Source organism: Hyperolius riggenbachi, chromosome 2, assembly GCF_040937935.1.
Source record: "Hyperolius riggenbachi isolate aHypRig1 chromosome 2, aHypRig1.pri, whole genome shotgun sequence".
Taxonomy (NCBI): Eukaryota; Metazoa; Chordata; class Amphibia; order Anura; family Hyperoliidae; genus Hyperolius; species Hyperolius riggenbachi.
This window is the reverse complement of record NC_090647.1, coordinates 468,172,890-468,244,978: the sequence shown is the minus strand read 5'-3', so window position 1 is coordinate 468,244,978 and position 72,089 is coordinate 468,172,890. Positions and strand designations below refer to the sequence as shown.

Sequence of the window (72,089 nt, the reverse complement as noted above, 5' to 3'; positions counted from 1 at the left end):
AGAGATGATCAATATAACGCGAAGTTCTTTGTTGCAAACTCTTTTCTCTTTCTTGCACTGTAATCCCATAAGATTCTGCACAAGGCATTGTGGAGTGCGATCCTAATTGGCTGACTGGCTCTGTCTGTCTCTGACACACCTGCATAGAAAAATGTATGGTTTATAAATCCAAACATCTTAGGATCTTTTTTTACTTCCGTGACTGCAATCCTGCCCTATTTTTGCAAACCAGGTCTATTCCGTGAAATCCGTATTTAGTTTTCTTAGTTACTACTTTTACTTATTAACTGCTTCCCCACCACGAATAGTGTATCTACGCCCCTCTGAACTTTCATTTAACAGCCAGGGGCATAAATACACGTATCATCAGTTTACACGACACGCCCGTGCGTGTAGCTGCTCATGCCCATGACCCCCCCCCCCCCCCCCCCCACGGCAGAATACTGATCGGTGAATGGGAACATATGTTCCCAAAGCCGATCGAATTGCCTGTAACAAATGATCACCGGCATCCGGGAGATGCCATGATCAAAGTAAATGTAAACACAGGAACACATTACTTCCTGAGTACTATTTAGTACAAAGGCAAGTGTGGCGACATCTAGTGGATATAAAAGAGAAATACTAGCAAACTACATAAAAATTACAAAAATAAATAAAACTCTCATTAAGTATTAAGCCTTTATTCCCCCCTCCCCATTATTATCAAAATAAAATACTTGTCGAAAAAATGACAGCATTTAAAAAAGAAGGCATAAATAGTTAACTTAGGGACAAATACATATGTCATTAGGGTCTATTACTGTTATTTTTGCAAATAAGGACTCGTAATTATTTGTACAGTATAAAGAAACGCAAAAACTGAAAAAACACCTGTATTTCCATATAAAATATTGTCGCCATATATTGCCCTAAGAACATAATTTAAAGTATGTAATAAAATGGGTGTGTTTTATCTATTGAAGCATGTTTAATTTAAAAACTATAATAGCTGAAAATGAAGAAATTATTTTTTTTCTTATTCTTCCCTTTAAAATGCATATAAAAGAAAATAATCTTAGTAAAAAAAAAAGTACCACTCAAAGAAAGCCTAATTTGTGGCAACCAAAAAAAAACACCAATGTATTGATCATTTAGCTGTGATAAGTAGTGATAAATTATTAGTGAATGAATAAGAAGCGTGTGAAATGCGAAAATTGCTCTGATTTTTAAGGGGAAAAACCCTTTGTGGGGAAGTGGTTAAATATGTTGCGTCCAGTTGTTAAGAGATTGGTCCAATAGCGCACTTAGAATTATGAAGGGACATCTTCGATGCCTATTTTTTAAGAGATATTCTATTAGGAAACTCTGTCCTTATGGAATTCTGTGGTTTCCATGTAGGGGTTTAACTTACCCTAGGCCACAGGTGTCAAACACAAGGTCCACGGGACAAATGCAGCACTCCTTGCCATTTTATGTGGTTTTCAAGAGCATCAGTTGGCCATCATTGTGAGCACACTGCCTTTCTGTCCAGAGGAGAACACCGGTAACAGTCTTTTTATTTGAAACTTTGCCAGTTTGGGTTGGGGTGCCACAATAAACCACAGGACCCCCCAACCCCACCCCGACAAAATTAGCACGGGGCCACCTCCTGGGATCAAACCCCCCCCCAGTTGGTGGTAAACCACACACTTTCTGTAATATTTACTTGCTCTAGTAATAGGTTGTGTCTCATGTTCTTCCTGGAAGTTGTACGCTCTGTGCTTCCACACCTCCTTCTCCCAATCAGGTGACATCCATTCTGAGCCACGGGTATGCCTCATAGAGTTTGGCTGTCAGAAAGATCAGAGGAGACCCGAATCAACACTGAAGCAGGTAAATGTTAAACTGCTCCACTGTGCTATTCTGCAGAAGGAGGAGAGAGACCCCCCCCCCTGTCACTATGGTTACTGCGCTACTTAGTTTGAGAATGTTCAATCTTAAAAAACTCGCGCCCGAGACTTACACTATATTTTATATTTTGGCCCCTTATATGATTGAGTCTAAACACTCCTGCCTTAGCCAAAAAGCCCCGTTAAGGTGCTGGGAACTTACATTTTGCTTTCGATCTACTACAATTCAAGCTCTCCCCTCGGAGTGCATTACCCAGGGTTACAACACAATCGAATTTAAGTTTAATTTTGCTGACAGAGCCCTGTATAATGATAAGGCATGTTTTTATTTTATCAGAGCAGTCTACTAGCAATGTCTGTCCCACCCGTGTCAGAAACGTATTAGACCTCTGCACATACATTAGGTGCTGGTTGGACTTTGGTTGCCGCAAGTGAGGTAGATTAGTTGTAGATTAGTTGGAACAACATGTAACACAAAGAGTACACAACAAGTAACCTGTATCAAAGCTAAGCTAATAAAACACCTGGCCGGCTTTCACACAAAGCAAATATAGCTTCTGTATGTAATGCTGGTAAGACATCACAGCTTTCAGAAGGGGAAGCTTATACACAGGTAAAGGCTGTTGCACAAAAGGCTGGTAATTTTGCCAAGTGCAGGAAGTGTAGCGCTGCAAACGAACACCCTTTTTTAACAAGTGTAAGCGGATTCTATTTGTAACATTAGGATCCACTTCCTGTGTTGCAAAAAGAAGGCCCACAAGCGATCCCATATTCCTGTGGTGTCATTATTCAGAGATGACTTCATACTTTCTATCTTCTCCTTTACAATCCTTGTTTGGTTATAGCTGATTTTTATTAGGTTTGTCATCTTTTCTTTGTTGTTTGACCAGTCGTCTTCTTTAAGCCTAAAGCCTGCCATACACTGGCAGACTGTTAACCGATGTGCCCAAACCATAGATCCTTCTCTGAGGAACATCTGATCAGAGAGGGATGTAGTAATGACATACACTGCACCATAATTTATAGATTTTGTTGTGAAATATATAAAAAATTCACAAAATGCCACTTCACCAACTTGTGAGCCCCCTCCCCGAGAATTAGTCCAGCAGAGCTACCTCACCGCTCCCCACATTCCTTCCTGTGTGCGTCCCTCATCCCCTGGTTCCCATACTCAGCCCAATAGCCCCCAGAATAGGTAGCCTGAAGTAGTGCCACTCCCAGTATAAATAGCCAGAGATGACCCACAGTCCCACAGTATACGTAGGTAACCTAAAGTGCCCTCCCTCAGTATAGCCAGAGATTGCCCACCAGTATAGGTAGACAGAGGACCCACCAGTATAGGTCGCCAGTTGTGACCCCTCTCTCCCATGCAGAGTAACGCTAGTGGAGCATAAGAGAAGTGACTCACCACTCCAGGCTCCACTGGAGGCACCACTCCAGCATTTGCCAGATCAGGTAGCGTCTATTACCTCCTCTCACCACCGTTCCTAGCTCCTGCAATCCATTACTTTCACTTTGGTGACCATTGGGGTCACATCGCTGCACAAGCATGCAAATCCCTGCATAGTTGAAGACTTTTGATCTAGTTTAGACACTGTCTATCAAGGTCAGATTTACCATAAGGCACTGTAGGCACGTGCCTACAGGCGCCTGATGATGGAACGGTAGCTCAATCCCCTCCCCGAGCGCCTCCCTCCCTCCTTCCTTATGCAGAGTCCCAAGCAGAGTGTAAATCAGAGGTTACCCTGCTCTCGGCATTCCACTGGCAAGGTCTCCCTTCAGTCGGGGGGGGGGGGAACCTCTAGCTACTTAACCACTTGAGGACCACAGTCTTTTCACCCCTTAAGGACCAGAGCCTTCTTTTCCATTCAGACCACTGCAGTTTTAACGGTTTATTGCTCGGTCATACAACCAACTATCTAAATGAATTTTACCTCCTTTTCTTGTCACTAATACAGCTTTCTTTTGGTGCTATTTGATTGGTGCTGCGATTTTTAGTTTTTATTATATTCATCAAAAAAGACATGAATTTTGTGAAAAAAAAAGATTTTTTTTAACTTTCTGTGCTGACTTTTTTCAAATAAAGTAAAATTTCTATATACATTTTTTTCCAAATGTATTGTGCTACGTCTTTGATAAAAAAAATCCATTCAGTGTATATTTATTGGATTGGGTAAAAGTTATAGCGTTTACAAACTATGGTGCCAAAAGTGAATTTTCCCATTTTGAAGCATCTCTGACTTTTCTGAGCACCTGTCATGTTTCATGGGGTGCTAAAATTCCAGGATAGTATAAATACCCCCCAAATGAACCCATTTTGAAAAGTAGACATCCCACAGTATTCACTAAGATGCATGGTGAGTTCATAGATTTTATTTTTTTTTTGTCACAAGTTAGCGGAAAATGACACTTTGTGACAAATAAAAAAAAAAGTTTCAATTTCTGCTAACTTGTGACAAAAAAAATGGAATCTGCCACGGACTCACCATGCCCCTCTCTGAATACTTTGGGGTGTCTACTTTCCAAAATGGGGTAATTTGTGGGGTGTGTTTACTGTCCTGGAATTTTGGGGGGTGCTAAATTGTAAGCACCCCTGTAAAGCCTAAAAGTGCTCATAGGACTTTGGGCCCCTTAGCGCAGTTAGGCTGCAAAAAGGGGTCACACATGTGGTATCGCCGTACTCTAGAGAAATAGTATAATGTGTTTTGGGGTGCATTTTTACACATACCCATGCTGGGTGGGAGAAATATCTCTGTAAATGAGATTTTTTTTATTTTTTCACACACAATTGTCCATTGACAGAGATATTTCTGCCACCTAGCATGGGTATGTGTAAAAATACACCCCAAAACACATTATACTACTTCTCCTGAGTATGGCGATACCACATGTGTGGCACTTTTTTGTAGCCTAGGTGCGCTAGGGGCCCAACGTCCTATGAGTACCTTTAGGATTTCACAGGTCATTTTCAGGCATTTGGTTTCTAGACTACTCCCCACGCTTTAGGGCCCCTAAAATGCCAGGGCAGTATAGGAACCCCACATGTGGGTCACTTGTGGGGTTCCTATACTGCCCTGGCATGTTAGGGGCCCTAAACCGTGAGGAGTAGTCTAGAAACCAAATGTCTCAAAATGCCCTGTGAAATCCTAAAGGTACTCATAGGACGTTGGGCCTCTTAGCGCACCTAGGCTGCAAAAAAGTGTCACATGTGGTATCGCCGTACTCGGGAGTAGTAGTAGGAGTAGTAGTATAATGTGTTTTGGGGTGTATTTTTACACATACCCATGCTGGGTGGGAGAAATATCTCTGTAAAATTTTTTTTTAAAAAATTGTCATTTACACACAATTGTCCATTTACAGAGATATTTCTCCCACCCAGCTGGGTGGGAGAAATATCTCTGTAAATGGACAATTATACAATTGTGTGTAAAAAAAAATCAAAAAATTGTCATTTGCAGAGATATTTCTCCCACCCAGCATGGGTATGTGTAAAAATACACCCCAAAACACATTATACTACTTCTCCTGAGTACGGCGATACCACATGTGTGACACTTTTTTGCAGCCTAGGTGCGCTAAGGGGCCCAACGTCCTATTCACAGGTCATTTTGAGGCATTTGGTTTCTAGACTACTCCTCACAGTTTAGGGCCCCTAAAATGCCAGGGCAGTATAGGAACCCCACAAGTGACCCCATTTTAGAAAGAAGACACCCCAAGGTATTCCGTTAGGAGTATGGTGAGTTCATAGAAGATTTTATTTTTTGTCACAAGTTAGCGTAAATTGATTTTTATTGTTTTGTTTTTTTTCACAACGTGTCATTTTCCACCAACTTGTGACAAAAAACAAAATCTTCTATGAACTCATCATACACCTAATGGAATACCAGAGGGCGATCTGAGGGTGTGGGCGGGTGATTGGGTGCCCGCAAAGGGGCAGTTTACGGTCTGATCTGATGGGTAGCAGTGACAGGTGGTGACGGGTGATTGATAGGTGATCAATAGATGATTACAGGGGAGAATATATGCAAGCAATGCACTGGCGAGTTGACACAGGGGGTCTGGGGGGCTATTTGAGGGTGTGGCGGGTGATTGGGTGCCCAAGGGGAAGATTAGGGTCTGATATGATGGGTAGCAGTGACAGGTGGTGACAGGGGGTGATTGGTGGGTGATTGGAGGGGAGAACAGATGTAAACAATGCACTTGGGAGGTGATCTGAGGGCGGGTCTGCGGGCGATCTGAGCTTGTGGGCGGGTAACTGGGTGCCCGCAAGGGGTAGGTTAGGGTCTGATCTGATGGGTGGCAGTGACAGGGGGTGATTGATGGGTGATTGACAGGTGATACAGTGCACATGGGGGGGGGTCTGGGGAGGATCTGAGGGTGTGTGGTGGGTGATCAGGAGCCCCCAGGGGGGCAGTTTAGGACCTAATCTAAAAAATAGCATTGACAGATAGTGACAGGGAGTGATTGATGGGTGATTAGGAGGGTGATTGGGTGCAAACAGGGGTCTGGGGGGTGGGTGGGGTCTGAGGGGTGCTGTAGGCGATCAGAGGGCAGATCAGTGTGTTTGGGTGCTTACCAGGGGGCTGCCTCCTGCCCTGGTGGTCCCTTAATCACTGGGACCACCAGGGCAGGAGGCAGCCTGTATAATACGCTTTGTATACATTACAAAGCGTATTATACGCTTTCTATGTGGCAGATCGGGGGTTAACAACCCGCCGGCGTTGCTATTTGGCCGGCGGGTTGACGTCACGGGTGGGCAGAGCCTATTGCCGGCGGATGCGCGCGCATACAGCGCTCGATCCCCGGCCATCTAGTGCAGAACAAGCCGCCACTGATGGGCGTATTGCGGTCGTTCTGCACACCACTTCGCCGCCCGTGGGCGGTCGGCAAGTGGTTAATACTGAGGGTTCCTCTGGCTACTAATGCTAAGGGACACCTGTAGCTTCCTATGGTGGGCAAGTGAAGTAAGGGAGAAATGGCAGCTGGGCCATCCAGCAGACTTGCGGTACAGTTTAGTGAGGGATTTGTAGGTTCATGAAGGGAAAAGTCTAAGGTGCCAGGCCATCTGTGCCTATAGGCTCCTGAGATGTAAATTCGGGCCTGCTGTCTATACTCACTTGCTGAAACATTGAAAAGAAAATAAATGACTCCCAATTATTGACTGAATTAAATCACAGTACCATAATTTACTTCATGTGCTTGAGTACGACAATTTCTGATATAGTAAACTTCTGATATAGTAAACCACTTTTCCAGTCCTGGAGTTTACTATAAAGGGATTCTACTGTAGTCAATCGGATGAACGGATGAGAATAAGGCCTCATTCACATAATGGGCATTTGTACGCGCTGCCGCTCAACGCTGACACTATCCTTATGCACAGTATTCATAAAACCTATTTAAATCAGTCCTCATTTAGATCATTGCTCTGCGATTGCCTCCACTGGCTGCAATGCTGGGTTGCCTGCATTTTTGACCATTGCTAATCAGCAACCTTGTAATGAAAGGCAATGGCAGAATTTTTTTAGCGAGCAGATGCGCATGGTGATTCATTTTCCTGTGTGAATATTGAAGTAAAAATGCCTTAAAAACCCGCACAAAATTGTTTTAACCACTTGAGGACCGTGGGCTTTACCCCCTTTAAGGACCAGGCACTTTTTTTCCATTCAGACCACTGCAGCTTTCACGGTTTATTGCTCGCTCATACAACCTACCACCTAAATGAATTTTGGCTCCTTTTCTTGTCACTAATAAAGCTTTCTTTTAGCGCTATTTGATTGCTGCTGCGATTTTTACTTTTTATTATATTCATCAAAAAAGACATGAATTTTGTCAAACAAATGATTTTTTTAACTTTCTGTGCTGACATTTTTCAAATAAAGTAAAATTTCTGTATACATGCAGCGTGAAAAATTTGGACAAACATGTTTTTGATAAAAAAACCCCATTCAGCCTATATTTATTGGTTTGGGTAAAAGTTATAGCGTTTACAAACTATGGTGCAAAAAGTGAATTTTCCCATTTTCCAGCATCTCTGCCTTTTCTGACCACCTGACATGTTTCATAAGGGGCTAGAATTCCAGGATAGTATAAATACCCCCCAAATGACCCCATTTTGGAAAGAAGACATCCCAAAGTATTCACTGAGAGGCATAGTGAGTTCATAGAAGATATTATTTTTTGTCACAAGTAAGCGGAAAATGACACTTTGTGACAAAAAAAAAAAAAGTTTCCATTTCTTCTAACGTGCGACAAAAAAAAAATGAAATCTGCCACGGACTCACTATGCTCCTATCTGAATACCTTGAAGTGTCTACTTTCCAAAATGGGGTCATTTGTGGGGTGTGTTTACTGTCCTGACATTTTGGGGGTTGCTAAATTGTAAGCACCCCTGTAAAGCCTAAAGGTGCTCATTGGACTTTGGGCCCCTTAGCGCAGTTATGCTGCAAAAAAGTGCCACACATGTGGTATTGCCGTACTCAGGAGAAGGAGTATAATGTGTTTTGGGGTGTATTTTTACACATACCCATGCTGGGTGGGAGAAATATCTCTGTAAATGACAATTGTTTGATTTTTTTTTACACACAATTGTCCATTTACAGAGATATTTCTCCCACTCAGCATGGGTATGTGTAAAAATACACCCCAAAAAACATTATACTACTTCTCCTGAGTACGGCGATACCACATGTGTGGCACTTTTTTGCACCCTAACTGCGCTAAGGGGCCCAAAGTCCAATGAGTACCTTTAGGATTTCACAGGTCATTTTTGTTTCAAGACGGTTTAGGGCCCCTAAAATGCCAGGGCAGTATAGGAACCCCACTAATGACCCCATTTTAGAAAGAAGACACCCCAAGGTATTCCGTTAGGAGTATGGCGAGTTCATAGAAGATTTTATTTTTTGTCGCAAGTTAGCGGAAATTGATTTTAATTGTTTTTTTTCACAAAGTGTCATTTTCCGCTAATTTGTGACAAAAAATAAAATCTTCTATGAACTAACCATACTCCTAACGGAATACATTTGGGTGTCTTCTTTCTAGAATGGGGTCATTTGTGGGGTTCCTATTAGAGATGTCGCGAACCTCCGATTTTCGGTTCGCGAACCCCGTTCGCGAACCTCCGCGAAAGGTTCGGTTCGCGAACCGCAATACACTTCAATGGGGAGGCGAACTTTGTTAAATAGAAAAAATTCTGACACCTAGAAAAATATGTTTCAAAGGCTCTAATACCCGGAGGCAGACATGATTGAGTGAAATACACATCACTGCTGGAGGACCCGCCCACCCTCCCTCCTCCAAGCTAGGTCCTTATACCATTTGACTCAGTTGTCTGCCTACACTAATTAGTTATGGGACAGCTGCTACACACTCTACTAGGTAGCTTTTAAATAGCCTCTTCTGGGCTCCCTCCTACCCTCCTAGCCTGTTTGTGGGTACCTCCCTCCTCCCTTCTACCGGAGGGAAGAGGGTCTCATCTGCCAGGGAATTCCAGTATTTCAAAAACCAGCTTACATACCATGATAGGGATTTGAACCCAGGCCTCAGTGTATGGTAGGCAACTAACATATCCATTGTACCACCAACACTAGTAGCTGAAAGTAGCTGAAAGTAGCTGAAAGTAGCTGAAAGTAGCTGAAAGTAGCTGAAAGTAGCTGAAAGTAGCTGAAAGTAGCTGAAAGTAGCTAAAAATGGCTGAAAGTAGCCTAGCATGTACCATTTATGCTTAATGCAAGAGAAAAATATCACACTTTTCTCCTGGCAGACTCAAAGCACCAGAGCTGCAGCCACTAGGGCACACTCTATATAGGCAGTAGCACAGATATGTAGCCAGACATGGCCTTGTATTTTGTGTTCAACAGTTGTCAAGAGAAAAATTAGACAAGATAGCAGTGTTAGGAAGACTTGCCTAAGGTCTCCTACTGAATAGGTGCTGGCTTACTGAACAGACAGAGATGAGATTGAAACTCTGGTCTCCTGTGTCAGAGGCAGAGCCATTCACCATTACACCATGCAGCCACTGCTTACAGACATGTAGCCAGACATGGCCTTGTATTTTGTGTTCAACAGTTGTCAAGAGAAAAATTAGACAAGATAGCAGTGTTAGGAAGACTTGCCTAAGGTCTCCAACTGAATAGGTGCTGGCTTACTGAACAGACAGAAACAAGATTCGAACTCTGGTCTCCTGTGTCAGAGCCATTCACCTTTACACCATGCAGCCACTGCTTACAGACATGTACACAGACATGTACACAGACATGGCCTTGTATTTTGTGTTCAACAGTTGTCAAGAGAAAAATTAGACAAGATAGCAGTGTTAGGAAGACTTGCCTAAGGTCTCCGACTGAATAGGTGCTGGCTTACTAAACAGACAGAGACGAGATTCAAACTCTGCTCTCCTGTGTCAGAGGCAGAGCTATTCACCATTACACCATGCAGCCACTGCTTACAGACATGTAGCCAGACATGGCCTTGTATTTTGTGTTCAACAGTTGTCAAGAGAAAAATTAGACAAGATAGCAGTGTTAGGAAGACTTGCCTAAGGTCTCCGACTGAATAGGTGCTGGCTTACTAAACAGACAGAGACGAGATTCAAACTCTGGTCTCCTGTGTCGGAGGCAGAGCCATTCACCATTACACCATGCAGCCACTGCTTACAGACATGTAGCCAGACATGGCCTTGTATTTTGTGTTCAACAGTTGTCAAGAGAAAAATTAGACAAGATAGCAGTGTTAGGAAGACTTGCCTAGGGTCTCCTACTGAATAGGTGCTGGCTTACTGAACAGACAGAAACAAGATTCAAACTCTCGTCTCCTGTGTCAGAGGCAGAGCCATTCACCTTTACACCATGCAGCCACTGTTTACAGACATGTACCCAGACATGGCCTTGTATTTTGTGTTCAACAGTTGTCAAGGGAAAAATTAGACAAGATAGCAGTGTTATGAAGACTTGCCTAAGGTCTCCGACTGAATAGGTGCTGGCTTACTGAACAGACAGAGACAAGATTCAAACTCTGGTCTCCTGTGTCGGAGGCAGAGCCATTCACCATTACACCATTCAGCCACTGCTTACAGACATGTAGCCAGACATGGCCTTGTATTTTGTGTTCAACAGTTGTCAAGAGAAAAATTAGACAAGATAGCAGTGTTAGGAAGACTTGCCTAGGGTCTCCTACTGAATAGGTGCTGGCTTACTGAACAGACATAAACGAGATTCGAACTCTGGTCTCCTGTGTCAGAGGCAGAGCCATTCACCTTTACACCATGCAGCCACTGCTTACAGACATGTAGCCAGACATGGCCTTGTATTTTGTGTTCAACAGTTGTCAAGAGAAAAATTAGACAAGATAGCAGTGTTAGGAAGACTTGCCTAAGGTCTCCGACTGAATAGGTGCTGGCTTACTGAACAGACAGAAACAAGATTCGAACTCTGGTCTCCTGTGTCAGAGCCATTCACCTTTACACCATGCAGCCACTGCTTACAGACATGTGCACAGACATGTGCACAGACATGTGCACAGACATGTGCACAGACATGTACACAGACATGGCCTTGTATTTTGTGTTCAACAGTTGTCAAGAGAAAAATTAGACAAGATAGCAGTGTTAGGAAGACTTGCCTAAGGTCTCCGACTGAATAGGTGCTGGCTTACTAAACAGACAGAGACGAGATTCAAACTCTGCTCTCCTGTGTCAGAGGCAGAGCTATTCACCATTACACCATGCAGCCACTGCTTACAGACATGTAGCCAGACATGGCCTTGTATTTTGTGTTCAACAGTTGTCAAGAGAAAAATTAGACAAGATAGCAGTGTTAGGAAGACTTGCCTAAGGTCTCCGACTGAATAGGTGCTGGCTTACTAAACAGACAGAGACGAGATTCAAACTCTGGTCTCCTGTGTCGGAGGCAGAGCCATTCACCATTACACCATGCAGCCACTGCTTACAGACATGTAGCCAGACATGGCCTTGTATTTTGTGTTCAACAGTTGTCAAGAGAAAAATTAGACAAGATAGCAGTGTTAGGAAGACTTGCCTAGGGTCTCCTACTGAATAGGTGCTGGCTTACTGAACAGACAGAGACAAGATTCAAACTCTGGTCTCCTGTGTCGGAGGCAGAGCCATTCACCATTACACCATTCAGCCACTGCTTACAGACATGTAGCCAGACATGGCCTTGTATTTTGTGTTCAACAGTTGTCAAGAGAAAAATTAGACAAGATAGCAGTGTTAGGAAGACTTGCCTAGGGTCTCCTACTGAATAGGTGCTGGCTTACTGAACAGACAGAAACAAGATTCGAACTCTGGTCTCCTGTGTCAGAGGCAGAGCCATTCACCTTTACACCATGCAGCCACTGCTTACAGACATGTAGCCAGACATGGCCTTGTATTTTGTGTTCAACAGTTGTCAAGAGAAAAATTAGACAAGATAGCAGTGTTAGGAAGACTTGCCTAAGGTCTCCGACTGAATAGGTGCTGGCTTACTAAACAGACAGAGACGAGATTCAAACTCTGGTCTCCTGTGTCGGAGGCAGAGCCATTCACCATTACACCATGCAGCCACTGCTTACAGACATGTAGCCAGACATGGCCTTGTATTTTGTGTTCAACAGTTGTCAAGAGAAAAATTAGACAAGATAGCAGTGTTAGGAAGACTTGCCTAGGGTCTCCTACTGAATAGGTGCTGGCTTACTGAACAGACAGAAACAAGATTCAAACTCTCGTCTCCTGTGTCAGAGGCAGAGCCATTCACCTTTACACCATGCAGCCACTGTTTACAGACATGTACACAGACATGGCCTTGTATTTTGTGTTCAACAGTTGTCAAGAGAAAAATTAGACAAGATAGCAGTGTTAGGAAGACTTGCCTAAGGTCTCCGACTGAATAGGTGCTGGCTTACTAAACAGACAGAGACGAGATTCAAACTCTGCTCTCCTGTGTCAGAGGCAGAGCTATTCACCATTACACCATGCAGCCACTGCTTACAGACATGTAGCCAGACATGGCCTTGTATTTTGTGTTCAACAGTTGTCAAGAGAAAAATTAGACAAGATAGCAGTGTTAGGAAGACTTGCCTAAGGTCTCCGACTGAATAGGTGCTGGCTTACTAAACAGACAGAGACGAGATTCAAACTCTGGTCTCCTGTGTCGGAGGCAGAGCCATTCACCATTACACCATGCAGCCACTGCTTACAGACATGTAGCCAGACATGGCCTTGTATTTTGTGTTCAACAGTTGTCAAGAGAAAAATTAGACAAGATAGCAGTGTTAGGAAGACTTGCCTAGGGTCTCCTACTGAATAGGTGCTGGCTTACTGAACAGACAGAAACAAGATTCAAACTCTCGTCTCCTGTGTCAGAGGCAGAGCCATTCACCTTTACACCATGCAGCCACTGTTTACAGACATGTACCCAGACATGGCCTTGTATTTTGTGTTCAACAGTTGTCAAGGGAAAAATTAGACAAGATAGCAGTGTTATGAAGACTTGCCTAAGGTCTCCGACTGAATAGGTGCTGGCTTACTGAACAGACAGAGACAAGATTCAAACTCTGGTCTCCTGTGTCGGAGGCAGAGCCATTCACCATTACACCATGCAGCCACTGCTTACAGACATGTAGCCAGACATGGCCTTGTATTTTGTGTTTAACAGTTGTCAAGAGAAAAATTAGACAAGATAGCAGTGTTAGGAAGACTTGCCTAGGGTCTCCTACTGAATAGGTGCTGGCGTACTGAACAGACAGAAACGAGATTCGAACTCTGGTCTCCTGTGTCAGAGGCAGAGCCATTCACCTTTACACCATGCAGCCACTGTTTACAGACATGTACCCAGACATGGCCTTGTATTTTGTGTTCAACAGTTGTCAAGAGAAAAATTAGACAAGATAGCAGTGTTAGGAAGACTTGCCTAAGGTCTCCTACTGAATAGGTGCTGGCTTACTGAACAGACAGAGACGAGATTGCAACTCTGGTCTCCTGTGTCAGAGGCAGAGCCATTCACCATTACACCATTACACCATGCAGCCACTGCTTACAGACATGTAGCCAGACATGGCCTTGTATTTTGTGTTCAACAGTTGTCAAGAGAAAAATTAGACAAGATAGCAGTGTTAGGAAGACTTGCCTAAGGTCTCCGACTGAATAGGTGCTGGCTTACTGAACAGACAGAGACGAGATTCAAACTCTGGTCTCCTGTGTCAGAGGCAGAGCCATTCACCATTACACCATGCAGCCACTGCTTACAGACATGTAGCCAGACATGGCCTTGTATTTTGTGTTCAACAGTTGTCAAGAGAAAAATTAGACAAGATAGCAGTGTTAGGAAGACTTGCCTAGGGTCTCCTACTGAATAGATGCTGGCTTACTGAACAGACAGAAACAAGATTCGAACTCTGGTCTCCTGTGTCAGAGCCATTCACCTTTACACCATGCAGCCACTGCTTACAGACATGTACCCAGACATGGCCTTGTATTTTGTGTTCAACAGTTGTCAAGAGAAAAATTAGACATAATAGCAGTGTTAGGAAGACTTGCCTAAGGTCTCCTACTGAATAGGTGCTGGCTTACTGAACAGACAGAGACGAGATTGAAACTCTGTCCTCCTGTGTCAGAGGCAGAGCCATTCACCATTACACCATGCAGCCACTGCTTACAGACATGTAGCCAGACATGGCCTTGTATTTTGTGTTCAACAGTTGTCAAGAGAAAAATTAGACAAGATAGCAGTGTTAGGAAGACTTGCCTAAGGTCTCCGACTGAATAGGTGCTGGCTTACTGAACAGACAGAGACAAGATTTGAACTCTGGTCTTCTGTGTCAGAGGCAGAGCCATTCACCATTAGACCATGCAGCCACTGACATGCAGCAAATTTTCTAGCATTGTAGGAACTGTTAGGGGGATCATAACTGGTGAGTTTCGGGCCCCTAGGCCGAAGAGGTCATAGCCTAGGGTCACAAAAATCTGTTTATTTGGGCAATTTCAATGGTGGCAATTCTGAGGTACATAAATCGCAGCCATGGCCGTTAGCAACGTCTGAATCTCACGAAATGTCTCATGCAGGTAGAAGACATATTGTTAGACTTGGGCTCCAAAGATGGGTTCCCTACATCTCTGCAAACCAGAGTTACAGGGGTCTAAAATTGGTAAAATCCCCATAGGCTTTCATTGGGCCTCCTATTTACAGTTCCAAAATCTCACATCTTTTCAAAGCACAATTGCTCAGCAGTGGCAAATTTTCTAGCATTGTAGGGACCCTTAGGGGGAACATGACTGGTGAGTTCCGGGCCCCTAGGCCGAAGAGGTCATAGCCTAGGGTCACAAAAACCTGTTTATTTGGGCAATTTCAATGGTAGTGATGCTGACGTACATAAATCGCAGCCATGGCCGTTAGCAACGTCTGAATTTCACGAAATGTCTCATGCAGGTAGAAGACATATTGTTAGACTTGGATTCCAAAGATGGGATCCCTACATCTCTGCAAACCAGAGTTACAGGGGTCCAAAATTGGTAAAATCCCCCTCAGGCTTTCATTGCCTCCCTATTTCACTTTCCAAAATCTCACATCTTTTCAAAGGGCAATTGCTCAGCAGTGGCAAATTTTCTAGCATTGTAGGGACCCTTAGGGGGAACATGACTGGTGAGTTTCAGGCCCCTAGGCCAAAGAGGTCATAGCCTAGGGTCACAAAAACCTGTTTATTTGGGCAATTTCAATGGTAGTGATGCTGACGTACATAAATCGCAGCCATGGCCGTTAGCAACGTCTGAATTTCACAAAATGTCTCATGCAGGTAGAAGACATATTGTTAGACTTGGATTCCAAAGATGGGATCCCTACATCTCTGCAAACCAGAGTTACAGGGGTCCAAAATTGGTAAAATCCCCCTCAGGCTTTCATTGCCTCCCTATTTCACTTTCCAAAATCTCACATCTTTTCAAAGGGCAATTGCTCAGCAGTGGCAAATTTTCTAGCATTGTAGGGACCCTTAGGGGGAACATGACTGGTGAGTTTCGGGCCCCTAGGCCAAAGAGGTCATAGCCTAGGGTCACAAAAACCTGTTTATTTGGGAAATTTCAATGGTAGTGTGTAACGCTCGGTGAAGCACAGAGAGGTCTGATTACCGGTGATCTGCAGTATCACGGGAAATACAGACGTATATCAGATTATATGTGATCTGCAGTATCACCGATAATCCAATATACTAGCTAACCTCTGGTCACCTGGGTAGAGTGTTGTGATTGGTGCAACAGTAATACAGAGGACAAGCCTCAGTGCAGCAAGGAGGACTGCACAGATTCCTTCCGCAGGTCTGAGCTCTTCAAGACGGGAGGAGTCAGACTGACAGTGGGGAGGAAAGCCCGAAAGTGACACTCAGGCGGAAGTGTCACTAACAGGACGGGGAACCGCCTCCAATCGTGAGGTCAGTTCTCGAGGTCGGACAAGCCAGGTCGTAAACAGACGGACAGATAAGTACAATATCAGTAGGCAGAGTCGGAGTCAAAGTACAGGCAGGGTTCGGCAACGGGGTGTCAGAAATATCGGGGTACAAATTCAGGAGGCAGAAGCGGAGTCAAAGTACAGGCAGGGTTCAGCAACGGGGTATCAGATATAACGAGGTACAAGGTCAGAGTTCAGGAGGATAGTCGAGGCAGGCAAAGGTCATAACAGATAATCACAATCAAACTAGTACTTTAAGCTATCAATAGAATCTAGCTTAGTGTAGGATTACAGCTCCAGCTGGTCCCGGCACACTAACGGATCTGACTAACGGATCTGGGTGCTCCCACGTATGTGAACGCAACGCCAGACAAGGAGCAAGTGAACAGCCAGCAATATATATACCTGTGTGCCTCTCCAGCACCTCCCTAAGTGTTGGACCAATGGGGAGAGGTGCTAGAGTCAGCTGACCAGCCTGGTCAGCTGACTCCCTTCAGGATGTCATAAATTGTTGTCTGAGTGCGCGCGCGCGCGTCACTCTAAATCCTGAGGGACTACGAGTCCCAGCCACAGCAGCCCCGCTCTGCGGTGACTCCGCAGCGGGGGCATGCGGACCAACCGCCGCGTCCGACGCGGCGGTTTCCGCACTCTCCATGCGTCCCTGCCCGGAGACAGCCGCCTCATGCTGAGGAGAGGCGGCTGCCTCTCCGTGTGAGGGACGCGTCTGTGCGCGGAAAGAGCCGCCTGCCGCTGGATCATGGCGGCGGCTCTTCCGCGTTCTCACAGTACCCCCCCCCCCCCCCCGAGGAGTGGACTCCGGACAGCTCCTTCCAGGTTTTTCTGGATGTAAAGCATGAAACTCCCTCACTAAGTCTTCTGCATGCATACGGTTCTCAGGTACCCATTGCCTCTCCTCAATACCGTACCCTTTCCAATGTACGAGGTACTGTACAGAGTTCTGTACCAGGCGTGAATCTAAAACTTTTTCCACTTCATATTCAGGTTGGGCATCCACCAACACGGGAGGAGGAGGAGCAGGACCCACCTGGACTGCGGGTTTGAGAAGGGACACATGGAAGGACCTTACCCCCCGCATGCAGGTGGGAAGGTCAACGGTATAGGTAACTTTGTTAATCTTCCTAATTACCGGGAATGGACCCACAAACCTGGGACCAAGCTTGTCAGAAGGTTGTTTCAATGTCAGGTGGCGAGTTGAAACCCAAACCAAATCTCCTGGTTGAAAATTCCACTCTAATGAGCGTCTTTTGTCAGCCTGACTTTTCTGACTCTGAAATGCTCTCACAAGGTTGTCTTTTATGGTCCACCACATGTCCCTAAATGTCCTCTGCCAGGCCTCCAAGGCTGGGAACGGACTGGACGCAACCGGCAACGGAGAAAACTTAGGTAACTTCCCGGTCACTATCTGGAATGGACAGAAACCCGAGGAAGAACTCTTTAAGTTATTGTGTGCAAACTCTGCGTAGGGCAAAAACTTGACCCAATCGCTCTGCGCTTCAGCCACGTAACAACGTAAAAATTGCTCTAACGATTGGTTAACCCTCTCAGTTTGGCCATTTGTCTGTGGGTGATAGCCCGATGAAAATGACAGCCCCATGCCCATCTGGTGACAGAATGCCCTCCAAAATTTTGAGACAAACTGGACTCCCCGATCGGATACTATGTCTTCCGGAATGCCATGCAACCGAAAGACATGGATGATGAATAGGTCGGCCAATTCCTGGGCCGAGGGGAGTCCTTTCAAGGGCACGAAATGGGCCATTTTACTAAAGCGGTCGACTACCACCCATATGACCGACTTGCCCTCTGACCTAGGAAGCTCCCCCACAAAATCCATGGACAAATGGGTCCATGGCTCACTCGGGGTGGGCAAAGGCTGCAGAGTACCAACAGATGCCAGCCGGGAGGGTTTGCTTTTTGCGCACACCGCACATTCCCTAACAAATTCTTTGCAGTCAGCTGCCAGAGAGGGCCACCACGCACACCTGGCCAGGAGATCCTGCGTTCTAGACGCCCCAGGATGTCCCGCATTCTTGTGTGAGTGGATCATCTCCAAAATCTGGAGACGGAAGGGCAATGGGATAAATAAAACTCCCTCGGGCTTCCCTTCTGGGACATCCTGTTGAAAAGGACCCAAAATTTCTCTCCAGTTCTCCCAAGTTTCGGTAGCGGCTAACACCAACATTTGTGGAATAATGGATTCAGGACTCGAGGGCTGTGCTGTCTCTGGCTCGAAACACCTAGAGAGTGCATCCGCCTTGGTATTCTTGCTACCTGGAGTGTACGTAATCAAGAATGTGAACCTCGAAAAAAATAACGACCATCGAGCCTGCCGAGGGCTTAACCTTTTAGCCCCCTCGATGTACTCGAGATTCTTGTGGTCGGTATAAACCGTAATCGTGTGCTCCGCACCTTCCAACCAATGACGCCACTCTTCGAAAGCTAGCTTGATAGCTAGAAGCTCCCTATTGCCTATATCGTAGTTTCTCTCTGCCGGAGAGAATCTCCGGGAAAAATAGGCACATGGGTGTAATCTCCCCTGAAGACCTGAACGTTGAGACAGCACAGCCCCTACCCCAACCTCTGAGGCGTCTACCTCGACGATAAATGGATACGAAGTATCCACGTGCCTTAATATGGGCGCCGAGCAGAATAACCCCTTCAAAGTAGCGAATGCCTGTAAAGCCTCGGGAGGCCAATGAGTGGTGTCTGCCCCTTTTTTAGTAAGGTTGGTGAGGGGTGCCACAACTGTGGAGTACCCCCTAATAAACCTTCTGTAGTAGTTTGCAAACCCTAGGAACCGTTGTAGGGACTTCAACCCCACCGGCTGCGGCCACTCCAGTACCGCGGAGACCTTAGCAGGGTCCATAGAGAGGCCCGAGGTGGAGATTATATATTCCAAAAAGGCCACGGACGTGACTTCGAAAATGCACTTTTCTAGTTTTGCATATAACAAATTTTGTCTCAATTTGTTCAGTACCCATCTAACATGAGCTCTGTGATCCGAGAGATTGTTAGAAAAGATAAGAATATCATCGAGATAAACTAACACGAACTTCCCCAACACCTCCCTAAAGACCTCATTGATGAGTTCCTGAAAAACGGCCGGGGCATTACATAACCCGAAGGGCATCACCAGGTACTCGTAATGCCCGTCCGGAGTGTTGAAGGCCGTTTTCCATTCGTCACCCTTTCTAATCCGCACAAGGTTGTATGCCCCCCGTAAATCCAGTTTCGAGAAAATTCTAGCCTCCGTGACCTGTGTGAAAAGGTCATCTATTAACGGCAACGGGTAGCGATTCTTCACTGTGATCTTATTAAGCCCCCGGTAGTCGATACATGGCCGTAAGCCCCCATCTTTTTTCTTAACAAAAAAGAACCCTGCCCCGGCGGGTGACCGAGATGGCCGAATGAAGCCCTTGGCCAGGTTCTCACGGATATATTCCTGCATGGCCACTTTTTCGGGCCCTGACAAATTATACAGATGGCCCCGGGGAGGTACACAACCTGAACGGAGATCGATGGGACAGTCGAATGGCCGATGTGGGGGCAGTTTGTCAGCTGCCTTGGGACAAAATACGTCGGCATATTCAGCATACTGGTCTGGCACACCTCCCACCTGGACTCTGGTTTGCCCCAATGTCAACTTCCCCAAACACCGTTGGAAACAATGAGGTGACCATGTGGTTAACTGACCCGTGGCCCAGTCTATTTGAGGTGAATGGGTTTGTAACCATGGCATGCCTAGGATAATAGCGGAGGTGGACATGTGTAACACAAAAAATCGTAACTGTTCCCCATGCAGTACCCCTATGGTGACCTTCACCTCCGGAGTCTGTGACAGTGGGCGTTCCCGTTGCAGAGGGGAATCGTCCACTGCCGTGACCTGAATGGGGGGACTCACAGGAGTGAGAGGAATACCCAACTCCTGAGCAAATTCAATGTTCATAAAATTAGCCGCTGAGCCGGAATCAACAAATGCTTCAGTGGTGTAATGATCGCTGCTGCAGCAGCTATTACTGGAAGTAGTAGTGCTGCAGCTCAGGCAGTTCTGATCTATTTCCATGCAAGTTGCATAGCTTTGTCTGTCTTTCCCTGCTGTCAGCTTGTGACTGATTATCATTCACCTGTGTGGGAATCTGCATGTCTGCTCCCATTGGATGACCTCAGTATAAAGATCTGCTTCCTGCAGGGTTTCCTTGGGTTTTCATAGCTTCAGCTTAAGCCTGCCTTGCTGTCGCTTTAGCCCCCGATCGTGTTTCTTGTTATAAAGATACTTTGCTGGTCTTTGCATCATATATTGGTTCATTGCCAATATATATGCATACCAGCACGTTTATTATTTTCCTTGTATTTGTGTTACGTTGATACACCAGTGTCGCTGATGTATACGTACACGAACTGTTTATATCCTGTGTGCAGTTAGTCAGCTTTCCAGCACGTTTTGGTAGGTTGCGCGTACCGTGACCACCCGTGCTGAGGTAGTTACCCTGCTCCTGGTTCTGTTTGTGGATTGCGTTCATCTCTGCGAAGAGATAACGAATCCTTCTGAATCCTGTTCTGTTACTGTTTGTGGATTGCGTTCATCTCTGCGAAGAGATAACGAATCCTTCTGAATCCTGTTCTGTTACTGTTTGTGGATTGCGTTCATCTCTGCGAAGAGATAACGAATCCTTCTGAATCCTGTTCTGTTACCGGTTGTGGATTGCGTTCATCTCTGCGAAGAGATAGCGAATCCTTCTGAGTCCTGTTCCCTGTATTACTCCATTCCTAGTCAGCGTTCCTGCTTATGTCATATATCGGTTCATTGCCGATATATACATATGTTAGTCAGACGTTACAAATAGTTTCATTGATAGCTGTAATTGTAATACGCTAGGAAAACATACTTATTGTATATTTATCTGTGTTACGTTCATCTATCTTAATCCTGCTATTTTCTGACTATCCTGTCCTGTCTTTGTGAGGCACGCCATCGCCGCATCGCATTGGCTGCCTCATTCCAGTCTGTCTGGTTTTGGACGCTTGCTGTCGCTAAGTAGCCGCTAGCTAGCAAGCGTTCATTCTGTCTACCTGTCCTGATCTCCTCAGTTCTGGTTTGTGCGCTCAGCGCTACTTTGCGCTGAGACGTTATAACGAAAGCATTGTTTGTGGCTGTCAGATCTGCACCGGCTCTGTGCGCCACAATCTCCTATTGGAGTCAGTCCTCCCCTCCACTATACTAGGGATAGCCTGTTTCCTGGTGCTAGTGTGTGTACCTCCTCCACGCCAGCTCATGCGTTGCATGCTGACTGTGGAGAATACACCACCAAGCCTTACAAGTGGCTACGGACTTGTTCTCCCATGTAATGGTACAGGGGAGAAGCAATTTTTTCTCTTTAAGGGGTGAGAGCTGTGTGCCTAGGGTGTCACCCCCCACTACTCCTAGGCAGACCCGTTTCCCGCCCTGTTGGGGCAGTTTCGCACCCTATGCCCTGCCTCTGCACAGTATAGGCACAGTTGTTCCGCCATTCTTCGCCTTCGCTCCACCTGGGTTAGTTTTGATCGGCCAATTTGCATTGGTTCTGGTGGAGGTACGGCCGGAAAGGGTGAGACAGGCAGGGATGCTGTAATTGAGGATGCAGCAACCGGTGCCTCGTATGAAGTCACCCTGACACGGTGACTGCCCCTAGCCTGCCTCTGATGGCGTAGCCTGCGATCTACTCGAATGGCCGATGATATGGCCTCATCAACTGTCTTGGGCTCGGGTATCGTTAACATTAAGTCGGAGACCTCCTCCGACAATCCAGACAAAAAGTAGTCCATTAGGGCAAAATTGTCAAACCTAGAGGTGACTGACCACCTACGGAACTCTGCCGCATAATCCTCGACCGAACCTCTGCCTTGCTGCAAAAGTTTGAGCTTCCGCTCTGAGGACGCAGCAAGGTCAGGGTCGTCGTAGATTATGGCCATGGCCTTAAAGAATTCCTCTACCGAGGTCAGAGCGGTATCGGTAGGAGGCAGGTTATATGCCCAGGACTGGGAGTCCCCAGTCAACAACGTCTTAATAAAGATGACCCGTTGGGTCTCAGTCCCCGAGGATCGGGGTCTCAATTCGAAATATGACAACACTCTACTCCTGAAATTCCGGAAGTCAGACTTGTGGCCGGAAAACTTCTCAGGTACAGGCATACGTATGTCATCGCTATGAGGGGATCGTACGGAATCAACTGACGTCTGGAGGGTTTTCACAGAGCCTGATAAGGCATCGATTAAGGCTTTGTGCTGGCCCAGTGCTTGATGAATGTTATCCACCGAAGTGGCAAGCACAGTCAGAGGATCCGCACGTGATTCCATCTGTTTGGTGGTCTGGCGTTCTGTCACGCTCGGTGAAGCACAGAGAGGTCTGATTACCGGTGATCTGCAGTATCACGGGAAATACAGACGTATATCAGATTATATGTGATCTGCAGTATCACCGATAATCCAATATACTAGCTAACCTCTGGTCACCTGGGTAGAGTGTTGTGATTGGTGCAACAGTAATACAGAGGACAAGCCTCAGTGCAGCAAGGAGGACTGCACAGATTCCTTCCGCAGGTCTGAGCTCTCCAAGACGGGAGGAGTCAGACTGACAGTGGGGAGGAAAGCCCGAAAGTGACACTCAGGCGGAAGTGTCACTAACAGGACGGGGAACCGCCTCCAATCGTGAGGTCGGTTCTCGAGGTCGGACAAGCCAGGTCGTAAACAGACGGACAGATAAGTACAATATCAGTAGGCAAAGTTGGAGTCAAAGTACAGGCAGAGTTCGGCAACGGGGTGTCAGAAATATCGGGGTACAAATTCAGGAGGCAGAAGCTGAGTCAAAGTACAGGCAGGGTTCAGCAACGGGGTATCAGATATAACGAGGTACAAGGTCAGAGTTCAGGAGGATAGTCGAGGCAGGCAAAGGTCATAACAGATAATCACAATCAAACTAGTACTTTAAGCTATCAATAGAATCTAGCTTAGTGTAGGATTACAGCTCCAGCTGGTCCCGGCACACTAACGGATCTGACTAACGGATCTGGGTGCTCCCATGTATGTGAACGCAACGCCAGACAAGGAGCAAGTGAACAGCCAGCAATATATATACCTGTGTGCCTCTCCAGCACCTCCCTAAGTGTTGGACCAATGGGGAGAGGTGCTAGAGTCAGCTGACCAGCCTGGTCAGCTGACTCCCTTCAGGATGTCATAAATTGTTGTCTGAGTGCGCGCGCGCGCGTCACTCTAAATCCTGAGGGACTACGAGTCCCAGCCACAGCAGCCCCGCTCTGCGGTGACTCCGCAGCGGGGGCATGCGGACCAACCGCCGTGTCCGACGCGGCGGTTTCCGCACTCTCCATGCGTCCCTGCCCGTAGACAGCCGCCTCATGCTGAGGAGAGGCGGCTGCCTCTCCATGTGAGGGACGCGTCTGTGCGCGGAAAGAGCCGCCTGCCGCTGGATCATGGCGACGGCTCTTCCGCGTTCTCACATAGTGATGCTGACGTACATAAATCGCAGCCATGGCCGTTAGCAACGTCTGAATTTCACGAAATGTCTCATGCAGGTAGAAGACATATTGTTAGACTTGGATTCCAAAGATGGGGTCTCTACATCTCTGCAAACCAGAGTTACAGGGCTCCAAAATTGGTAAAATCCCCCATAGGCTTTCATTGGGCCTACTATTTACCGTTCCAAAATCTCACACCATTTCAAAGGGCAATGGCTCAGCAGTGGCAAAACTCACCAGTCATGATCCCCCTAAGAGTCCCTACAATGCTAGAAAATTTGGTACTGCTGAGCCATTGCCCTTTGAAAAGATGTGAGATTTTGGAAAGTGAAATAGGGAGCCAATGAAAGCCTATGGGGGATTTTACCAATTTTGGACCCCTGTAACTCTAGTTTGCAGAGATGTAGGGACCCCATCTTTGGGATCCAAGTCTAACAATATGTTTTCTACCTGCATGAGACATTTCGTGAAATTCAGACGTTGCTAACGGCCATGGCTGTGATTTATGTACATCAGCATCACTACCATTGAAATTGCCCAAATAAACAGGTTTTTGTGACCCTAGGCTACGACCTCTTTGGCCTAGAGGCCCGAAACTCACCAGTCATGTTCCCCCTAAGGGTCCCTACAATGCTAGAAAATTTGCCACTGCTGAGCAATTGCCCTTTGAAAAGATGTGAGATTTTGGAAAGTGAAATAGGGAGCCAATGAAAGCCTATGGGGGATTTTACCAATTTTGGACCCCTGTAAATCTAGTTTGCAAAGATGTATGGAACCCATCTTTGGAGCCCAAGTCTAAGAATATGTCTTCTACCTGCATGAGACGTTTCGTGAAGTTCAGACGTTGCTAACGGCCATGGCTGCGATTTATGTACGTCAGCATCACTACCATTGAAATTGCCCAAATAAACAGGTTTTTTTGACCCTAGGCTATGACCTCTTTGGCCTAGGGGCCCGAAACTCACCAGTTATGATCCCCCTAACAGTTCCTACAATGCTAGAAAATTTGCTGCATGGCAGTGGCTGCATGGTGTAATGGTGAATGGCTCTGCCTCTGACACAGGAGACCAGAGTTCAAATCTCATCTCTGTTTGTTCAGTAAGCCAGCACCTATTCAGTAGGAGACCTTAGGCAAGTCTTCCTAACACTGCTATCTTGTCTAATTTTTCTCTTGACAACTGTTGAACACAAAATACAAGGCCATGTCTAGCTACATATCTGTGCTACTGCCTATAGAGTGTGCCCTAGTGGCTGCAGCTCTGGTGCTTTGAGTCTGCCAGGAGAAAAGTGTGATAAAAATGTTATTTGTCTTGTCTACTTTTTCTCTTGCATTAAGCATAAATGGTACATGCTAGGCTACTTTCAGCTAGTAGTGTTGGTGGTACAATGGATATGTTAGTTGCCTACCATACACTGAGGCCTGGGTTCAAATCCCTATCATGGTATATAAGCTGGTTTTTGAAATACTGGAATTCCCTGGCAGATGAGACCCTCCTCCCTCCTCCGGGAGGAGGGAGCTACCCATAAACAGGCTAATTTAAATCTCCCTAGCAGAGTGTGTATCAGCTGTCCCATAACTAATTAGTGTAGGCAGTATAAGGACCTTACTTGGAGGAGGTGGGCCTCCAGCATTGAGAGCAGTGTGTATGGCAATAATGTGTCTGCTGGCTGTAATATAAGGAGTCAAAGTTTTGCTCAATAGAGCTTTATGGGGCGAATCGAACTTCCGGGACAGTTCGCGTTTGGTAGGCGAACGCGAACCCCCGAAGTTCGCCTGGAACCGTTCGCTGCACCTCTAGTTCCTATACTGCCCTGGCATTTTAGGGGCCCTAAACCGTGAGGAGTAGTCTTGAAACCAAATGTCGCAAAATGACCTGTGAAATCCTAAAGGTACTCATTGGACTTTGGGCCCCTTAGCATACTTAGGGTGTAAAAAAGTGCCACACATGTGGTACCGCCGTACTCAGGAGAAGTAGTATAATGTGTTTTGGGGTGTATTTTTACACATACCCATGCTGGGTGGGAGAAATATCTCTGTAAATGACAATTGTTTGATTTTTTTTACACACAATTGTCCATTTACAGAGAGATTTCTCCCATCCAGCATGGGTATGTGTAAAAATACACCCCAAAACACATTATACTACTTTTCCTAAATACGGTGGTACCACATGTGTGACACTTTTTTGCAGCCTAGGTGCGCTAAGGGGCCCAACGTCCTATTCACAGGTCATTTTGAGGCATTTGTTTTCTAGACTACTCCTCACGGTTTAGGGCCCCTAAAATGCCAGGGCAGTATAGGAACCCCACAAGTGACCCCATTTTAGAAAGAAAACACCCCAAGGTATTCCATTAGGTGTATGGCGAGTTCATAGAAGATTTTATTTTTTGTCACAAGTTAGTGAAAAATGACACTTTGTGAAAAAAAAACAAGAAAAATCAATTTCCGCTAACTTTTGACAAAAGATAAAATCTTCTATGAACTTGTCATACACCTAACAGAATACCTTGGGGTGTCTTTTTTTCTAAAATGGGGTCACTTGTGGTGTTCCTATACCGCCCTGGCATTTTACGGGCCCAAAACCGTGAGTAGTCTGGAAACCAAATGTCTCAAAATGACTGTTCAGTGGTATAAGCATCTGCAAATTTTGATGACAGGTGGTCTATGAGGGGGCGAATTTTGTGGAACCGGTCATAAGCAGGGTGGCCTTTTAGATGACAGGTTGTATTGGGCCTAATCTGATGGATAGGAGTGCTAGGGGGGTGACAGGAGGTGATTGATTTGTGTCTCAGGGGGTGGTTAGAGGGGAAAATAGATGCAATCAATGCACTGGGGAGGTGATCGGAAGGGGGTCTGAGGGGGATCTGAGGGTTTGGCCGAGTGATCAGGAGCCCACACGGGGCAAATTAGGGCCTGATCTGATGGGTAGGTGTGCTAGGGGGTGACAGGAGGTGATTGATGGGTGTCTCAAGGTGTGATTAGAGGGGGGAATAGATGCAAGCAATGCACTGGCGAGGTGATCAGGGCTCAGGTCTGAGGGCGTTCTGAGGGTGTGGGCAGGTGATTGAGTGCCCTAGGGGCAGATAGGGGTCTAATATGATAGGTAGCAGTGACAGGGGGTGATTGATGGGTAATTAGTGGGTGTTTAGAGTAGAGAACAGATGTAAACACTGCACTTGGGAGGTGATCGGACGTCGGATCTGCGGGCAATCTATTGGTGTGGGTGGGTGATCAGATTGCCCGCAAGGGGCAGGCTAGGGGCTGATTGATGGGTGGCAGTGACAGGGAGTGATTGATGGGTGGCAGTGACAGGGGGTGATTGATGGGTGATTGACAGGTGATCAGTGGGTTATTACAGGGAAGAACAGATGTAAATATTGCACTGGCGAATTGATAAGTGGGGGTCTGAGGGCAATCTGAGCGTGTAGGCGGGTGATTGGGTGCCCGCAAGGGGCAGATTAGGGTCTGATCTGATGGGTAACAGTGACAGGTGGTGATAGGGGGTGATTGATGGGTGATTGATGGGTAATTAGTGGGTGTTTAGGGTAGAGAACAGATGTAAACACTGCACTTGGGAGGTGATCGGACGTCGGATCTGCGGGCGATCTATTGGTGTGGGTGGGGGATCAGATTGCCCGCAAGGGGCAGGTTAGGGGCTGATTGATGGGTGGCAGTGACAGGGGGTGATTGATGGGTGGCAGTGACAGGGGGTGATTGACGGGTGATTGACAGGTGATCAGTGGGTTATTACAGGGAAGAACAGATGTAAATATTGCACTGGCGAATTGTTAAGGGGGGGTCTGAGGGCAATCTGAGCGTGTAGGCGGGTGATTGGGTGCCCGCAAGGGGCAGATTAGGGTCTGATCTGATGGGTAACAGTGACAGGTGGTGATAGGGGGTGATTGATGGGTAATTAGTGGGTGTTTAGGGTAGAGAACAGATGTAAACACTGCACTCGGGAGGTGATCTGATGTCGGATATGCGGGCGATCTATTGGTGTGGGTGGGTGATCAGATTGCCCGCAAGGGGCAGGTTAGGGGATGACTGATGGGTGGCAGTGACAGGGGGTGATTGATGGGTGATTGACAGGTGATTGATAGGTGATTGACAGGTGATCAGGGGGATAGATGCATACAGTACACAGGGGGTGGGGGGGTGTCTGGGGGGGGGGGGGGGGGTCTGGGGAGAATCTGAGGGGTGGGGGGGTGATCAGGAGGGAGCAGGGGGCAGTTTAGGGAATAAAAAAAAATAGCGTTGACAGATAGTGACAGGGAGTGATTGATGGGTGATTGGGGGGTGATTGGGTGCAAACAGTGGTCTGGGGGGTGGGCAGGGGGGGGGGTCTGAGGGGTGTTGTGGGCGATCAGGGGGCAGGGGGGGGGGAATCAGTGTGCTTGGGTGCAGACTAGGGTGGCTGCAGCCTGCCCTGGTGGTCCCTCGGACACTGGGACCACCAGGGCAGGAGGCAGCCTGTATAATACACTTTGTATACATTACAAAGTGTATTATTATAATAATAATAATAATGGCAGTATTTGTATAGCGCCTTTCTCCTGTCGGACTCAAAGCGCTTGCGAGGCAGCCACTAGAGCGCACTCAGTAGGCAGTAGCAGTGTTAGGGAGACTTGCCCAAGAAACTCCATACTGAAATAGGTGCTGGCTTACTGAACAGGCAGAGCCTAGATTTGAACCCATACACTTTGAACCATTATACACTTTGTATGCGGCGATCCGGGTGCTAGTAACCCGCCGGCGCTCCTGAACGGCCGGCGGTTACAGCGCGAAGTGGGCGGAGCCAGTCCCCGGCGGCCGTACGCGTCACGAATGACGCGTTCGCGCCGCCCATGCCCCTACAAGGACCGCCGCCTCTGTGCATGCGGCGGTCCTTGCGGGGTCCACTTTCCGACCGCCTCTGTGCGTTGGGCGGTCGGGAAGTGGTTAAAAGGCATATGCGTTTTTCAAGTCCGTTCATGTGTAACTCAAAACGCACCTGATGTAACAAAACCTAAGTGCTCGTTCACACTAGAGCCCGTTTCCTGCACCGAAACTTTGCGTTAACCAAGGTAAAATGAAAGTCCATAGACTTTAATTTTACCTTTTACACCTGATGCCGCATTTCGGTTTGACGCAACCAGGAGCTTTTAATCGTCAAGAGCCGCCGTTTTCCTGTCAGGTAAATTAATAGCTACCGTCCCTGACTGTGTCACACCGCAGCATCCCGACGACACGCCACAAGCTATTCAACGCGTGCAGGAGAACGGCTCCTGCACGCGTTGTTAGAAGTGAAAGAGCCCTTAAGGATGAGAATAAATATTAGATACATTTTTTTCATTTTTAAACACATTTTTCTGTTGAAAAACACATATTTACACAGATCTGCACATCAGTCCTGAAAGAAGGACGCATGATGAAGAAAGGGGGTCAGAGGAATTTGGTTTCCAAAGAGGGACTGTCCCTCCAAAAATTGCTGGACCTATGACCAATACAATAGCATTTTCTGCTAGGGCCAGCAATACAGAACATCTGTTGTCAATCACCTCCCGCGGCTGCATGTTATCTGCAATAGAGAAGAATAAATATGTGAATCACACCCTGCATGTGAACTCCATCGCACCCACATCTCCCCGCTCTATCCAGCCCGTCCTGCCATCTGGCCTCCTCCTGTCCCCAGCCACAGTCAGGCGCCTTCCCTCCCGACCCCCTCCGCCCTGTAACCCTGTCACTCCCGGGCCGCTCCCGTCCATCCTCCAGCATCCCTCAGCTCTCCGCCCGGCGCCTCGGCACTGCAGGAGTTACAGAGCGCTGGGAATAGCCGCGGCCAGCCAATGGGAGGCGAGCAGCAGCTGAGCTGAGGCTGCTGGCGCCGGATTCGAACAGAGGGAGTGGAGATTGTGAGACAGAGCGGGTGAGTTCCGGGCTTCCTGCAGAATAATGTTTATGCAATTATTACAGTATTGCAGCGTATTGCTTATTACGTGTGAGTTATATGACTGCACAGGGGTAGCTATAATAGCGCGTGCTGCAGTGATCACGTGCCCCAGGCGTCCCCTGCAGTGCCTGGCATCTGCATCCCTGCCTGCTCTGCCATTTGTAAATGCTGTGAGCCTTTTGTTTATCTGTGATTTCTGTTTCGAAATGTTTCTCTAGATGTGTGTGAAAAGTTACACTGTAGAGTTTTCCTGCAGCAGTAATGGGGGCACTTTCCGCTGTCCATATTATGCTATGTTTAAAGCTCTGTACACACGTTCGATCAGCGCTGTTACAAAACGAGCAATTCCCAGCGGTTTGCGATGTGCGGCGCATGTTTGAATGCAATGATGGTCTGACGATCGGATCGTAAACAGAAGCGCTAATGTGGGAATCCAAAAGTGTGGAACTAGCCACATGAGTAGTTTGAATGAAGCAATTGTTTGTTGTTGTTGGATATGAACCACTAACAGATTATTGTCCGTATCTACGCAGATGGTAATCCCTGTCTTTTACCATTGTTGGGACACTTTTTGAACTATTCTCGTTTATCTCTTCCTTGTTCATTTCGGGCAACTATGGTCGAGTGTATGCACAGCACTTTAAAGCACAATACAAAGGACATTGTGTTGGTAAACATTATTATGAATTGGGTGGTTTTTTTACAGTTTCTGAGACATTTGCATACAAAGCCTGATATGCAAAATAATGTGCACTAGTTTACATTAGGGGACCCAGCTGGAATCCTTATAGGGAACTTGAGCTAACATGATTGGGTGGAAGGCACCCAATAGGTTCCCAATGGGTTGTAGAAAACTATGCCCACACTATTTGGCCAATCACAAAGCTCTGTGCTGTAAGAGGGTACTGTGATTGGAGAGCTGTTCCCTATGAGGGTTCCTGCTGGGTCCCCTAAAGTAGACGTGCATAATAAAGCAGAGATGGTATACACCAAATATAGCAACTTGTACAAAATACAGAATTGGTAGGCTTAGTAGTTACAGTGAAAAATGTAACATGTACCACAACACACTGACACATTTTTCCAAGTAGCCTGACAGCGTGGGTAGACCTAATGTGCACAAGTAATATTCAGATTATTGGGAGGGGGTTGACGTTAGGCTTGGTCCAAAATTTTGATCTAAAGGAGCTAATACTTTGTTGATCTAGGTCCACGAGGGCGCCTCCAGCAGCAGCATACTCCTTGTCAGACTATGTCTAACATTGGAGCTAGAGGGGAAGTTAATATTTCACTTCAGGTACCTTTTAAGTAAATTTCTGATAGCTTGTATTGCTTCCAACCAATGAATTCATTGTAAAATTGTGTAAATTCATGAATCTGAAAGGTGCCAGGAAATGCATTACCAGTAGATTCCTTTGAGTGAGACGGCTGGAAAAGTCATCATGCTGAAGGATGGACAGATGTGTTTCTTCAACTCCTGTGCTTGTGTTTCAGCTAGCAATTAGGATTACAACATGCTCACTTGTAGTGCAAAGTACTCAGTTCATGGTGTACCAGAACCAAAAGGAAAGTATAAAACTACGTACACAAGCTGGTTTGACCTTGGCTGTGGGGGATGATAAACGCCTCGGCTGAAAGTCGTGGGTAAAACCAGCATGTGTACAGTGGCATGGCAGATCTTTAGTAATGCCCAAGCTCCGCATGATTGCATTATACTCTCCCGCTCCTTCGCCTGTAGGAATCCTCTCGTTCTGCCGCCAATCCCTGCTGGACTACAGGAATCCCCTGGTGTGTATGTGGCTTAAAGGGAACCTAAACTGAGAAGGATATGGATTTTTCCTTTTAAAATAATGCCAGTTGCCTCACTCTCCTGCTGATCCTGTGTCTCTAATACTTTTAGCCACAGCCCCTCAACAAGCATGCAGATCAGGTGCTCTAACTGAAGTCAGACTGGATTAGCTGCATGCTTGTTTCAGGTCTGTGATTCAGCCACTACTGCATCCAAAGAGATCAGCAGGACTGCCAGGCAACGGGTATTGTTTAAAAGGAAATATCCATATCCCTCTCAGTTTAGGTTCCTTTTAAGGGGCTCAGAGAGACTAAAAAGCTCTGTTACAAAAAAAATGCTAAATATGCAAAAAAGTGCCTTCTTAAAACTTGGACTGTGGAGTCGGTACAAAAATCATCCGACTCCTCAATTTATGAAACCACCGACTTCAGGTACCAAAAAATTGCCACAGCCCTGCTTAAAAACAGAAGGCATTTGCAAAGAGAGCAAAAGAAAATCCCCCATGGTGCAGCACGGCTGACAATGCAGATCATCTATTTATGCCCCTAAAAGCCAGGCACACCTCCAGAATCCCTGGAGCGTACAGTGTGGCTATAGCCTATACATTTTACAGAGCTATACCAAACATGCTCTTTTATGACTGCTTTTGTTCTTTGTATGTCTTAATTAGATCCTAAAGAGAAGAGTAAACTTGTACAGAGATGTGTAAGCTTGTACTGAGATGCCTTTATGTGGCTTTACACCATAAGGAGATGTTTATCATGACTACCTTGCAGAAAATGGCAGCCGAGTGTGACTGAGGGGAGCAGCTGAGCCAGAAGTCTTAAATCGAGTTTAGTTAAAATGTAACCTCCCCAAACCACTTCTTGGAAGTCTGTTTCTGTGGATATCTGCACACCTGTTTCAAATGTTTAGTCCTGTTACCGTAACATCCCTTTATAGAAAACTTCAAGGGACCTGGCCAAGTAGTTTACTATAACAGAAGTTTACTATACCAGAATTGGTTATACATTATATATTATAGATTCATAGTCAGAACCTTGGAACTGAGTGTACTATAGCCAGAAAGGGGGTAACAGAGGTACCCAGGGCATGATAAAACTGTAACAGCTTAAAAAAAATAAATGATGTGGCTTACCTCAAGGATGACAAATTTGAACTGTAATATGCACTTGGCAACGCATTTTGTGAGTCTCAGGCCGAATAAAGTGCCAGAGAGATTAAAACAAAGGCGTCTCTATATCTAGAAGTTCACTCTATAGCCAGAGTTTTACTATATCTGAGTGTAGCATAACGAGATTGCTTGTACACTTGATACACTCCTGCGTGGGAAAAAGTTTGCAAGCAGATTGCCAGAGACATATGAGGGAGTTTGGTGGTGGATCACTTGACTCGGCTCATTCTGTGATTCTGATAAGGTTCTCAAGGTTTGTCAACTCAGTGGACCTGCAAATGTGGTTTGGAGTTAATAACCTCTCAACTGCAGGCGTTAATATGACAACTGGTTGCCCACGGTTAAGGAAATGAGGGACAACCATAACAAGTCAGTCTCACTTGTGAGTGTGATGTTCATAATTAGTTTTTCAGTAGGGCTATAGGTGTGTGCACGCTATACTAGACTTAGCCAAGCCCAGCGCTTGTCGACCCCACTGGAAGAGAATCAATCGCGTATACAGTTGTACTTATAAGTTTACATATTTATCATTTCTTAACAATTTTTCATAGAATATGAATAATGCAAAAATTCATTGTCAGCGGTTGGCTGTAACCATTTATTGTCTAACAACTGTTTGCATACCCCAGTTCTTAAAGTGTACTAGAGCTGAGATAATCTGAAAAATCGATACTTACCCAGGACAGCGAGGGACACGTTACTTATGAGGGTGGAGGAAGTCTCCGGTAATTATAGATTTTTCAGATTATCTCAGCTCTGGTTTCCTTTAATACTATTTATTGCCCCCTTTAACATCAATGACAGCTTTTAAGTCTTTTGTGATAGTTGTGGATAAGGCTCTTCATCTTCTCAGATGGTAAAGCTGCCCATTCTTTCTGCCAAAAAGTCTAGAGTTCCTGTAAATTCTTGGGCTGTCTTGCATGTACTGCACGTTTGAGGTCTCCCCAGAGTGGCTCAATAATATTGATCGCAGAGGACTGAAATGGTTACTCCAGAACCTTCACTTTGTTACTGTAGTTGATAGGTTGACATAGCCTTGTGTTTTGGATCATTGTCCTGTTGTAATGTCTAAGTACCTCCCATGCTCGGCTTCCTGGCTGACGAGCAGGGCTGCGGAATCAACACAAAAATCATCCGACTCCAACTCCTCAGTTTATGAAACCACTGACTCCAACATCTGCAAGGAGTTTGTATGTTCTCCCTGTGTCTGTGTGGGTTTACTCCGGGCTCTCCGGTTTCCTCCCACATCCTAAAAACGTACAGATAAGTTAATTGGCTTTCCCCTAAAAATTTGCCCTAGACTATGATACCTACACTACACAATATATACATAGACATATGACTATGGTAGGGATTAGATTGTGAGCCACTCAGAGGGACAGTTAGTGACAAGATTATATACTCTGTACAGCGCTGTGTAATATGTTGGCGCTATATAAATACTTAAATAAATAAACTAAAGGTAACCAAAATTGCTTTGACTCCGACTCTTTAAAGAGAATCTGTATTGTTAAAATCGCACAAAAGTAAACATACCAGTGCATTAGGGAACATCTCCTATTACCCTCTGTCACAATTTTGCCGCTCCTCGACGCATTAAAAGTGGTTAAAAACAGTTTTAAAAAGTTTGTTTATAAACAAACAAAATGGCCACCGAAACAGGAAGTAGGGTGATGTACAGTATGTCCACACATAGAAAATACATCCATACACAAGCAGGCTGTATACACCCTTCCTTTTGAATCTCAAGAGATCATTTGTGTGTTTCTTTCCCCCTGTTCTCATGCACTGAAGTTTCAGGCTGCTCATTTCTTCCTGCAAACCGCTTTGCCCTTGTCTGTAATTCTTCAGCCCAGCCAGCTCAGAGGACGATTTATCCAGCTTGTAAAAGATAAGAGAGAAGAGAGAAGCTGCCCTAATCTAAATAATTCACAGGCAGTGTGCATAGAGGGGCCTGGAAGGGGGAATTCATAGCATAACCACAACACTGAAGAACTTGGCAGCCTTCCAGACACAGGCTGACAAGTCTGACAGGGGAAAGATACATTGATTTATTACAGAGACTGTGACAGTAGAAAGTGCTGCAGTAAGCCAGAACACATTAGAATAGCTTTTGGAACTTGTAGGATGATAAAAAACAGGATTCCCCTGCGGTTTGCAGGAAGAAATGAGCAGCCTGAAACTTCAGTGCATGAGAACAGGGGGAAAGAAACACACAAATGATCTCTTGAGATTCAAAAGGAAGGGTGTATACAGCCTGCTTGTGTATGGATGTATTTTCTATGTGTGGACATGCTGTACATCAACCTACTTCCTGTTTTGGTGGCCATTTTGTTTGTTTACAAACAAACTTTTTAAAACAGTTTTTAACCACTTTTAATGCGGCGAGGAGCGGCGAAATTGTGACAGAGGGTAATAGGAGATGTCCCCTAACGCACTGGTATGTTTACTTTTGTGCGATTTTAACAATACAGATTCTCTGTCAAATTGTGTGTGCATGTTATCAGGCCAAATCACCAGGGTATGTAAATCTTTGATCAGGGTCAAAGAGAATCTGTATTGTTAAAATCGCACAAAAGTAAACATACCAGTGCGTTAGGGGACATCTCCTATTACCCTCTGTCACAATTTCGCCGCTCCTCGCCGCATTAAAAGTGGTTAAAAACTGTTTTAAAAAGTTTGTTTGTAAACAAACAAAATGGCCACCAAAACAGGAAGTAGGTTGATGTACAGCATGTCCACACATAGAAAATACATCCATACACAAGCAGGCTGTATACACCCTTCCTTTTGAATCTCAAGAGATCATTTGTGTGTTTCTTTCCCCCTGCAGCTATCTTCCACTGAAGTGTCAGGCTATTTCTTCCTGCAGAGTGCAGACAGCTGTGCCCGTATGTAATTCCTCAGTATGTGAAAGCCCAGCCAGCTCAGAGGAGGATTTATCCAGCTTGTAAAAGATAATAGAACAGAGAGAAGCTGCACTAATCTAAATATCACACAGGCAGTGTGCAGAGAGGGGCCTGGATGGGGGAGTTCATAGCAGAACCACAACACTGAAGAACTTGGCAGCCTTCCAGACACAGGCCTGACAAGTCTGACAAGAGAGAGATAAGTTGATTTATTACAGAGATGGTGATAGTAGAACGTGCTGCAGTAAGCCAGAACACATTAGAATAGCTTTTGGAACTTGTAGGATGATAAAAAACAGGATGCAATTTTTGTTACGGAGTCTCTTTAAGGTGCATACAGACCTACGAAAATAATCATTCATTTCGAACAACGGACGACAGACAATCGCCGATTGTCTTTATGAAAAGTATCATTGATTATGTTGTTTGTTTACAAACAATCTTTGCATATGCATATAGAAGTGATATCACTATAGATATACAGTATGCTATTTATAGAGAAAACAAGGATAGTTACCACTACCCAAAAAAAAGTTCGTTTGTTTGTTGTCTGGGCATGCGTTAACTTTGGGGAACGATCGATCCACGACCGATTGCTGTACACACACTACTTGGTCAACGATAGTTGTTCAAAATGATTTAGCTGGCTGGATGGGTCGTTCTTTACCAACGATGTAGCTTGTTGTTCGTTTCTTTTAACGATCGTTTTATGATCTGATGTCTCTACCAGTCTTTTAGTCTCTTACCATGGCTCTGGAGTTGGTACAAAAATCATCGGACGCCTCAGTTTTATGAAACCTCCGACTCCAGGTACCCAAAATTACTCTGACTCATCAGCCCTGCTGACGAGTGCAAATTTTCCTGCAGTATTTTTTGATAATATACTGCATTCATATTGCCATGATTTCTGACCAAATTTCCTGTGCCTTTTGTAGCTCACACATCTCCACACATATCCAGGCAGCTTTCTTTTTCTGCAGTTTGCCCTAGCTTCTAATAGCTGTAGGAGCTGCCACCCTCTCCCCTTCCCACTGCCTTTATTTATCCAGGGGGAGGTGTGTAGGGAATCAAGTGAGACTCTCTAAACCTTTTGAAGTACATTGTCCTTTTGTTTGCTTATTGCTACTGCTAAATACTGCAATCCTTAAGGTGCGTACACACGCCGGACTGGAGGCAACGACGGGTCCGTCGTTACCTCCCGCTGGGTGGGCGTGCCAACAACAGAGCGGCGTGTGTACGCACTGTCGGCGGACTGATACGGCTGCTTCTGAGCGATCCGCCGGGCGGATCGCTCAGAAGCAGCCGTATCAGTCCGCCGACAGTGCGTACACACGCCGCTCTGTTGTTGGCACGCCCACCCAGCGGGAGGTAACGACGGACCCGTCGTTGCCTCCAGTCCGGCGTGTGTACGCACCTTTATCTGCCTGTTTTTTCCTCTTTCTGTGGAGAGCAGGAGTAGGGCAATATTATACATCTAAATGTAAAAAGAAGAGATAGAATATAATTGTTTTTCAGTAAAAAACACAATGTTAATATGCTCTTTTAATGTGCTAAAAATGGTGCTCGGTTCACTTTAAAACCCATTTGTGTCAAATTGTGTGTGCATGTTATCAGGCCAAATCACCAGGGTATGTAAATCTTTGATCAGGGTCAAATTGGAGAGTTTGTGTAGTGATTGTGATTTAAAAAGAGTAAACACAGTTGTTTGGCAATAAATAGCTTCAATCAACCACTAACCTTGAATGATATCAATGTTTATGTGTTATCATTCATATTCTGAGAAATATTTAAAAAATTAGAGCTGCGGAGTCGATTATTGTACCAAATCCACAGCCTCGGTAAGTACTAGACTTAGGAGTTGGATACCTGGAGTCGGAATTGGTGGTTTCATAAACTGAGAAGTTGGAGTCGGATGATTTTTGTACCAACTCCACAGCCATGTAAGAAATCGTAAATTCTGCCAGGGTATGTAAACTTCTGAGCACAACTTTACAGGTGTCCGCCAAGCTAGATTAAAGATCTGGAACACTGGATCTTGAAAGTGTACCCAAGGCGACATGTGACATGAGATAAACGTGTATAAACAGGCAAAACATATTAATTACAAGGCTGTGTTACTTTTATTTTGCTGCCTGAAAGAGTTAATTTTGTGACCGCTTCTGTCTTGTCGGTACCCTGTAGGGAATGTAGTAATCATCACTAATAAGCAAATTAAATCCATAAAAGTTTTACTGGTAGAATATAACTTCTGAGAGCAGGGGGAGAGGTATAAAAAGGTCAATAGTTCATGTAGTATTTTTGTTCTGGGAACCTTAATAGTCTGCCATTGAGTAAAGACAATAAAGCATTTAATCTACTTTGTAAATGTTTAAATATAAAATAAAATCATGCGATTATGTAAAAAAAAAAGTAATTGTTAGGATTAGGAGAATAAATACAATTATCTCATCAGTTTATTTTTACCTCGGGTTCACTTTAAATGACAGGGACCTCAGAGAGCATTGTTTCCCTATAGAAACAAATTGTTTTCCCTATAGAAACGTCACCCAAAAGAGCAAGTGCAGATACTTTCGGGTGACAAGTGAAGTGGGTTAAAGTTACATTGGGAGAGGATGAGGGCTCTTATAAAGAGTAGTAGCAGAGGCCACGCAATATACTTATTAGTGTATAAACAAATGTTTTGTAAATAACACACACATTTTCTTTTATTTTTGAATTTGCTGAACCTTTTTATTTTTGAACTATTTTTGGAAAGTCAAGCTTTCCTTGGCAACAGTAGTTTCTTCCTTTTTAGCTTCCTGTAACTTCAACACACTGCAAGAAATTTGGCAGCACATCCTGTTTGTTGTATATGCTCTTAAATCCTCTTTCCTTACTCATTTCTTCTTTTAGATTGCACAGTTCAAATTCCTTCTGTGAAATTTTATTCCACCCATTATGACCTTTTGGTTGCTTCCTTTTCGTTTTTTAAATCAAAGCTAACGATTCCTTAAAACCTTCTGTTATGATTCTACACTAGTTACCCTAAAGATTTATGGTTCCCTTAAAGAGAATCTGTACTCTAATATTCTTACACTAAAAAGCATACCATTCTATTCCTTATTTTCTCCTGGGCCCCTCTGTGCTGTTTCTGCCACTCTCTGCTGCAATCCTGGCTTGTAATTAACAGTTTTAGGCAGTGTTTACAAACTAACCAGCTTGTGATAGGCTCACATAAACTGAGTGTGTGAGTCATACAGAGTGTGCAGGGGGCCTGCAGAGGGTGTGTATCGCTTCTATTCAATCACAAGCAGCCCTGCACATTCCACACATTCAAGCCTTAGCCCGACAGGCACAACAGAGGAAAGGAGATACGATTTATTACAGAGACAGTGCAATTAGGAAAGGCTGTAGTAAGCCAGAGCACATTAGAACAGGCATAGGAACTTATAGGATAGAAGAACTAAGGCTGAAAAATTTGTTAAAGAGTCTCTTTAAATGTAAAAGTTGAATGTTGCCTACCCTGTGTAAGCAACACGATAGTATATCTTAAGATTGTTACAATTTTTCTGTTCAGTTTTACTACAATTTGATGAAAACAAACTGAAAAATCAAACTTATTTTTTTTTTTTTTAAATTTGATAACATTTGCCAAGAATTGTCTGGAGTGTGATAGATTGTTAAATTGTATTCAACCTGGAAAAACAATTTTTTTTTGTTTGTTTTTTTTCTACCTACATATATTCAACCTGGAAAAACAATTGGCTGTAACTATTCTGTAAAATAAAGAAAGAGCTTGTGTATATGTATATTTAAAAAAATTGAAATAGTATGAGGTAATATACATGTAAAAGTGATTGTTGGTTAGAATTATAATAAAATGTAACTGTTTTGTACTTGGTTTATTTAATATTCCTTAATTAATAAACAGAAATCAATCAGTGGTTGCAGGGGAAAAAAAAGTTTTTTTTTTTTTTTTTTTTTTTTTTTTTTTTTGCAATGTGGTAATTGTAATGGATGATGATGATGAATGATAATAGCATGTGATTGATAAGTGTACAAATATGTTGAATTTGAAAAATCCATATAAAAAAGGTATTCATATTAACAATCAAAAAGCTCAAAAGATTATTATTAGAGTTAAATGTTTTTCAATCCAACAAACATTTTCTCCACTTACGATCTTCTTTCCCGATATTGCAGCAACCTCGAACCCACGAGTGAGGTACCCCGATCAATTTCCTAAAAACTTCCAATCAACCCAAAAATTGGATTGGTCTGAATTTTTAGACAAGCAAAATACAAATACCTTGTTTTGTGGCTTAAAATTCTTGCTACATTGCCTCAGCATGCTTCTTTTGGGGAGGGTCGTCTAATTTAAAATCATTTTGTAAAAATTGTCCACTTAGACGCACAATGTTTTAAGTTTTGTAATACTGTCTTGCTAGCATTTGTTCATTGTCTGCCCCAATTAAGCTTACATTCCAAAAGAGGTGTCCTATTTACTGCATATAAGAGTTTGTAGTTTCTTATTGATAGTAGTAAAAATGTTTCTGTACCGTGTTAGCCAAACAATATATGTAGGTAGAAAAAACCAAAGTCTTGTAAAAGTAATACCTTTTATAATATAAATAATAAAGGTATTACTTTTACAAGACTTTGTTTTTTTCTACCTACATATATAGTTTCTTATTGAAAACCAGCTTGTAATATTCCTCACATTTTTAATACTTTTTTGTCCTATCTCACAGCATCTTCAAAATTTCATAGAAACATGTCATCAATCTTACAAAATTCTGGCTGGAGGAGCCACAATATTTTAGAAAATATTGATGAACAAGACAGTCCTCAGCCTGACAAGTTCAGAAAGATGTCCTCGTCAAGTTCCCTCAACTCCCTGCGAATGTCTCTGAGGAAGAGGATGCCTCTTAAGCCCGTTGAGACCAACATAAATGCCATACCTGACTGGGAAAGAGTTGGAGTCAAAGAGAAACGTCACCCTCTGAAGTCCATGACTGTTACAGCAAAGAGCATGTTTGGAAATGTCTCACTGGTAATTATGATTTAGCTGTTTTATAGCTAATGGGAACTTAAAAAAAATAAAAATCTGCCAGATACTTAGAGTCTGAAGCGAGAATAAATCTCGCTTCAGACCTCATAGATAGCAGGGGCACGTGTGCCCCTGCTAAAACGCCGCTATCCCACGGCTTAACGGGGGTCCCTGACCCCCCAAATCTGCTCCGTGCAGCGGGGGAGCGCTTCCTGGTTGGGGCAGGGCTAACCGCCGCAGCCCTGCCCCACGCGCGTCTGTCAGCGCGTATCTCCGCCTCTCCCCCGCCCCTCTCAGTCTTCCTTCACTGAGAGGGGCGGGGGAGAGGCGGCGATGCGCCGCTGACAGACGCGACTGGAGGCAGGGCTGTAGCCGTTAGCCCTGCCTCCAGGAAGCCATAAATCACGACCAAATCTGCGACCAAGTGTTGCAGTGGTCGCTTTGGGGGTGAAGGGACCCCCGTTAAGCCGCGCTATAGCGGCGGTTTAGCAGGGGCACACATGCCCCTGCTAACTATGAGCTCTGAAGCGAGATTTATTCTCGCTTCAGAGTCTCTTTAAGTAGAGGGAAGGCTCTGGGTCCTATAGTGCCATACCGCTCTTCTTGTTTAATTGGCGGCTCCCCCCAAGAGCCCGAGTGCTCCCAAAGACAGGCGTTCCATACTGCGCGGGAAAGTTCTATAGGACCCAGAGCCTTCCCTCTCCTTAGGTAAGTATCTGATTTTTTTTTTTTCCAGTTCCCATTCTCATGGTATATTTGGTATAGGATAATCGCAGCATTGCAAACATCCACTGTAAGAATTGCTGAATGTCGCAAGTAAACTTCCTGAAGCAATAAAGGCAAATAAACGTTTTCTTTGCTGTTACCCAGGTGAAAAGGATAAAAATAATTTGCATACATTTAAAAAAAAATGCACAGAGGTGAAAGAACCTGCAGGCAAAATCAATTAGTGACCAACTTATGCACAGTGCTAGAGAGTGCTTCACTCATTTCTACAAATTCTGGAGGTTACGTTTCATGAGTTGATTATATTCTGCATTCTAATTGCAAGGATTACATTTAAAGCTGCTGTCCTCAGCTGAAGTTTATTGGAAGCAGTCAGTAGTCTGTGATCACAGTATGGAGGTGATAGGAAACAGATGTGCAGGGCACGGATCTGCTGCACATTACTAGAAGAGTCAGTGAAACCCATGGGAGGACTTGAGTCTAGAAATGTTTTACACTGTAGGAACTTGCATAAATAATTATACTGATTATCAAGTTCATGCAGTTGTCTGTTTACACGATTTCTAAAAATATTGACAGTGAATGCTAATTTGTCCTTCACATTTCATTTTTTTTTTTGTGCTTAAATCAAAGCTTCATTTTGCACTTCTAACCTCTAAAACAATGCATCTTGAAGTCTTTGCAGAAGGGTGGTTGAGTTCCGTCCTCTGAGATGAAGCTACTGTATGTGGCTGTATCGCCTAATTAGATAGTCACTTCTGCAGTTTTCTCCTGGACTTCTCTATGCTTGGTCTTCTTTTTTAGGCCCTTTTTCCAAGAGCAGAACTGGATAGGCAGTGAAATGCTTCTCAAACTATCACAACTGCTTGCTTGCTGCTGCCTGGTAACTGCTCACTGCTGCCTGGTAACTGCTTGCTGAGTACACAGAAAAAAAAGTAATTTCATATGGTTCGTTTGCTGATTACTCAAACGTTCTGTGGATGTGCAAGTAATTGCATTCACACAAGCACCTATTCACACTCCTCACAGCATGATGTAACTCGGGGTGATATGAAAAGCATGCAACCAATGGGGGGTGGGGACTAGTTACGAGTGCTCCGATTCAGAATGCTGTTCTGAATGCTTCAGAACAGAACTCAAATTTAAACTGATACACACCCTGGCAGGGGTTTAACTCAAGTTAAAGCACTTGAGAAAGACCATTGCGATCGAAACATTGTGCTTTGCACTGTGTTACTTGCAATAAACAAGCTGACAGGCCTTAAATCCAGGTGGAGACCCAGCATCTTTTCTTTCGGTTAACTCACCCTTGTCACCCCCTCTGTGCACTGCCCTCCATGTTGCATTCCAGCTCTCCAGCTACTTCCTCCTTCACAGCAAGTGTGAGCATTCAGAACAGAGTTCCGAATCAGTCAATCACTCATCCCTAATATGGTCACAAGAATCTGGAGCATTGAGAAGGGATGAAGACTCTCAATGCTTAAAAGATGTTGAGCTTTGCAATCTATACCAGTTGCGTGGCAGCCCTGCTGGTCTATTTCTCTGCAGTAGTATCTGAATAACACCAGAAACAAGCATGCAGCTAGTCTTGTCAGATCTGACTTTGAAGTCTGAAACACCTGATCTGCTGCATGCTTGTTCAGGGGCTATGGCTAATAGTATTAGAGGCAGAGGATCAGCAGGGCTGCCAGGCAACTGGTATTGCTTAAAAGGAAATAAACATGGCAGCCTCCATATACCTCTCTCTTCAGTTCCCCTTTAAAAATCCTGAAAGCTTGGTTTTGGCAGAATCCAGCATATTTATGTGCAGGGATGGAATTTGCTGCATGTATGGATTCCCCACTAGGGAATTTCCATCTCGTAATGCCCACCATGTCCTCTGACCTGAAGTCAGCTGACCAATATGGGTGAAGTTCACCTTGGATGCATTATTCACGTCGGACATGCTGGGTCAGGAATGCCAATGGCCAGCTAACTTCAGATCAATGTTGGACATTATGGGATGGTGGTTTTCTGCTCTCGACCACATGCTGTGGCACATTTTTATTTATGAGGTTCTGTGGGCTCCATTTGTGATGCAAAGCCTCTGAGCCCATAATTGTTTTTGCCCAATTTGGTTTAATTGAGAGCAGAATATCTGGAATGCAGGTTGACTTGGAAATATAGTCCCCTTGCACAGGATCAGAAATGGATATTATTCCTAGTACAAGTGTACTTTGATCCTCTGAGTCACTGATCTGTCACAGGTATTTAGATTAGTATTATCATAGGAAAGTCAGAATTTCTGATCCTCGCATTTACTTTTGATCAGTGATTCAGAAAGTATTAGAGGCTAGAACAAGTCAGATGAAAAGCCCTATTTATGAATTCAGATCACCATTTTTTCCTCTCCATCCATTAAATATGTTCACGGTGCTTAGGCCATATTCAGAAACGGATGATCGTCACAGATCACAAACTATCATCCTATGATCAGCAGCCCCAGTCATGTGAATGGAGTGCACTCCACGGCCAATGTGTCTCTCTAGAGGTAGTAGTAGTGATTAGGGATGGTCAAATGTATGTAGCTTGCTTGATAATGGACTAGGCAAATCCCAGATTACTGACTTGGATGCATACTGTTATGTCTTCATTTAAAATAGGGTGTTTGTAAATGAAACAAAAAAAAAAAAAAACTTTCCACCGCTGAACACAGTTTGCAGATCTTTAAAGGGGAACTGAAGGGAGAGGAATATGGAAGCCACCATAATTATTTCCTTTTAACCAATACCAGTTGCCTGGTAGCCTGTTGGTCTATTTGGCTACAGTAATGTCTAAATCACACCAGAAACAAACATGTAGCTAATCTTGTCAGTAACACCGGATCTGCTGCATGCTTTTTCAGGAGCTGTGTCTAAAATTATTATAGGCAGAAGATCAGCAGGGCTGGCAGGCAACTAGTATTGCTTAAAGAGAAACTGAAGTCTCCTAAAAATCATGTTTTTAATAAAAAAATGTGTTTAACATCTTTGCCCAACCTAAAGCGCCGCATCCCCGCTGCTGAAATCTATCTAAATTCCCCCTAACTCCCCCCTCCCTCTCCCCCGCAAAATCCACAACTTTCTTGGTCGTGGATTTTGCTGCTGTTGGAGGCAGAGCTATGAGCCGCAGCTCTGCCTCCTAACGCGTCTATCAGCCACGTATCCCCGCCCCTCTCAGTGAAGGAAGACTGAGAGGGGCGGGGGAGAGTCGGCAATCCGGGCTGACAGACGCACTGAGAGGCAGAGCTGCGGCTCATAGCTCTGCCTCTCACGGAAGTGCTGCCCGGATTTCCCCCTGGGGAGTTTGGGGGGATTTAGTTAGTGTACAGCGGCGGTTTAGGTAGGGCAAAGATGTTAAACACATTTTTTAATTAAAAACATGATTTTTACGAGACTTCAGAGTCTCTTTAAAAATAAGTAAATATGGCAGCCTCCATATCCCTCCCCTTTCAGTTGTCCTTTTTAAAGTGGCGATTGCACTGATTCCACTTTATAAATATAGTGATAATTACTTATTGCTGATAATTGACTTTTCCAATAACCATGGGAGACTGGTTACTTTATTCAGAAGGCAATCTTTTAAGCTGATCATCACTTTTATAAACATCAGGATCTGGAAAATAGCTCTATTTCAGTAACAGCAATGCTGTTTCTGTTTTTGTAGCAATTAGCTGGTCACCACCCATATAAATAAGGCCCAAACTTGTTCAAAGGACGTGAGCAGTGATTAGTCAAAATTAAAGGACAACTGAACTGAGATGGATATGGAGGCTGCCATATGTATTTCCTTTTAGACAATACCAGTTGCCTGGCAGCCCTGCTGTTTTATTTTGCTGCAGTAGTGTCTGAAAATACACCAGAAACAAGCATGCAGCTAATCTTGCCAGATCTGACAATAATGTCAGAAACACCTGATCTGCTGCATGCTTGTTCAGGGTCTATGACTAAAAGTATTAGAGGCTGAGGATCAGCAGGAGTGCCAGGCAACTGGTATTGCTTAAAAGGAAAGAAATATGGCAGCTTCCCTATATCTCTCGTTCTGTTTTCCTTTAAAATATTATTTATGATAAGCACAGAGAGCTGAATGATAAGAAATACAGTAACACAACTAATTGGATGTGGATAGTGGATCATGCCGACCTTTTGCAGGGAAATGTCATGTCACTTCCCCGTCATACAGACGCATATTGTTTTCTTCAGCTATAAGTGTGTGTATGAGGCAGGAAGTTCAGTCTTCTGTCAGTATGTTTTAAAACCCTGTGTATAAGCTGCTAAAAGTAAATGTATGACTAGAAATCACTGTCCTTTGGTTTCATATTCCTGCACATTATGTAGATTTACACATTCGAGATACAAGTCTCCAGACATTTGTAAGTTCTTGAGCAATGTACAGACATGTCAAGTACTGGTGAGACACACAGCACAGTAAAGGTCAGCCCAAGAAGCTTATACTGTATATCATCTCACTAATATTATAAATGTGAATGTTTGGGTGTTTGTTACTCAATCATGCATCAATTGCTGAACGGATTTGAATGAAATTTGGCACACGTATAGTACATTACCTGGAATAACATATAGAATACTTTTTATCCCTATAACCAAAATGTGGACGGAGACAAATGCAAATTTCACTGGGGAAATGTAAACTGCAGCCATACTTACACTGTTAATAGAAGGGTTCTCAAACTTTGCACAGTTGGTCACTGGGTGACTGCGATTAATATTCTGAAAATTGAGTGGAGCCAATCAAAATTCACCTATTGATTTTCAAGGGGAATATTTAATTGCTGCCATTCTTGCACTGTTAATGGCACAAGCCTCAAACCTGGTACAGTTAGTCATTGGGTGAGTGGGGTTCAAATTCAGAAAAGGGGGTGAGGTCACAAACAGCCAATCAGATTTGTTTCATTTCAATGCAAATTGTTACAATGCCAGTGCTAGCTATGTTTGAGTTCTGTTTATTAACTGATTAGCAGCTTCAAATGCAACTTTTCGTTTGAAAGCTGCTGTGCATTCTAAACCTCTGCCAGCGATTCTCATTTGGCTGCCTAGTGCAGCTAAACCAGTGGGTGACAGGGAGCAGTTATAGTTGCCTGTTCTGAATCGAACACTGGCAATCCAGCGCAGGAGACTTGGCGCCACCGTAGAGCGTAACAGGAATTACGGCTATAGCGACGCACAGGAAGTAACTTCGGCGCTGTCAGAAGACAGCCCTGAAGTTACTTTTAAAACGCTGTAATTCGGCCTCCAGCAATAACTGGAAGCCGAATTACATAATTTACCACCATCCACGTCGACCTAGAGGGGGAATAGTAATTAACGCCACCGGGAAATTGTGCAGCAGCAAGATGAGCCATACCGGCTGTATCCTGCGCCCAAGTCTCCCGGCAGTAAATCCTCTCGTACGCTTCTGGATGGCTTTTTCTCTTCCTCCACCTGCGGCTCTGAACTTCTGGCATGTCTTCTGGGTCCCGATAACAAGATGTGACATGTGATTGAGATCCTGGAGACGTCAGCGTTACAGCGATGCCCAGTGGTGTAAGAAGAGTGATGGAAAAGACTCTTACATCACCCATCTTCCACCACCAGGTGGTGCTGTAAGGCTGACATTGTCTCCTGGATCCTGATAACACGTCATATCATGCGATCGGATCCGAGAAGACCTGTTGTGAGTACATTGCCGCTGCGGTGGAGGAAGAAGAAACTATTCCAGCCGTCCGGGCAAGTAACAATTAAAGCTCCCTGCCGCCCACTCAGCATACCCCGTGAGGCCTGCCAGGCTGGAGAAGGCACACTTCCTCAGGGGCAGGAAAAATTCAGCCACTAAAGGGGTTCATGTCTTGCTGAAATCCAGGGCTGTGGAGTCGGTACAAAAATCTTCCAACTCCGACTCCTCAGTTTATGAAACCACAACTCCAACTCCGACTCTGGGTACCCAAAATGGCTCAGACTCCGACTCCTCGACTACAACTCCTTAGTCTAATAATTAACAGGGCTGTGGATTTTGTACAAAAATCATCCGAATCCCGACTCCGACTCCTCAGTTTATGAAATCTCCGACTCCGGGTGCCCAAAATTGCTCCAACTCCGACTCCACAGCCCTGCTGAAATCAACATGTACCAAAGTCCATATTTCTCAGTAGGGATTGTAATTTGGGTGCATATAAATTTGAGATGATAACTTATGCTAATGGTTATGATACCGAATTATACTCATTATAAAAATCTATTGCAAAATTAAATATTGCAATGGGAGCATTTTATTGGACCATTTTCAAGCTGCATAGATTTGCAGTAACAGTCACACAATTCTGCATGAACTTAAAATGATCTGCATATCTCCATATCTCAAGCCAAGTAAAAAGTTGGCACTGATTCAGAACTTTGTACTACATGCCTTTAGATGTGTGTGACATAGGAATATGGGAAAACAAAAATGCTTATATAGATATAGATATTTGTGACGTATGGATGCAGAAACACCTATAGACATCTGTGGCAGTCTATAGGTTAAACCATTTGTGCTTTGTTTTTTCCAAAATGAATGTACTTTTTATAATTCACTTATTCATCCACTCAGCGGAACAGCCCTCCAGCGTTCTGCATTTGTCCTTGAAGAATTGATTGCAGATTTGTAGCTGTGGATTACTAATTGCTCTTTGAGTTACTAGCTAAAAGCTAGTATTATGAAAATCTTACATAGTGAATCAAAATATGCCAAAATATGCAATTTCATCACAATATTTCACATGAATAAGTTAGGCAACTTTAGCTTCGCAGCATTATTCTGGGACCTGCATAAATCCACACAGGATCTGCGCACCTGCAGAGATGCGGATAGAAGCCACATGTAGCTGAAAGCCCTCGGCCCATATGCAATACACTTTTTCTCCTAGGAAAAATGTTTCAGCTTCTTTTTTTAAGATCATTTTTCAGCACTTTAAAAAATAATTTTTATTATTCTCACTTGCTGGTAGTTGCAGATCTTTCTGTCATATCATTTTTACTTTGTGCATTGTCTTCAGTTGGGCCCCAGCCAACATGGTTTTCTCATTGAGAATTTAGGCGGGAGAATGTGAAGTATTTGTGGAATGTATCCGTTATTTTGATCTTTTTTTCCCTCTTCATCATCACTTGCAGAAATGGGAAGGAGTTAGAAACCAGAGCAAAGATAAGAATGTCTGCTTGTGTGTCTCAAGTACAACAACAGTGTGGTTAGTAGGTAGTGTTCTTCTGCCAGACATTCTGAATATTTCAGTTATCTGTAAGTGGCAGATTATTTTTTTTTTACTTATTAAAACACTTTAACCTAAAAAGGTTGAGCAAAGAATTGGCTATGCCGTAATACTTGCTTAATTACTGAATTAGAACAGAGTAACCAAGCAGCTCAGGGTGACCCAAACTACTAGGAATGTGTAGGGGGATAAAAGGGACCAAAAAGCCCTCTTACTAAAAAAGCAAAAAGGGATAATTTGCATATTTAGTGGTAGTGCATTGTGGGTAACCACACATGTTCATTTATAACTGAATTATTGCAAATATCCTTCTGTTTTAAGAAGGCAATTACACCAAGCTTTACTAAATTAGAGTGGCTGAAATCTGAACAGCACAAGATATACATGCATGTAGCATGACTTTACAGGTCTGTAGGGTTTTTGCCTCATGGAAACACAGAAACATAATTTCCAGGGTAGGATTCATTTGTGCAGATTTGGCAGCAGTAGTCCTGAATGGCTTTAATGGACCTTCTCATTTAAAATCTTAAAGGGGACATGAAATGAGAAGCATATGATGGCTGCCATATTTATCCCCTTTGAAACCATACCAACTGGCCTGCATGCAAATCTTTTTCTTTCTGTTTCTGATTGGCCCAACTCCAATCTGCAAACAATTTGCATATAATCTAAATGCAAGTCAGAATTATTAGTATGTTCACACTGGTAAAACCGAAAATAAAAATCTGCTGAATGCAATTAGTCAACCCTGCAGCTTGAAGAACATCTGGTTGCCCATGGGGCCCACATTTTATTGAAACACTCTATTTTATTTGTCAAAGAAAAAGTGATCTATTACAGTAAGTAGATTTCTTGAAGTTTGTGGGAAAGGGCACAAAGGACAAGAGATGGGGACTTCCACTCTCTGGCTATTGGGACCTTCGCGGCATTGCAAAACTGAACTAGATGCATATTGTGAAATTTAGAGAGAGGCTGCTTATGAAAGAGGGCTAGCCAGGGATCGGGGAAATAGACACTATGATGGAGGAAGGCAATTGTAAGCAATCGGGCCAAAACTGCAGGACCACCGGGCAGGACCACCTGCAGAGGGATTGATCGGCAACCTGTCCCCAACCCCGGAACTAACTGAAGCTCTTTCATTATGGGAGTTAAAGATTTTTCTTGGCCAAAAACCAATTTCATGAGAATCATTAGCCTGAGTGTTTGACTAGTGTCTGTATGGCAACTGACACTGTTTGAAGAAACAGTCACTGCTGTATTGGCAAACCTTCAACCATACTCTTTCTGTAGACATTGCTCTGCATTGTCCATGGGTAACACAATTAAGGTAGCTAGCCTGCCACCTGCAGATGTATATAGGTAGCTAAAGACACATGCGTAAGAAGAAAAAAGTCTCCTGCTGGACTAGTTTTCCACCATATCTTGACAAGAATCTTAGTGAGTCCAAGTAGTGTTCTCCCCAGGCATTACATGTGTAATATTACTGCTCCCAGAGCGGATATCTACATATGGACTTCTAGATGAGATTCCAAGTTCTAAAAATGATTCTAAAGATACCAGTATTCATCTTTAGTTAAGAGAATAACCAGATTCAAATTACTAAGAATAGTCAGTGATTAAGCTGCCAACGAAATTGGCTTGTTCCCTAGAAAACCACTATATTTCTCTACTTTCATGTTCTTTCAGAGATGCTGATATTATTTACTGTCTGGTGCTTTTGTAGCCAGAGAAACCGTTGACTGCAATTTCCTAAACCCACTGAATATTTTGAAATCCACAGTTTAAGGTTTTCTTTCTTACTTGGCCAATGCTACATTATTTTTTAACCTTGAGCTATTTGATAGTATCAGTAACATCCTCATTTGGCTATATATATATATATATATATATATATATATATATATATATATATATATATATATATATATATATATATATATATATATATATATATGTATATATATATTATTGTATTGTATGTGTGTGTATGTATATATATATATATATATATATATATATATATATATATATAATATATATATCTCTTCAACAAAGGGCTGTTAGAGAAAATAATCCCTCAAAATGTTCAGACTAGCAATGCTTTAGTAGGCACATAAAAGTGTAAAAGAGCAGTACAAATTGCTTTCCGAACCACAGGCAGCCAAGCAAAGCCCAGCTGTGGGATTATGGGATATGTCATGGAAACTTTATGTGTGTGTACAATAAGAACTCAAAAATACCTTTACTGGTATGAAAAGGTGAAAATATGTAACTTGTTGCCACACTGTATAAAGAAGCTGCTGCATCATAATGAAATTGTTAATGCCAAGTACTTGTGCTGGAATGTTAATATGTTGTTCTTTCACTGTTGTTTGGTGGTGTTTTTTTTAGGGGTATAACATTGAATCAAGGAGCCCCAGAAAAAAAAATGGGTGATAATCCTTTCCCTCTACACTTTAATAACCCTTCACTTGCTTCCTTTGGTGTCCCCTGTGGCCACATGACCAATCTGCCAATATTTTACTATAGCTAAAAATTAGTCTATTCTCACACTGAACCATCCCACTACGGTTGCCTAACCTTAATCGTGCTCACAAACCGACACGACTGCGGACATAGAGATCAACAGGACTGCCAGGCAAGTAGTATTGTTTTAATAGGAAATAAATATGGCAGTCTCCATAGTCCTCTCAGTTGTCATGTCATTGTTGTCATGTCAGTTGTCTATGCAAGGTACAGTGCCATTTTTTTTTGTCTGGTTGAGTGACCTTCATGTGCTTGGACTATTCACAGGGGTTGGTGTATCCCCCGTAATGTGGCACATTCCCAGATACAAGCCACTATCATTTAGCACAATTTAATTAAGCTTCAGGATAAGCAAAACATGTGAAACCCTTGGTGGCCAACTGAGAAGATGGGACTAGTGGGAGTGAGGGGTAACGGGAGGCAATGACATTACGGAAATCTGAATCAAGATCCAGACAAATAAGACATTTGTCAGGTGTGACCAAATGTCATGTCAATTCTGTGGTATTTTATGTTTTGTTTTCTTTTCATCAGAACTTGTTTATTGATGAATAATAAGCAATTTAACAAAGACGAACAACATTAAAACATTGATGTTTTGAGATAAAGATGGTAAACATGGTTACACATTCATGCTATATCTAATCTATCTAATTAACACTCCTACATGAACAGTCTTTAATTGGTTGTTTTAGCTAAACCTATACAACGGTGAAATGTATCATAGCAGTGGGCATTTATAGGCCCTCGATACATATATTCGAGAGGGATTGGTCTAGGAGTGCCTTAAAAATAAAGGAAATATAAGACAGATATACAGCATTTCACTAAAATCCCTATCTACAAAATAAATAGTATAAACCAGTAGTTGTAATAAACCTGGAAACCCGAGTTAGGAGGAACATTAACTAGTGTAATTCATCCAGGTGCTGGGGAGGGAAAAGGCCTCATGATCCCCTAAGGATCTAGGTCTGATTCTATATTCCATAGAGAGGTTTCTATTAACTAAGGAGAGCAATTGGGCAATAGTAAATGAATCAGCCGATTTCCAATTGCTTGTTATTAAGGAAAGAGCAGCTAATAAAATGTGCAGTACTTGAGGTTGAATACTTATTGGCAGCCCCTCCAAGCCCACTAATAATAAGGCTAGTTTAGGAGAAATGCGAAAGGTTGGCTGAAAAAAATTCGAATTAAAGATTCAACTTGGAGCCAAAATGTGTAGATCTTGGGACACTCCCAGAACATATGGAGCATGGTCCCAACAGAGGTAGAGCAATGCCAGCATAAGGGGGAGCCATCAGCCGAGAACGAGGCAATTCTCCTGGGTGTCAGGTACCACCTGAATAATACTTTACATGAGAGTTCCCAGTGGGAGTTGTTTTTAGATAGTTTTAGTATCTTTAGTATTTTATGTTTTATTCTCTGATTTAATGGCAAGTGGTTTATCATTGTATTTTTATTTCACTTTTTAGAAGATTAAGAAATCTGGCCAGAAATCTAGCAAGTACCTTCTTTCTTCTCCGGAAAAAAGAAGACATTTGAAGAAGCAAAGCCCTTCTCCCAGAAGTAGTAAGAACTGTGCCACACCCAAGACGCCCAGGTGTCGTAGACTGGTAGAAGAAGCCAGCCCACGCATGAGGGTGACACCAAAGACCACCAGGAGGGTTTCTCCTTGTACCAAAAGATCAAATAGCTTTCAGTGGAAAAGCTTCTCTAATGTAGTTGGAAATGAAAATCTTAACCTGAGAAGGTCTGTCAGAGCTGCATCTTTGAAAAGCCCCTATGCTTCACCGGCCACTGTCAGCAGAAGGAGGTTTGTGAATGAATTTCTGTACAGTACATTTCTTTCAGTCTTGGCGTCTATTTTTTCTCTTATGCAAACACATTACTGAAAAGGGAAAGCTATTGGATTGGTAGATTGGTGACACTGAAGCCATTAACCCAAGCAATGGGTTTAACGTGAAGTGTTTTTTTTGGGAGGAGGGGATGTTGTACAATTATTACAGTTACTGTAACAATAATTAGTTGGCTTATCTTATACATGTCCCTTTATTTGTGAGGGATGTGTTATGACTTTAATGAAGGTGGTGATCTAATTTGGCTAAGGAAGGGGTATATCCTGTGTCTGTGCCAATTTAAGTTGAACTTATGACAGTGGATTTGCTAGAGAGATGCAGTGTGAGAGTTTTGTTCCTGATCCTTAAAGGGACACTGTAGGACGAGGGATATGGAGACTATTTAAAAAAAAAAGCTAGTTGTCTTACAGTCTTGCGGATTCTTCTGGCTGCAGTAACTGAATCTGAAACACGCATGCAGCTAATCTCTCCAGAGTTAATTCACATCACCTGATGTTCTTACTCATTCTGGGTCTCTGGATGAAAGTAGAGTCTAGGGATGATCAATGAGATGCAAATAATTACGAGTTCATGCAGGATTATATACATTTTTATGCAAATCTATGCAGCGTGAAATTGGACCAATCGAATTTTACACCAGGTGGGACTTAATTGGTCCATATTCAAGCTGCATATTTCTGTGTAAAAATGTACATAATCCTGCATGAGCTCGGAAATATTTGCATCTCATCGATCATCCCTAGTAGAGACACAGGATCAGGGCTGTGGAGTCGGTACAAAAATAATCTGACTCTTCAGTTTATGAAACCACCGACTCCAGGTACCAAAAATTGCTCCGACTCCTCAACTCTGACTAGACAGCCCTGCACAGGACAGCCTGGAAAAAGTTGAAAAGGGAACAAAAAAGGCAGCCATCACATCACTCTTACTAGAGGTCCCTTTAAACTGGGTGGCCATATTTTGTCTTTCCTGGCTGTTTACTTGGGATTTATCTCCCACCCCCAGAATCCCCTCTTACTCACCAGTATATCCATATAGACTGTTTAGCATTGGCGGGACATGGCTGCTTAAAGAGTAACTGTCAGGCTGCAGAAGCTAATTTAAACCTCTATTCTCCTGTGTTAAACAGTTTAGAAGGAAGCCAAAAAGGCATTAGTGAAGATAAAAATCTCAGTTACCTTTGATGTGTGCTTATCAGAAAAGCTGTTAGACCCAAGCAGGACGCAAGCCGCATACTATACTGCAAAGCATTCTGGGGCCCTCCCCTCGGCTGCTAATGAGACGTTACAGCAGCTTGTAATCAGTCCAGCGTGTAGCACTGATAAATCTCCGGGCAGAGTACACTGCAGGAGTCAGCTATTGTTCCTAGCCACATGGCTCATTAATATTCACTGCACACTGTGTTATTCAGTACGAGCTTTTCTGTGATCAGGAAGCAGGCAGGACATGACGACACATTTGACAGAAAAACATGGAGCCTGCCATGAGCTGTCAGGAGCATCAATCTCTGCATATACTATATAAAAATTCTGTGAAATCCAAACGTGGACAGTGAAATGCATATGTAATGTAAGTACAGCCAATCTTTAGCTACTGATATATGTGTTTATTTTCTCTGAGACCTTATACCTAACAGCTCCTCTTTAAGGCAATAGTCCCATTAACTTATTGTAGGTGTCCATATCACCTTAGTGGCCCACCTGAAAAGCGTTTCTAAAGCACTTTGAATCCAGCCATCCCAAAACATATTGAAAGGACAGTAATGTATCTCAGCTGGTTTTCTGGCCTTACATTTCTTGTGCATCCTCTTGCATTGCATGTAATGTTGGGGAATAGCAGGGACTGCAAGGCATTCTTGGCATTTCCACTCTATCTTCTAATACAAACGTGATTGCATAGGGAGCAGTTGATTAGGCATCCATCAGTCAGCAGAGGAGCTATGGGGACAACAGAGATGGTACAGGCTTATTTAACAGCAATAAGGAAGATGGTGTGGCGCCTAGAATCCATTAAAATCCTACATTCCCCATGTCAGACCTATTACCGGGGACCTATACATGCAGTGTAAACAAAGCACATACACAGCCACTTCAAAATCGCAGTAATAGAATTTTGAATGTAATATTTTTGAAGCAGTGTGTTCATATACAGTAGAATTTAGCTACAGCAAATTCTGATATAGTAAACCTGTGGATATAGTAAACTCAGTCCTCAGGTCCCAGCAAATGCGTCTATATAAATATACAATGTATTACCAATTCTGATATAGCAAACTACTTTTCCTATAAATGGATTCTACTGTATCTGTATTTGTCAATAAGCCTGTCCTATAATCCTGCTTTTGACATGCTTTGCTGTTTGTACTACAATCAGTGAGCGGCATTCCGACTCCTCGACTCCGACTCCACAGCCCTGGTGACCAAATGCTGTTTTAATGCAGATTTATTCTCCTAGAAATGCTTTTGTATTTGTGTGCACGTCCTAATTTTGTAATTTTTTTTTTCTATCTGAATCATAGTAAAACCTGCCTCTTGGCCTAGTGATTTTCATCTTTGTACTTGTTGACTGAGATTTCGTGTTCTTTGCAGACAATTTGACAAAGACCTGGAATCCGTCTCGGCAGGAATCCGGCAGTTAAAACGTCTCTCCCGGGTATTTGACGATGCCATTTTGAAGGAAGAAAGGTGATGTGGATTTATTTGTCGTCTTCATCCCCTTGAGCCTGTCACTGCCTGAAGCTTAGATATGATATGAGGATGGAGTTATCTAGGGCTGTTTTAGGTATCCACTTAAAGCAGGCACCCACTTTAACCTCTTAAATCCCCAGAGAGTTTATCATGTGTGGTTGCTGCTAGTCTTCTAAGTGTCTGTTATTTAACCACTAGTAATAGAGGATGCATGAAGGTCCTCCATTATTTGCTAAAGCACTGATTATACTGCAGTTCTCTTTGTGTTATTCTTTAGACAAGTTGTATTACAGCTGCTGTAGCTCAGGTCTACTGTATTGTCTAAAAATACTGTTCACTGTTAAATGTTTCATGTTGCATATTTTCATGTCTTCACTTTAAGCATTCTGAATTCCGGAGCAGGAACTTGCTAACATAAGTTGTCACGCAGAGGCCTATTTACAAAAAATTGGGGGTTTGAATTCAGATCACCTCCTATTTTGTTTAAAAGATAGGATTTCCATTTTTTTTTCAATTCCTCGTATTTAATTATTAATTTGTATATCTATCCCTGAGATCTTTACTGATTGCACAGTCATGTTATTAACTGTCCTTCAGAAGCACTTTTAACATGATCCCTTCCTATGGGCTTGATTCATGAAGCTCCATGACCAGCAGGGCGACCTAAATCCAGGGATGCAAGCTACGCTGGCTCTTGCAGCGTAGTGTGCCTTCCTTAGTTATGCGCTTTGCTTACACAGCAACGCGCGCTCCTTTAAATGCCGCCCACTGCTGGGAAGTATTACAACCACGATACTTCACTAGCATGGCAGCTACTATGCTAATTAGCATAGTTAGTTACTATGTAATTAACATAGTATCTTTGTAAATTAACATAGTATTGGCCACGCTTAGTGGAGTATCGTAGTCACGATACTTCACAGCAGTGGGTGGCATTAAAAGGAACGTGCGTTGCTATGTAAGCAAAGCGCATAACTAAGGAAGGCACACTACGCTGCAAGAGCAAGTGTAGCGTGCATCCCTGGATTTAGGTCACCCTGATGGTCATGGCAGCTTCATGAATCAAGCCTAATGTCCTATGTCTGCACCATAGTCAAAGGCAGAGCCGAGCAAACTAGGGGCCAATGCACTGTAAATCCGGCCCGCCGATGAGTGGTCGGATTATTCTCCTACCCCCTACCTCCCTGCTGAGTCGCGAGTGGGCAATAAGAGTGGGTTAAAACTCACCTGATCGCCAATTCCAGCATCGGGTCTCCATAGCCACAGGGTGTCACGTAACATGCCGTCAGGACATGCCAGCATATTACACACTGGCTGGTTTTCTTTAACCTCCTTAGCGGTAACCCCGTGCTGAACTCTGGGTAAGCCGCCGCGGAGGATTCCTCAGGCCCTGCTAGGCCGATTTGCATAATTTTTTTTTCAAACACACAGCTAGCACTTTGCTAGCTGCGTGTTTGTTGCGATCGCCGCCGCCGATGCACCGCTACCCGTCGTGATACAGGCCCCCCGCATACCCCTTGCGCAGCCAAACGAGATAAACAGAGGAACACCAAGAGCCCTAATAGTGTAGTATGTACTGACAAAGGGGATAATGACAAAGAGTAATAGTTGTTATACTCACAAGCATGGGTCACCAATAGGCAACTACTGTAAAGGCAGGTGGGGAGATTATCCTGACCCCACTCAGGAATAAGAAGTCGATCTCTGTAGATAGTAGAAAAGGGTCGCAACCCTCCACCCAGGGTGGATACAATATTATATAGGGGAGAACAGAGGCGCCAAAAGGATAAAAGGGGTTTTAAAAGAGCTTAAAAGCCAAAAATTTGGTAATTAGAGGAGGCAGTGGTGGACTTGCCTCCTCCAAGCAGACACAACACGACTGTACATTTAGTCTAATTATTAACGAACTCCAGATAAAACAATGCAAAGCGTTTCACGGGTCAGCGCCCGCTTCCTCAGGGAATAGAAAAAGGAGTTACAGCATCTAGCAAAACAAACAACACTTAGCACCTCTGTTAAGCCAGGCTGCGCTATGGGGTGGATCGGGACTCCCTGTGACGTTACGACGTCGATGACGGCACTCCGTTCGTCGCCATGGCGACGGGGGAAATCCTCAAGGAAATCCTGTTCAGAACAGGATTTCCTTATGGGCAAACGGCGGCGATCTGACGGTACGGGGGGACGCCGCAGGAAGGGGGGAAGCATGTAGCTAGCGCTAGGCTAGCTACATGCTAAAAAAAAAAGTGGAAAAAAAACCTTCCCGCAGCCGCGCGAATCATACCGCCAGGAAGGTTAAGCTGCTCACTACCATAGTCTGAAAATTGCTGTTATCCTTGCAGAACTAATGGCACTTTTTTGGTCACCTGCAGACCACCATCTTTATAAATAGGCCTCATAATGTTTTTTGTTGTTGTGTTTTGTTTCTTTGTTTGTTTGTTTTTTTAGCAAGTCACACCTGATCCTCATACTTTCACTGAAAGAGAGTACTAGTTGGTGCACACTAGTTGCCACTCACTAGTTGCCAAGGCAAAGGAGGACGCAAAACCTTCTTCTATAAAGCACGAACATTTCCACCTCCCCTGTCCACAAAAAAAATTATAAATTGTGTCCAAAATATGGAGATTTTTTTTTTAACTAACATTTATCTATAAGTATATTTAACCTGATCACTTTAATGTCTGTTCCTAAAAGTTATTTTACAAAAAATAGTGTCCCTTTAAGTAGTAAGAATAAATGAATCCATGCTGACATTTATCATTCTCCCATCTATTATCAGTGACATGACAGTTTCTCTCATTGATAACTGAAGATATTGATCGCCAGGTAAAGTTCCACAGGTCTCTCCATGTGCTCTACATCTTTTCTGCATGGGCTGGATTGATAAACTAACACACAGGAATGTTGTCTTTCTGCTTTCTACAAACTTATGTTTCACTGTTCAAGTCCTTCCAGTTCTAACTATCAAAGTGTTCTTATTGATGTTATTATGTTAATCACCACAATGTAATACTGATTTACTAATTTACTGATTTTATATTTTGTAGTACATATGTTGAATACATACAGCTACTTATTAGAAACAAGACTGATACAGATCCTGCCTAGTCATATAGTACAATCTGTGTGAGGTACATTACAGCTATGGCAATGCAATATACATCATGTGAGATAGTTTAGGCCTGCATTCAGTGACAGTTTGTGCATGATTAGCATTTGCCCCAAGGAGGAGGGGAGACCAGAGGCCTTCTGCAGTGTCTAATGCTTGGGAATACAAAACGGTCGATTCTGAGCTGATTAGATGGTTAGATACATCATTTCCGACATGTCCGATCACTGTTCGATCGTTTTGCCGCTCGATTTGTCATTGAAGTGAACTGAAAAAAGATAAGAAAACGAACAGGAGATAAGAGAATTGAGTGGGAATAGAGCGGCAAAACGATCGGGCGCAGAATCGAGCGCCAGAATCGACCCGTGTATTCCTAGCATTAGGGGCTGAAGAACTTAAAGGACACCCGAAGCGAAAATAAACAAATGAAATAAAGGATTCTATCTATCTTTGCCTGGTCTTTAGGAGGGTTTAACACCGCGGTCCTCAAGTGGTTAAAGCAAGTGACACTGTTGACTCTCTGAACATCAATCTAGAGAAAATACTTATTGGGAAAACAATGTAATTCTAAAAAGTGAACTCCTCTAAGCAAAGAACCTTTAATGAATTGCTTTCAGGTTTCGTTACTTGACATTTTAAGAGGCTGATTTAGTCTGTATAGATAGCAAATCATTCATACACCATAGTTGTACTGCCTAAACAAGTGCTGCATCCCTTTTCGAATGGGAAAAACTAGAGATTGGACCATGAAGGCTTGAATTTTAAATAATGCCCCAGTTCTGCCACAAATCTTTATCTAGATGTAGTCGAAATAAGCGAATATGTCCATTTTTCTTTCACTTAAATTTTTACAAAAATGACACATTTTTGCATACATGAAAACGAACATATATAGAGATGCATTGAAGTTTCTAGGTATAAGAAAACACATTTTAAAAAAAGTTCTAATTTTTTTCTTGAAAATCCATTGTAGCCTGGCAAAAATGTATATTTTGTTTGTGAAAATGACTTGCAAAGATTCTCGTAAGAGAACAGAGGCGCCAGCAGGATAAAATTTAATAAAAATTTTAAAATTTGCTGGGAGGCAGTGGTGGACTTGCCTCCGGAAAGCAGACTCAAAATACTGTCTGAATTAAACAAATTTATTATTGGTACCCCAAAAGATGCAACGCGTTTCGCAGGCACAGCCCGCTTCATCAGGCAATAAGATAGGGGACAAACAGTAGCTCGTCAGTAGCACGAATAGCGCCTCTGACGAGCTACTGTTTGTCCCCCTATCTTATTGCCTGATGAAGCGGGCTGTGCCTGCGAAACATGTTGCATCTTTTGGGGTACCAATAATACATTTATTTGTTTAATTCAGACAGTATTTTGAGTCTGCTTTCCGGAGGTAAGTCCACCACTGCCTCCCAGCAAATTTTAACATTTTTATTACCTTTTTATCCTGCTGGCGCCTCTGTTCTCTTACGATAATACTGTGTCCACCCCTGGTGGAGGGGTGACCTACCCCTACTTTCCTGATCTACAGAGAGCGACATCTTAATCCTGAGTGAGGACAGGTCTAATCTCCTCACCTGCATCTACAGTGGTTGCCTAAGAGGTAACCCATGTTTGTGAGTATATTCATCTCACACTTACATTAATCCACGGTTTCCAATACATACTACACTATATTGGGCTCTCGGTGTTTCTTATTTATTGCAAAAATTCTAGTTGGGCACCCAGATGCAGAACTTGTCTGTGTAGAAGCCCCTGGATTGACTTGTGCGAAATGAAATGAAACAAACACTGGCCTTGTCCTGCCCCACTGACTACATGTGCTGTAGACTGCATTGTTCTCAGACAGACTGGAACTATGCCTGCCCCCTTCCTGTCTAAACATGGAAATTAATGATGCTACCTACAGACTCTGAAATATCACATGATCAAAAATTCTGCTAAGGATTTTCAGCTACAGAAAGCATTTACACACTAGAGATGTCGCGAACGGTTCCCGAACCATTCGCCGGCGAACATATCAGTCTCCCTGTGCCCTGTACTACTTCCGGGTCGCTATGACCCGGAGTAGTGCGCCTGCGCTGGCCCGGCGGTGCGCGTCCTAGATCGTGCTCCTGTTGCCGGGCACTTTCTGTGCATGTGCTTGACATCATGAGTGACGTCATGCTCATGCGCAGAGAGTGCCCGGCAACAGGAGCGCGATCTAGGACGCGCACTGCCGGGCCAGCGCAGGCATACTACTCCGGGTCATAGCGACCCGGAAGTAGTACAGGGCACAGAGAGATTCGCCTGTTGAATGGTTCGGGCCATTTCTAATACACACCCACACACATAACCCACTACGATAATGATTGAGCTATTAGATAGTGTTTTAATCTGTGCCTATGAATGGGCTTTAAAGTAAATCTGAGGTATTTTTAAAATTAAAAGTTTGACACTTACCTGAGAGGCTTCCCATGTCCTCAAAACCAACGCTACTGCCTGGGGCCCCTTTTGACAGTTCGTGGTTGGGTTGCTTTTTGTGCATGAGCACAGCCATCCTGTGCCTGCATAAATAGAGTTGCACCTGCGTAGTAGTTTGGAGACACTTTTTTTGGGCAAGCAGGTGCAGTCGTACTTGCGTGGGCACATTATGGCCACACTCGTACAAGGTGGAGAGAGTGGCCACGAGAACATATACGACAAGCTCTTGTTGGAAATGTTCATAGGTTCCATACACGTCAGTGGTAAGGGCAAGGAGAGCATGGAAAGCCTCTGGACTATCCAGAGGCTTTTTTTATACCTAAGTATCTAGAGGTTTTTTTTTATTGCTTCAGGTTCACTTTAACCTACATAAACGCCTTAAAGATTACCTATAGGTGGTCCATTTTTTAAAAAATAATATAATGGTTGAAAAGAGAGCAAAGTCTGGCACTGCAGTGCAAATTGAGGCATTTATTTCAGTAGTGACATTCAGTGCATGATGTACATACAATTCAACATTCAGTGGAGTAGGATATATCCTACTGTTACAAGTGAGGGGTCAGCCATGGAAGAAGCACTGTAATGTAAAAAGGCTGTCAGGCTACCCTTGTGTGCACAGCACCCACTGCCAGCACCCTTACTTGTAACGGTAGGACATACCATACTCGAGTATGAATAAGGAGCCATGCCTGCTCCGATAGGTGTTAGCTTCCATTGCTGAGTATAGATATTAAAATAAAGATTGGACTTTTGGATCCAATAGTGTAGCAGGATGTCCTTTCCTACACAAACGTATGCCTCTTTGATTCCCTTCTTCCAGTTGGAAGATTGCACCAGGCTGTGGAGTCGGAGTCGAGGAGTCAGAGCAGTTTTGGGTACCCGGAGTCTGTGAATTCAGAAACTGAGGAGTCGGAGTTGGATGATTTTGTACAAAATCCACAGCCCTAGTATTAGACTAAGGAGTCGGAGCCATTTTGGGGAGTTGGAGGTTTCATAAACTGAGGAGTTGGAGTCGGAAGATTTTTGTACCGACTCCACAGCCCTGGATTGAATGTGTGGTGTGGTTGTAGCGGCCCTTTCCTTTCCTCTACTCCACTGAATATTGCACTGTATTTACATCCTGCACAGAATATCACTACTGAAATAAATGCCTCATTTTGCACTGCGGTGCTGGACATTGATTGCTTTTCTACTGTTACAAATGACTGTTTAAAATCCCAGTGCACCAAAAGCAATGTAAATGAAGGTAGCCATCTCCATCCACGGGGACTCGCCAGCCTGAAATATACCCCTAGATACAGGTAGTGCCAACCTCTCGCCACTCTCTTGATCTGCCAATTGAAAGAAAATAAAATTGCTATTCTCTCTTGTTTTTCTCGTTTTGTTCTCAGGAAGGAAGCCATTTTGAATTATCACAGTTTGATGGCTAACAACCTGCGTTGTACCCGTCGTTCTCTTCTGTCTTGGAGAAGAAGTACCAGGCGACTTCAGCATACTATAGAAGGCTGGACAGAGCTGGCACTGACCAGTATAAGCAACATTGGTGCACGCTGATATTATGCTATGTGTGTGTATCCAGTTGTATGGGTCATAATGTCAATGTGTGTTTGTGTATATACATGTTTGTATTAGCCATATGACTGTTACTATCTAGCACTGTGTGAAAGCTTGTGTATTGCAGTCAGCACAAATTTGCCTCGACTCAGGATATCATGTGACGCAAACCACATTCCATGCTTGCTACCTACATATTCTATCTGTTCTTTAATGGGAAAACAATTGGCGGTACTGTATCTCATACGCTTAAAATAGAATCAACTGTTTTGCATAAATACAGTATGTTGGACATCCTGTATGTACAATTGTACTTGTAGTCATGATATTATTAACAGGAGCCAACCATTAAAATTAACTAGTAATAAAAAAAGATAGGGTACATTGTGGTTTACATCATACTTAGAGTCTACTCATCTACTCTAAGTCTACTTATCTACTACTTTGATGCACAACTTTTTGAATAAATCACACCCAAAATGCAATTTCCTGCTAACTTTCTATTAAGATAACTATAGACAGGTCCCCACATTCCACAATATTGAAAAATATTTATAACACAATTTGCATGATCTTTCACAAATCCATTAGGGCTCTTTCACACTAGAGGCTGCGATAGAAAAGGCTGAAAGTCAGCCTTTTGCTTAACGCCAATACATAGCGTTTTCAAAGCGTTTTACAGCTCATATGAAAACGTCTTTTTTTTTTCTATAAAAATAAGTGAACAAGTCAGCTGTAAAAGTGAACAAGTCAGCTGTAAAAGTGAACAAGTCAGCTGCTTTGAAAACGCTGAAGTTGGCGTTTTCCATTGACTATCATTGAAATGCCAACAGCCAACTTCGGCTGTAAACAGCCCTGAAAAAGCTCCTGGGAGCGTTGAAACGCAACGCTCCAAAACGCCGAGTTAGATGTGAAAGGTAAAATGAAAGTCTGGACTTTTATTTTACCTTAGAAAACGCCAACTTCGGCTGTGGCGTTAAACCGCCGATAAAGTCCTCTGGTGTGAAAGGGCCCTTAACTAAACCTTTAGATACATGTGCATTTTGTTGACAGCTTACACAGCCAATTATTTGCCTTAAAGAAAAACATTTTACACACAGCGGGCAGAGGCAATTTCCTTTTACTCCTGAGTTTTCTCCTAGGTGATATTTTCAAACTTATCAATAAAATGTCTTTTAAACCACCAGCAAGCAAAAACATACTCAAAATATTATTGATAGTACTTTTTCACCTACTTTGTGGTACTTTTTTCAATTGCCCAGAGCTGAAAAATTATTTTAAATAGATGAAAAATTATCTCCTAGGAGAAAAGTTAATTGCATATTGCCCAGAATGTTCATTTTAACCCACATTAAAAATGGATAGTTTTGGTTGAAGTTTTTTTTTTTAAAGAAGCGGTGTACTAGAAGTGTACACGGGCAGAATCGCCAATCCCAGTTACTTTTGGATGCATCTACATCCTGGGGAATGGAGTGGAGTGTTCCAACTAAAAATGGGGATGGGTGGATATCCTGCTCCACATACATTTCCACAGTGTACACTTTCAATATAAATGCAACACTGTAAGCAAAAATAAAACTTAAAAAGTCTTCCTATTCAGAAAATGTAAGTAAGAAATGGCTCCATCTTCTTCTATTAAATTTTAGGTTTATGCTTTAAAGAGACTCTGTAACAAAAAAAAGTTCCCCTGGGGGGTACTCACCTCAGTAGGGGGAAGCTTCTGGGTCCTAATGAGGCTTCCCCCGTCCTCCTGTGTCCCACAGCGGTCTCGCTGCAGCACATGGAACGCACAGCTGACAATTTGTCAGGCTGTGCAATATTTACCTTTTCTGGCTCCAGCGGGGGCGCTGTTGCAGCTCTCCGCTCGGAAATAGCCGATCTCTGTCGGGTCCGCTCTACTACGCAGGTGCAGGAGACTTGCGCCTGCGCAGTAGAGCGGGCTGATGGCGATCGGCTATTTCTGCCGGAGATCCGATAATGTGCTGGAGCCGGGAAGGTAAATATTTACATCCCTGCTGTTAGGGGCACAGTGAGACCGCCGTGAGACACAGGAGGATAAGGGAAGCCTCATTAGGATCCGGAGGCTTCCCCCACCCAATTACTTTTCTCCTATGTTGCTGTCACTTACAGTTGGTAGTAGAAATCTGACAGAAGCGACAGGTTTTGGACTAGTCCATCTCTTCATAGGGGATTATCTCAAGGCTTTTATTCTGTTTAAGATATTCCATAAAAATAATTTAAACTATGATGCTGGCCAGCTTCCCTGCTCGCTACACAGTTTTTTGGCAGTTGGGCAGAGCAACTGCCATTCACTAAGTGCTTTTGAAAATAAATAAATCCCTGAGAATCCTCTATGAAGAGATGGACTAGTCCAAAACCTGTCGCTTCTGTCAGATTTCTACTACCTACTGTAAGTGACAACAACATAGGAGAAAAGTAATTAATGGCTCATTTTACTCTGGAAAAAACGTACTCCTTACTTGTATAGGTTTGCACATATTTTAAATTTACAATGTTCCGCCATAGTGCCTCTTTAAAATGCTTAGCAAGAAGAATCTGGAAGCATAAACACATGTATAATGTATCTTGACCGGTTGTAGATGAGAAAAACCAAAATGGCTGGCCCCATAATTAAGTCCTATATGTAAGCAGTTTACTTCAGTGTACCTGGCAATAAACCAGTTAATCTATGTGCAGTTAGTTTTTTAAGTTTAATTTATATCCTCCCTCCCTCTCCCCCATATGCATTTAAATTTGCTTAATCACATACAGGTATACTGTACTAACAAGAAAAAAAAGTTGACACTGGCCAGCTGTGTTCTTCATTTCCAGTTCCTTGTCAAGTTAAGGAAAAACATGTTTATTTTGTTTGATGAATTCCCACTCTTAATTCAGTAATTAAAGCTGGCCTTTTATTTAAGTAATAAAGAAGCAATTTGAACAGTTATGTGCCTTAATTTTGGATTTACTGTTTAGAATACAATGTAGTTTTGGACCACACTGCTTCCCAAATCCTGATCAGAATCAGAATCAGTTTTATTTCGCCAAGTACAGCAAGAGCCATAATCGGAATTATTTGTGGTACACATGGCATAGACAGATACAACAGCACATACAATTTGAAATGCAGTAATCAGATATACAGAGGAGGCAGCGACGGGGACCAGCTGTCGGCCCGGCAATTATGAGTGCAGGCCGGACTGGGGAAAGTCAGAGTTCAGTGACCGAACGGCCTGGGTAAAGAAGGTGTTCTTCCGCCTGGTGGTTTTGGATGGTATAGTCCTGAAGCGGCGGCCCAACGGGAGGAGCCTGAAGTAGTGGCTGCCAGGGTGAGAGGGGTCACGGGAGATCATGGTGGCCCTCTTACTCAATCTAGCGGAGTGGAGGAGATCAAGAGGTGGAAGAGGAGACCCGATGATTCTCTCTGCATCAGCTATGACCCTCTGCAGTTTATGTTTATCACTGGCCGATGCACCCGCGTACCAAACAATGACTGAGGAGCAGAGGATGGATTCTATGGTGGCGGTATAGAAGCTGGCCAGCAGCTCCCGTGGCATGCCAAATCTCTTCAGTTGGCGCAGGAAGAACAGCCTCTGTTGGGATTTCTTTTGAATTTTAGTGGTGTTCTGCCCCCATTTCAGATTATTGGTGAGAGTCGTGCCAAGGAACCGAACCGATGACACTATAGAAACTTCTGTTCCTCCAATGAGGACAGGCGAGGGGGGGGGAGGGTTCCTCCTGAAGTCTACAACTAGTTCAACAGTCTTTGCAGTGTTGAGAACTAGGTTGTTCTCCCTGCACCAATTGCATATTCTCTCGACCTCGCTCCGGTATTCATGCTCTCCGTTGCTTCCAATTAGGCCAATAATGGTGGTGTCATCCGCAAATTTGATGACCTTCACAGAGTCAGCGGATGAGATACAGTCGTTGGTATAAAGGGAGAACAGTAGAGGTGACAGAACACAGCCTTGTGGAGCCCCAGTATTGGTGGTTCGAATGCTGGAGTAATAGTTGCCGAGCTTCACCTGTTGTGTTCTATTTGTCAGGAAGTCCTTGATCCATGCTCGGAGAGTGGGATCAACTCCGAGCTGTGTCAGATTGGTGATCAGGATGTCAGGGCAGATCGTGTTGAACGCTGAGCTAAAGTCTAGGAACAGGATCCTGGCATAGGAGGCCGGCCTGTCTAAGTGCTCAGTGATGTGTGCCACGCTGACATTGATGGCATCCTCCACGGATCTGTTTGCCCTATATGCAAATTGGAGCGGGTCTAAAAGGGCGTCTGTGGACCTCTTCAGGTGGGCAAGGACCAGCCACTCGAGGAGCTTCATGATGTTAGAGGTTAGGGCCACTGGGCGGAAGTTATTGTGCTCGGAACTGCCTGTTTTTTTTGGGACTGGTACAATTATGGACCTCTTGAAACAGGAGGGGACTGTACCATCAGATAATGACTGCTTAAACAAGGAGGTGAGCACAGGGGCTAGCTGATCGGCGCAGGTTCGCAGGCAGACAGACGACACTCCGTCCGGGCCGGAAGATTTCCTGGGATTCAGCTTCCGGAGGTGCCGGAGTACCTCGGATTCCCGAACAGCGCTAGGAGCCAGGGCGCCGAGTACGTCAGAGGTCGATGTGGATTTGCCTACGGGCTGGTTGGAATGTTGCTCGAACCTGCAGTAGAACTCATTGAGCTCCTCCGCCAGTCGAGGGCTCGGGGTCGCCGTTTGGGATGTTGGTTTGAAGTTTGTGGCTGCTCTCAGGCCCTTCCATACTTCCCGTGTGTTGGTGGACTGGAGGCAGAGCCCCAGCTTCTCAGCGTAGGCCCTCTTTGCCGATCGCAGTTCTCTTTTCAGGGCGAGCCTAGCTTCTCTGAATTCCTCTAAGGAGCCAGACCTGTGCGCCTCCTCTTTGCGTTTCCGAAGTCGGCGAAGCCTGTCGTTGAACCAGGGCTTGTTGTTGGGGTAGACCCTGAAGGACTTGGACGGGATACACGCTTCTTCGCAGAAGGTGATGTAGGAGGAGATGTTCTCGGCCCATTCATCAAGGGTAGGTGCCTCCAGAGCCGTCCAGTCGGTGGTTTCAAAGCAAGCTTGGAGCTGCAGTTTGGCGTCTGCAGTCCATTTTTTGACGGTTTTGGTGATGGGCTTTGAAGTCTCTAGGAGCCTCCTGTAGGAGGGGATCAGGTGTACTGTGTTGTGGTCAGAGTTTCCCAGGGGGGCTCCTTGGGTGGCTTTGTAGGCGTTCTTGTGAACCGTGTAGCAGTGATCCAGGGTGTTACTGCTCCTGGTAGGGCAGGTGATGTGCTGCTTGTAGAGGGGCCTCACGTGCCGAAGGTTCGCCTTATTGAAGTCGCCCAAGATGATGAACAGGGCCTCTGGGAGGGCTGTTTCCCACCGCGAGATACAGTCACTGAGTACATGCAGGGCGGACTTGGAGCATGCATCGGGTGGAATATAGACCCCAACGAGGACAAGGGAAGAGAATTCCCTCGGAGAGTACCGGGGCCTGCAGTTTATGGCAAGGAGCTCAACGTCTGGGGTGCAGGCCTTGTGGAGAGTGGTGGTGTTGGAGCACCAGGAGGTGTTTATGTAAAAGCAGATTCCGCCGCCTCTCGTTTTCCCAGAGAGGGCTGCATCACGGTCTGCTCTTAGGAGGTTGTAGTCTGGTACCTGTAGGGAGTCGTCGGGGATGCTTTCGCACAGCCAGGTCTCGGTAAAACAGAGAACAGGGGTGTTCTTGCTGATCTGGGGTTTGCTGTCGAGAAGGAGAAGCAGCTCGTCCAGTTTGTTGGGGAGCGAGCAGACGTTTGCTAGTAGGATGGCAGGGACAGGCGAGCGTAGGCCTTTCCTTTTCAGTCGGACCTGGGCCCCCGCCCTCCTTCCTCTGTGGCGGCGCTTGTTTGGTGCTCGCTTGGTGGAGAGGTATTCGATGTGTGCAGTGACAGCATCCCACAGGGGAGAGCCCGGTGTTGGGTTGGGGCTGTCCGGGGGTTCCCATTCAAGAAGGGCTTCTCTGGAGAGGGTGGCGGTCCGTTTCGCGCTCATGGTCCAATTTCCTCAGTAGGTGGCACAGTGTGTGGCCCCGGTAGGTGGGATAAGCGGGCAGCACAGTGAAGAGGCTACCAGAAGATGGAGGTAGGAAAGAGGCAGCGGCCTGGCACAGTGCGTGGCACGAGTCAGAGGGCGTGGGGTGGGCCGCACGGCGCAGACTGTGGCACAGATATGGTGCAAATGGTATGGAGCAGGCAGCGCAACAGTCTGTGGTATGGAGCAGGCAGCACAACAGTCTGTGGTACGGAGCAGGCAGCACAACAGTCTGTGGTACGGAGCAGGCAGCACAACAGTTGGATGGTATGGGGCGGGCAGCACGTCCCGGTGTGGGGCACAAATAGGTGGACTGGAGCAGACGGCACAGCCCGGTGCGTGGCACGGTAGATGGTCTGGTGCGCGTAGCCCGGTAAGTAAGCAGCCCAAGATGTCTAGAAGGTGTGGAGTGGGCAGTACGTGGTTTAGGCAGCGTAGCACAGGCACTGGCACAGTATCAATGGTGTGGGGCAGGGAGCAAAACACAGTCCAGGGCCCACTTAGATGGAGTGGAGAAGTCAGGCAGCACAGCGTAGACTGTGGCACGGATAGATGATATGGGGCCGAGGCACAGACTATGGCACAGTTAGATGGTATTGAACAGACAGACAGCACCGTCTATGGTACAAATAGATGGGGAAGAGCGGGCAGCACAGCACAGGCTAAGCACAAGAGATGAAGCAGGCACAGATGGTATGGAGCAGGCACAGATGATGTGGAGCAGGCACAGGTGGTATTTAGCAAGGCACAGATGGTATAGAGCAGGCACAACGCAGGTATGGAGCGGGCACAGGTGGTATGGGGCAGGCACACCACAGCCTATTTCAATCAGACAGAGGATCACAGTAGGGAGAGCAGGACTCACCAAGGGCAGGGTAAGCAGCCGCAGGGCAGGATATGCAGCCTCTGGAAGAGGTTGCAGGTTTATCAGCAGCAGTGGGCACACTGGGTAAGGCCGAGCTTGAAGGGACTGCAGCGTGGAGGCATCTTCACCAGCCAGGATGGAGGAGTACAGGCCAGGCAGAGTGGAGACTCCCAGGATGGAGGAGTGCAGACCGGGCTTGGCGGAGACTCCGTCACAAGCCAGACAAGGTGCTGCCCCCCCCCTCCCCAGACGAGATGCTGTTCCAGGGTCACCAGGTGGCTGGAGTGCGGGCAGGGCCACGAGGAGGCAGGCCTGGCCACGTGGGTTACACGTTGCCGCTGGATGGGGAGCAAGCTGGAGAGGTGCTGCAGATCCAGGAGCAGCTAACCGGATGCCGGAGCAGTCATCGGGATGCGGCTCTTGGGAGCACAGCGGTCGTCCAGAGCGGCGGCAGGCAGTGTGTGGAGCCAGGAGCAGTAGTCGCCAGAGCGCAGCCGGAGCGGCGGCAGGCAGTGCTGGAGCCAAGACAGTAGTCACCAGAGAGCAGCCGGAGCAGCGGCGGCAGGCAGTGCTGGAGCCAGGAGCAGTAGTCACCAGAGAGCAGCCGGAGCAGCGGCGGCAGGCAGTGCTGGAGCCAGGAGCAGTAGTCACCAGAGCGCAGCCGGAGCGGCGGCAGGCAGTGCTGGAGCCAGGAGCAGTAGTCACCAGAGCGCAGCCGGGGATGCGGACCCTGGGAAACAGTGGCAATACAGATATGACTGCAGTCTTAGTGCAGACTGCAAACTGGTACAACCCGTAAAAAGGAAAAAAAGAAAAAAAAAAAAATATATATATATATATATATATATATATATATATATTCCCCATTAATGAAAAAAAATTAAAAACTTCAATTGACCCTGCACCATAACATAAAAAAATAAATTTTAAAAAGTCAGAAAATTCAGTCACTTCCGATCTACAGGGACTCAGATGAGATGAGTCTCACTGCAGTTTTTTTACTTACCTGGGGCTTCCTCCAGCCCCATAAGCATGGTTGTATCCCTCACCATCCTCCTACGATGTTCCCTTCAGCCGCGGTGAGCCCCGGTAAGTGGCTCAGTGACGTCAGCGGCGGACATTCTGCGCATGCGTGGACCTTCTGTGCAAGCGCAGAAGGCTACGGCTGACGTCAGACTGAGTCCGACTGAGCCGCTTACCGAGGGTTGACTGCGGGAGAACAGCGGCGCTGGGGAGGACGGCGAGGGACACATCCATGCTTATGGGGCTGGAGGAAGCCCCAGGTAAGTAAAAAAACTGCAGTGAGACTCATTTGAGTTTTTTTTAAGCTGGTTATACACTTATGGAATTCCACCCAATGTTCCAGAGAGATTGATTCCTACCGCACACAGCACATGGATATTTAATAGTTCAAAGCAGGGAATCTGATTACAAATTGATCAAACCACAGTATTGCATTGTTTAATGCAGTGCGTTGTTATGGCCTATCGAGTGTCCGCTGCTCCTGCCTCATCCCCAATTGATCTAGATTTTCCATCCTGTCCGATACCTTTAAATATATTTTTGATCAAATTTGATTGCATTGAACATTTAAAGGAATTGATTCCCATCTGATTTGATCAGTGATTGAATCTGCAGGAAATCAGATGGGTAAATTTGTATTAATAAAAACAAAAATTCGATCAGAATTCTTGCTCGGCTACAAAAAAAAAAAAATCTAAAATGTTAACTGATTTTTTTATATTGCATCATGTGTGGCCACCGTACAAGGAACACTATCGCGAAAAAATGTAAAATACATGTAAACACATACAAATAAGTACTTTTGTTCCAGAGTAAAATGAGCCATACATGACTTTTCTCCTATGTTGTTGTCACTTACAGTCGGTAGCAGAAATCTGACAGAACTGACAGGTTTTGGGCTAGTCCATCTCTTCATGGGGGATTCTCAGTATGGCTTTTATCTTTATAAAGACACTCCATGAAGAGGATTTATACAAATATGCTGGCCATCCTCCCTGCTCACTTTACAGTATTTTGGGCTGTGAATGGGAGTTGCTCCGTACAACTAAGTGCTTTTGAAAATGAAGAAAACCCTGAGAACCCCCATGAGGAGATGGTCTATTCCAATACTGTAAGTGGCAGCAACATAGGAGAAAAGTAATTTATGGCTCATTTTACCGTGGAAGAAATTTACTTCTTACTTGAATGTATTTACATGTATTTTAAGTTTCGAGATTTTCGCGATAGTGGTCCTTTAAGACTAGATAGAACTTAATGTTAGTAAAACTAATGGTAAATCCTCCTGCTG

At 44.3% G+C, this 72,089-nt stretch overlaps 1 protein-coding gene across 4 annotated transcripts; it reads left to right on the top strand.

Annotated features, from left to right (window-relative positions):
- The first annotated feature begins 29,652 nt into the window (after positions 1 to 29,652).
- Positions 29,653 to 63,321, top strand: PIMREG (PICALM interacting mitotic regulator). Of its 4 annotated transcripts, XM_068265961.1 has the most exons (6): positions 29,653 to 29,738; positions 40,365 to 40,666; positions 52,646 to 52,986; positions 55,618 to 55,713; positions 58,493 to 58,539; positions 62,674 to 62,761. In XM_068265961.1, exons 2-5 carry the CDS (start codon positions 40,388 to 40,390, stop codon positions 58,521 to 58,523), a joined length of 747 nt encoding a protein of 248 aa, XP_068122062.1. In that variant the 5' UTR covers positions 29,653 to 29,738; positions 40,365 to 40,387; the 3' UTR covers positions 58,524 to 58,539; positions 62,674 to 62,761. The 4 variants fall into 4 exon arrangements, with proteins under 4 accessions (XP_068122062.1, XP_068122058.1, XP_068122059.1 ...); XM_068265957.1 differs by lacking the exon at positions 58,493 to 58,539 and having other exon boundaries at positions 62,674 to 63,321; XM_068265958.1 differs by lacking the exons at positions 29,653 to 29,738; positions 58,493 to 58,539 and adding an exon at positions 29,895 to 29,932 and having other exon boundaries at positions 62,674 to 63,321.
- The last annotated feature ends 8,768 nt before the right edge of the window (positions 63,322 to 72,089 follow it).

Bases quoted from the DNA above. Each gene is read 5' to 3' on its own strand.
- PIMREG (XM_068265957.1), top strand. From the start codon at position 40,388: ATGTCATCAATCTTACAAAATTCTGGCTGGAGGAGCCACAATATTTTA. The intron at 40,667-52,645 runs GTAATTATGATT...TTCACTTTTTAG, and splicing joins TGTTTGGAAATGTCTCACTG to AAGATTAAGAAATCTGGCCA. The intron at 55,714-62,673 runs GTGATGTGGATT...TTTTGTTCTCAG, and splicing joins GCCATTTTGAAGGAAGAAAG to GAAGGAAGCCATTTTGAATT.